At 39.2% G+C, this 71,782-nt stretch overlaps 3 protein-coding genes and 1 long non-coding RNA gene across 11 annotated transcripts in view; 1 reads left to right on the top strand and 3 right to left on the bottom strand.

The window, feature by feature from the left end:
- LOC118471363 (uncharacterized) overlaps positions 1-8,046 on the bottom strand; it is a 13,447-nt gene extending 5,401 nt beyond the window's left edge. For both annotated transcript variants that reach the window (XR_004848658.2, XR_008600179.1), the window contains exons 1-2: positions 6,758-8,046; positions 1-92 (exon numbers count right to left, since the gene is read on the bottom strand). The exon at positions 1-92 is cut by the window's left edge and continues 28 nt beyond it. This is a non-coding gene — a long non-coding RNA (uncharacterized LOC118471363). The remainder of the gene's footprint in view (positions 93-6,757) is intronic.
- An 11,782-nt stretch (positions 8,047-19,828) lies between these two features.
- Positions 19,829-27,469, bottom strand: pfkfb3 (6-phosphofructo-2-kinase/fructose-2,6-biphosphatase 3). Of its 3 annotated transcripts, XM_023286231.3 has the most exons (15): positions 27,230-27,468; positions 24,815-24,943; positions 24,579-24,675; positions 24,421-24,487; positions 24,238-24,312; positions 24,093-24,149; positions 23,855-23,979; positions 23,557-23,764; positions 23,317-23,463; positions 23,124-23,228; positions 22,867-22,996; positions 22,616-22,743; positions 22,257-22,445; positions 21,983-22,005; positions 19,829-20,570 (listed from the first exon to the last, which is right to left on the bottom strand). In XM_023286231.3, exons 1-15 carry the CDS (start codon positions 27,297-27,299, stop codon positions 20,564-20,566), a joined length of 1,557 nt encoding a protein of 518 aa, XP_023141999.2. In that variant the 5' UTR covers positions 27,300-27,468; the 3' UTR covers positions 19,829-20,563. The 3 variants fall into 3 exon arrangements, with proteins under 3 accessions (XP_023141999.2, XP_035811526.2, XP_023141990.2); XM_035955633.2 differs by lacking the exon at positions 21,983-22,005 and having other exon boundaries at positions 24,815-24,940; positions 27,230-27,469; XM_023286222.3 differs by lacking the exon at positions 21,983-22,005.
- A 7,088-nt stretch (positions 27,470-34,557) lies between these two features.
- On the bottom strand, positions 34,558-49,836 carry rbm17 (RNA binding motif protein 17). Of its 2 annotated transcripts, XM_023286295.3 has the most exons (13): positions 49,744-49,836; positions 48,508-48,648; positions 45,632-45,748; positions 45,200-45,366; positions 44,845-44,957; positions 44,267-44,317; positions 41,929-42,067; positions 41,503-41,654; positions 41,097-41,141; positions 38,556-38,632; positions 38,150-38,248; positions 37,991-38,063; positions 34,558-34,856 (listed from the first exon to the last, which is right to left on the bottom strand). In XM_023286295.3, the coding sequence occupies exons 2-13, from the start codon at positions 48,628-48,630 to the stop codon at positions 34,753-34,755; spliced, it is 1,260 nt and encodes a 419-aa protein (XP_023142063.1). In that variant the 5' UTR covers positions 48,631-48,648; positions 49,744-49,836; the 3' UTR covers positions 34,558-34,752. The 2 variants fall into 2 exon arrangements, with proteins under 2 accessions (XP_023142063.1, XP_023142071.1); XM_023286303.3 differs by lacking the exon at positions 41,097-41,141.
- Positions 49,837-49,977: 141 nt separating this feature from the next.
- On the top strand, positions 49,978-63,148 carry LOC111579124 (interleukin-15 receptor subunit alpha). 4 transcript variants are annotated; one of them, XM_035955590.2, is made up of 9 exons: positions 49,978-50,165; positions 50,810-51,013; positions 55,974-56,048; positions 58,260-58,352; positions 58,789-58,902; positions 59,978-60,061; positions 60,767-60,877; positions 61,226-61,310; positions 61,470-63,148. In XM_035955590.2, exons 1-9 carry the CDS (start codon positions 50,087-50,089, stop codon positions 61,552-61,554), a joined length of 930 nt encoding a protein of 309 aa, XP_035811483.2. In that variant the 5' UTR covers positions 49,978-50,086; the 3' UTR covers positions 61,555-63,148. The 4 variants fall into 4 exon arrangements, with proteins under 4 accessions (XP_035811483.2, XP_054862459.1, XP_035811481.2 ...); XM_035955588.2 differs by having other exon boundaries at positions 49,980-50,165; positions 58,263-58,352; positions 59,975-60,061; XM_023286271.3 differs by having other exon boundaries at positions 49,980-50,165; positions 59,975-60,061.
- The last annotated feature ends 8,634 nt before the right edge of the window (positions 63,149-71,782 follow it).

Here is a 71,782-nt window from a genome sequence, read left to right as displayed (position 1 = left end):
CTCAGATTTCTAAAGGGTTTCCATTTGCAGAAGTGGATTGTTGCAAGACCGGGAACTCGGCTGTGTAACTGGAGAGATTCAGTTCTGTCAGCCTGTTGCAAAAGAAAGCGTACAATCAGAATCATCATCGATTTCAAAGGAATCAGATTTTTCTTTTCATGTTTTGCGTTTCTCCAGTTTCCTATTAAGTGCTTCCTCAAAGATGATGATGCATTGTAGCTCAGAACAATGCAACTATTTTGTAATGAATCCGGCTGATGTGAGGATTTATATCTCTGACGCAGGCAGTGCAAATAAACTGGAGGTCAGTTTGGGTATCAGGCATTGTGGTGTCATACGTGAGAAATGCAGTTGTATAAATCAGTGAGTGTTTGGGACGGGCAGTTCTGACAGTTAACTGACCTTGTAGTGCAAAATCACAGCTCTCTCATACAGTGTACTTCTCTACATTCAAATGAATCAAAAATCTTATAATCTCATCTTTACCGCTGACCGTCTTTATTTATTCCAAACGTTCCTTAACTGAGCCCTTAATAGTATGTCTTCCACTGCAGGAACTTGCCATTTCATCCTGAACCTGTGCACATGCTTCAGGTATAACCCTAGAACCTCGTTGAGGGAGAAAAAACATCCTCCTCTAAAAGCACTTTAGAAACAGCTGAGCTTTAAAATAGTATATAAATGGTTGGAAGATTTAGCTAACAGTAACAAGAAAGAGTCAAAATAATTAGCTAAGTACTTAAAGCCACCAAATGTTACAAGAGTTAGCTTAAAGGAACATATAACTGGTTAAAATTGTGACCTAAGTAGTAGATATAGTAATTTCAAATACATGAATAAATGGTTGTAAATTATTAGTCCAAACCAATGTATAAATGCTTTAAATATACAGCTAACATTAATTTGTATTAGTTAAACGAAGTGAATAACGTGTTGAAATACTACAGATGTTAGATAAAAGTAAAGTATAAATGCTTTAGACAGCTGAAAGTAATTTGAAACAGTTAAATAGTTGACTGAGATGAATGAACTGTGAATTAGCTAAAAGTATTTCAGAAAAAGCAAGAATAGTTAGCAAAAAAAAAAATAATAAATAGTTTCAATCGTTAGCTAAATGTGTTGGATATACCTAAAATAAATGGATAATTGTTTATTTGCTAAAACTAATGGATAAATGCTATAAAATATTGTCTAAATAACTAAAAATAGTGGATAATTATTGCTGTAAATGTCAAACAGCTACATGAATGCAAACTTCATTTGCTATTCATTTGCTACCAATATCCATTAATGTAAATGTTTTATAGCATCCAATTTAAAATTAGCTCAAATGAAACCATTACAGATGTTTAACATTATAGCTCTGCCGTCCAGCAGGTTTGGGTGGAGAATTTTGTGGCAATACTTCACCCTTGTTTGGTTTTGTTTTACGCATTGCTGGTATCATGATGAGGGCTGGATATTTGGAAGTTCTGTGAACTATAGTTTTATGAAATTTAGCAAGTGGCATTTCAAAATTCAATTACAGCAGCTTCAAAATAAAGAAGTTGATTACAGTCTCTCGAATCTTCCCACATGTCTCAATACAACCAAGTCCCAGATGCAAAAAAGCCGTGACCTCTGGGTCGCCGGCCTCTGGTCTGAAGCCATATTATAGAGAGGTCTGGATATTCTTATGTCATGAAATGCTCACCAGCTTATGTTAATTTGTTAAAAGGATGTAAAATTAAAACAGGCAGTACAGAAGGTGGATACTGGGGCCTTTCCTAAATTTAGCCACAGCACAGTGTTTTTCAGAATGGAGTGGCCCCTCATTTAAGACACTAACAGCCTGAACCTCCTGTTGCTCTACAGTTGCATAAGGTCATTAACTAAAGGCCTGGAGTGTAAACAGTGAGCTGTTGTTGGTACACAGAACAACCGGGTGGCACAGTTGGCTCCATAGATGCCTGGTGAACTGTGACATAAGGACGCTCACTGCCAACCTGCTCCGTCTTAGAGGGATACTCACCCTCTTCTGATTTTAGAACTTTGACAGGGTTTAATTCCAAGAAATATTGTATTTTTGAAAAAAATGCCCCAAAACAAATAAATTGTAAGTCTCAAATCTAATGAAACTTAAGATGATAACTGTCTTAATATATGGGTGATGCATTTGTTGTGTTTTCAAATTGAACCTAAACACACTTCTGGTGTCATTTTGCAATTGTTTTGACTTCCTTTGTGATTTTTTGATCGTGCGCTAATATCTGGTTTCATTATATAATCCATGGACTTGGCCTCCTCCTGCACTTTGCTACACCACACACATCCACGTCCGTATATACACACACCAACACACAAACACAATAGCTGTTGGCTGCTCAGAATCAATGAGCTCTTGGTGTACTGAGGATACGTCACATCATCCGTCTGGGTCATAGACGGAGGCAAATTCAATTCATTCCAGTGTTTTTCCTCTCACTGAGCCACAGCGGGTCCTGTCCAAACACAAGCTACTGCCCACTTCTAGTCTACACATACTTTGACTCGCAGGCTAGACAATCTAATAATCCTTTCTGAGGAGGTGGTACTTTTCCAGCATTCCTCTTTGCATAATTTAAGAAAAAGCACGAGATGTAGACGGCACTGTCCTTGTCTTTCTCCAGAGAAGCATCGCACACAGATGTACATATACACCACCATTCACCCAGACAATTTCATGTTTTCCATGAAAACTCACACTTTTATTCATGTGCTAACATAACTGCACAAGGGTTTTCTAATCATCAGTGAGCCTTTCAACACCATTAGTTAACACAATGTAGCATTAGAACACAGGAGTGATGGTTGCTGGAAATGTTCCTCTGTATCCCTATGGAGATATTCCATTAAAAATCAGCTGTTTCCAGCTAGAATAGTCATTTACCACATTAACCATGTCTAAATCAGGGGTGTCAAAAAAATTACAGAGAAGACATTAACTGCAAATTGTACATTTGTAAAACTGTAAATTTGAATTAATTTCTAGACCATAAAAAGTTGCTTTGATCATAAAATTAAAAAATATATATATTGCTCATAGTTATTTTGTCATTTTGTGCCTCAATTTGTAATATTTTATCTTGTTTTGGTATTTTTTTGTCTTGTTTTTCTGTCTGATTTGTGTCGTTTGTCTCGTTTTTGTCATTTTGTTGCCTGTTTTTGTCCTTTTTGTCTCACTTGTTTTTTGTCTTATTTTTGTAGTTTTGTGTTTTGCTTTATTCGTAATTTTTTTGTCTCGTTTTGTGTCTTTTTTTGTCTCACTTGTGTCGTTTGTCCATTTTGTTGTCGCTTTGTGTCTCATTTTTGTAATATTTTGTCTTGTTTTTGTTTTTTTGTCTTTTTGTTGTTTTGATCATAAAGTAAAATACTATATTGTTCAGTTCCAGATACCTGTGACTAAATCTTTTGTGTCTTTGTAGACACACTGTTATCTGGAAGTTGTAATGTATAAATGATGAACTGAGGCTGAGTGTTGTTGAAATTGAACTTATTTTTCTTCAGACATTTCAGGTTGTTCATGATGTCTTGCAAAAAGATAATTTCTTGAATGTGAACATTTTCAGAATGTACTTTTTTGCACTAAAACAAAGGAAAATTTTGGAGTAGTCGTTATTTCTAGTTTATTATGCTCTGGTTTCACTGGAGATCAAATTGGGCGGAATGTGGCCTCTGAACTAAAATGAGTTTGATACCCTTGGTCTGGACTGTATTTCTGCTTAATGTTATCTTCATTGAAAAAGACTGCTTTTCTTTCAAAAATAAGAACATTTGTACGTGACCCCAGACTTTTCAGTGGTAGTATATGTGCATGTATGTGGCTAAAGAGTGATGGGGTGCATGTAAAGCTGAGTAGATTGCATAAGTGTTGAGGTCATTGGTGTTTTCAATATATATATATATAAAAACAAAAAAAAAACAGCCAAATATTCATTGGCACACAGTGGCGTGTTTGTCATTTTACCACCAATTGTCCGTTTAGCTATGCAAGCATAACTGAGAGGCAGAGATCATTTTCATTGCACACCTCACTGCATGTTTTGACTAAAATGTGTCTGAGCAGCAGGATTGCTCACCCTGATCCTGTGTTTGGTAATAGTTGTTCCTGGTCCAAAAATGAGCCTATAAAGATGTTAGCGCTGGCTTCGGTTACTGGACTAGTGTGTGTATACAGCTCCACTGACGTGCCAGTTGGAAACTTATATATCCAACCTAGTTAAATCCACTAAAGAGTACAAACTTGTTAAGTAAGTTATTCTCCCTTGCCAGATCACCCTTAAGTCAAATTTTTACCACGTGTGACCAAATTGCACCCAAAAGAGGAAGTATTTGCTGGTTTTGTGAAAATTAACAGAAACTGAACTATTTAAAGGGATTATATAAGCACTCCGTCAAGGTTAAAAGCCCAAGGTCAAGGCTGAAAGAAACAAATTTGTTTGTTGTATAAAACAAGAGACTGGCAGTGGTTCAAGTCTTTAAGTCAAATGTTTTATTTACCTGTCCATCCACCCCGATCTCCTCCCTATGCTGCCTTTGCAGCTTTCATCATAATTACAACTGCCACAATACATATTTAGTTTGCAAGGTTTACTGAAACAAGTGCTTCTGTCTTGTACAACCACTAAATAGTACAACATAGACAGTACAATGTAACCGTGGATAGTGATGGGCTACTTGTGCAAACAACTAATGGGGCTGTTTCCATTCACAAGAGGACAGTAACAAATGTTACATAGGAGACATGTGCAGCCGTACCGTGTCACATCAGTTAATGGTATGGGCTAAATGTTATATCACATATAAAAACTGAAAAAAAGTTTCATATGGTTGAGACCTTGTGATTGAATTCTTGAAATCTGATTTTTAAAATGGTTTTGCTGATTTGAAGCTAAGCTGTAAAGACTGACATAAGGTTTGGCAGCACTAAAAAAATCTCATCTCTGCAGACTTTATTGTTTTGTATGAATTGTAGTCTTTCCTCATACGCAGTGCATCACTCCTCAAATTTGTCACTGTTGTTGGTGTATTTGTTTGTTTTTTGAAGCTGGAAATCTTGCAAATAGTGATCTGAAAACTGGTGTGCATACACTGAGAAAAAAGTTCAAAAGCATTAAAGCCTGAGTTTAATAAGGACAAAACTACAATCCACAACATTTACATGTCTTGTACATGTACATTTGCTCTTGTCCTGTTGATAGTTCTTTCAGAGCTGAGCTTACAAATCTAATTTATCAGAGATCTGCCCACACAGTGAGATTACAAGCCGTGATTTATGCCTTTTTATTTTATCTGGTAACTCTGCTCTGAAACTCTGAAAAACCAGCTGGGATTCTGGAGGCAGGGGTATTTGCTCTTAACTAGTCTCACATAACCAGGAGAATTCCCTACACCAGGGCTACTCAACTCACCATTGAGCATGGGCCACATAGAAAAATATCTGTTTGTGTGGGCCGCAACCTAAAAGTACTAATATAATATGACTGAATTATGTAAAAGACATTTAAATAATCAAGGTAATATTCAATAACAAAATATTTTAAATGCACTACAATAGAAAGTCAATTTCATTAGGCTTTTCCATCCATCCATCCATTATCTATACACCGCTTATTCCTCACTAGGGTCGCGGGGGGGGCTGGAGCCTATCCCAGCTGACTCGGGCGAAGGCAGGGGACACCCTGGACAGGTCGCCAGTCTGTCGCAGGGCTACATATATAGACAAACAATCACTCTCACATTCACACCTACGGGCAATTTAGAGTAATCAATTAACCTCAGCATATTTTTGGACTGTGGGAGGAAGCCGGAGTACCCGGAGAAAACCCACGCATGCACAGGGAGAACATGCAAACTCCATGCAGAAAGATCCCGGGAAAGCCGGGACGCGAACCAGGGATCTTCTCGCTGCAAGGCGAAAGTGCTAACCACTACGCCACTGTGCAGCCCTCTTCATTAGGCTTTTGTAAAAGTAAAATAAGATTTTGTTGAAAACATATTATACTTGGCCTTATAGATCTATTTGTGGCTATTTTCTGCATTTCCAGTAAAAGCAAAAAGGCCAAATGTCATGACATAAAAAATTGTCATATATATCAAATTACAAAATGGGGCTTTATTCACAAAATATGAACAAAATACATACTTACTGCATATTAGCACTTATTTGTAACAAACAAAAGCACTGTTTCAAAGTTTTTAAAATATTTTACAAGCAATGCTTTTTTGAGAAATTAACTAAATTACATCAAAAAACTAAGTAGGCTTTATTCCAAAAAAGTAAATAAATTAAGAGATCGCTTATAAAAATTAATTGGCTTACTACTTCAAAAAATAAAGTAAAAATTAAATCTTGCACATCACAAAAAAGTTCATCTGTGGCCAAAAACCAACCATTGTAAAACATACAAACATAGCTCTTTAGGTGATCTACTTTTTTGAGCAATGAGGTATAACCAAATGAAATAAAAAAAACATATAGGTGTGCATTGTTCACAGAAACTGTGCATCAATAGGCAGCCCTGACAGAAGAGGTCAAAGCTAAAACAGTTACACTCAGTTGAAATCAGGACATTGTATCACATTTCTTAGCATGGAGAAGCAAAGTCAAATTCACACAGGATTTAAAATAAGAAAAAAAAACTTTGTGAAGTGTCTCAGTAACAAAATAGTGACAAAGTTCACCCAAATACTGAACACAGATAGCAGGTTTAAATAAGACACTGTGCAACTGACTGACCTGTGAACGTAGGTTTGGGAAGTGTCTGAAGTCATGGTCACCAAGCTGGTCTTCATAAAGAGAGAGTTTCTCCATGAAAGCAGAAACATCATTCACCAAGGCAGGCAGCAACTCGTCTATGGCCAGGCTGAAGTTCTGCGTTTTCTTAAGATCGTCGATCAATTTATGAACAAATCATCCGAAATGATTTCCACACGTCTGCTGAGAGTTGAATGTGAAAGCTGCACTTTGGATATCTGTCGGCTGATCTCAGCTTTGTTTTTAAACTCGGCAAAAAGGGACTCTACAGTCCAGAGAACACTTTTTTATCAGCTGTCACTCAGTGAAAGACCGCAGACTCCTTGCTACATTCCACGCTACTTTGAATGATGCCTCCGTGATTCTGTCACTTTCTTTACAGCTGAATCTCAAAACAGTTTGTTGACCACGAAGATTTCCAATGAGACTGCATATTCTGTCTTTTCTTATATTACTGCCTGGTGGAAAGTCAGCTTTGAAGTCTTTGTGACAGACAGCTGTCGTGGTGGCGCTGGAGATTCGTTCGTTTTGGAATGGACTGTTTCTGGCAAAGAAGGCACACTGGCTTGTTATTTACCTCCACAAAAGCAAATTCTTCCTCCCATGACTGTTGAAATGTCCTGTGTTCATCACATAACTTGCGTTTGACTTTACCGGTGTTCCAGTTTAACTGGTGATCAGGTTAACTGGCGATAGTTTCCGTCTCCAGATGTTTCGTCCGCAGATTCGTCACGATCAGACCTGGATTTACGTGAAATAAAGATACCAGATAAAGAAGACGTCGCCGAAAAACGCCGGCATCACTGCTTAATAAAGTCTATATCCATGTTAATATTATCTACAGACAGTAAAAAGAAATGTGCGGGCCGAAATAAAAAACACGTATTTTTCAAGTACGGTGAGAGGATTCGAACCCACGTAATCCAGCGATAAAATTACGAGACCACCGTTTTACTCATTGTGCTACCGATCAGCTCTGCACGCATTCTGCTTCATCTATATAGATCACTGTCATCCTGTCAGGTGTTTAACACCTGGTGATTGTTCAGGAATCACGTCCATGTCAACTGGGGATAGTCACAACTTAACACAGGCTGCCTGGTTAAGAACGAGTCACAAAACTATTTATTGTCTCACCAAGAAAACCCACAACATAGAAGCACGTCCACTGCTGTGTTGTGTGTTAGTTTGTGTGTTCAGTGGAACAGATCCAGAGCAGAACTTCGAGCTGAACTCGGGTTTGTTCTCAGAAACACTCAGACCCTCAGCAGCCTCCCATCAGAACAACACGCAGCACATCAGCTTGATTTGCTAAAATACATCGGAACAAACTGAGACCACGTTGTTTAAACTAGTCACTCAGAAAACAATAAAAACTCGTTCAGTCATCTACGTCCTAACCAAAGCACGTTAACCGCTGACAATATATTTTTTTAAAGGAAGTAAAGGGATCCGACCTGGTCAAAACAAACAATATATTTGTGTGATTTGTGTCTTCCCAAACATCCTGGCTGGTTTAGAAATGGCAGAAGATAATTTTAATGATGTCGCAGAGGAAGACTAGAGTGAATTGTGGTGTTTGACAGGATTTGATTTAATGACATGTTCCTAATCCACCTTAGAGTACATGTAGGCTAAATATACAAATATGGCAGCACAATATCTTCAGAGTCCAACAGGAATATCTGTAGCTGTAACGTTCAAATGTGACTGTAGTCACTTCAATACATGCAATAGGTGCTCATGGCTCACTGTGTAGAGCGAATAAACCATTGTTTGTTTTGACCAGATCAAATCCCTTTACTTCCCTTCCCTTTTTTTATTTATTTATTTCTTTTAATATTGTCAGCAGATAAAGTGCTTTGAAATGAGGGGTTAGGACGTGGATGACTGAACGAGTTTTTATTGTTTTCTGAGTGACTAGTTTAAACAACGTGGTCTCAGTTTGTTCTGATGTATTTTAGCAAATCAAGCTGATGTTGTGCTGCGTGTTGTTCTGATGGGAGGCTGCTGAGGGTCTGAGTGTTTCTGAGAACAAACCCGAGTTAAACCTGAAGTTCTGCTCTGGATCTGTTCCACTGAACTCACAAACTAACACACAACACAGCAGTGGACGTGCTTCTATGTTGTGGGTTTTCTTGGTGAGACAATAAATAGTTTTGTGACTCGTTCTTAACCAGGCAGCCTGTGTTAAGTTGTGACTATCCCCAGTTGACATGGACGTGTTTCCTGAACAATCACCAGGTGTTAAACACCTGACAGGATGGCAGTGATCTATATGGATGAAGCAGAGTATTTGTCGAGCTGATTGGTAGCACAATGAGTAAAACGATGGTCTCGTAATTTTATCGCTGGATTACGTGGGTTCGAATCCTCTCACTGTACTTGAAAAATACGTATTTTTGATTTCGGCCCGCATGTTTCTTTTTACTGTCCGTAGATGATATTTACATGGATATAGACTTTATTAAGTAGAGATGCCGGCGTTTTTCGGCGACGTCTTCTTTATCTGGCATCTTTATTTCACGTAAATCCAGGTCTGATTGTGACGAATCTGCGGAAAAAACATCTGGAGACGGAAACTATCGCCAGTTAACCTGATCACCAGTCAAACTGGACACCGGCGGCAGCCATGAACTCCACTTCCATTAGTCTTCTTTTGAGTCTTTTTTTTTTTTTTTTTTTTGGCGGTTAGCAAACAACCTTTTGCTGCATTACCGCCACCAACTGGTACAGTCCCGCAACTGCAACACTTACCTGCCTGTTGTCAGTAGGTCAAATATATTGCCCTCTGGTGACAGCATATCAGAAACTTTTTGTCCTCATTAAAAGTAGAAAAAAATATGTTTACTGCTTACAGTAAGCCGTGGGCCGCACCATTACAGCGCAGATTTAGATCATTCCTTAACCTTCACTAAACCAGGAACTGACTGATATTCTCAATATTGTTGGAAACTTTCTTACATGGAAAAAATCTTAAAATTCCTGAATGACATCATTCATTACTTTGAAAATATTGGCCCCAGTGTCTTTAAATACTTGAGGTAACAACAAATACCACTTAGTGACTACAGTCAGTTAATGAAATCGAAATGCCAGCTAAAAAGTTAGGCAAGCTGACATAAATGAATGCACCCTGTGAGGTTTATATCAGCCACTTAGGTTATTTCTGCTGCTGAGAAATATGTGTGAGTCCATCATTGCCATGCATATTGAAATCCTTCCTGTTGTCATCATCTTTTCTCACTCTCCTTGACTTCAGAAATGGGTTTTGGATGAGTCAGCATGTTGGTGAGTTTATTCCCACAGCTGCTTTTTCCCCACTCTGACTGACTGAGACTACGTGAGCCCTCACACATCTCTCCCCAGGGTTAAATATTCATCTAGGGGGGAAGGAAAAAGAGGAGGAGGAAGATGAAGTGATAAGCTGTTGGAGGAGGGATGGAGGAGGTGTGTTCAGGTGGACGTGAGAGAAGTCACATCCACCTTTAACATCCGTTCAACCTCAACTTCTTCTCACATTTTGTCTTCTCCTCTCTTTGGCTTTTTCCCTCCTTCTCTCGCCTTGCCATCATCCTCCCTTTATTTCTCCACATCTGTCCTTGTGTTTTCTTTACCTGTTGTCCTCCCCTGTCAGACTTCCTGTTGTCGTGTCTGCAGCCCAGGACGATCCTATTAGTCAGCTATCTGTACCTCATTAACTTGGCCAGGATTTAGGCAGAGTCAGGACACCGATATAACAGGAAGTAAGCTGCTGTTGTCTAACGTCAACTCTTAGGTGCTGTAGCCACCTTGGCACATCTTCTTCTTTGGAGATTTAGCTCGTCTTCAGTCCGTCCACTAATCTGGTGTCTATTTGGGGGCAAAGAGAATGATGTCAATGTGCCGACTGCCAAGTTTGCAAGTTTTTGGCATCTGGTTCTGCTTTGCTTTGAAAATATCCTGCAGTGATTGAGTTCTTCCTTCTGCTGCGGTTAGATGCAAACATCAGCAGCAGCGCAATGCAGTAAAGTTACAATATGCAACTTCACACCAGCAAGCAAATGTCTTCACAATGTTCATGTTCAGGTTCAGTAAGTGTTAAGACACTTCGTGAACCTTACTGTTACTATAAAAGCAATGTATTCTATCCCTTTTTCTATTATATTCACCTGGTTATCAGTTAAACCAAGATCTTTTTAAATTATTATAACATAGATTGAGGAACAAAGACCACACCTGATGGATTTCAGTTTCCTGTGGCTACCTATAAAGGTGTGTCAAACACCTCACTCCATGAGAGACTGTATTTAAAAGACGGATATAGTTGGAAAAGTGAAGCAAGTGTGCTTTTAATTTTTATTCTTTCTAACAGCCAGCAGGGGGCAACTCGTCTGGTTGCAAAAAGAAGTCAGATTGAAGAGAGGTCTATGAGAAAATGTCCCTACTTCTTATTTGATTTCTGTCTTCAGTAAACATTTTGTTAATGAGTTTATGGTCTCAAGGTTTCAAGCCTTTTTGACCACAGCATGATGTTTATTTTGTAAATTATGGTCCTCAAATTGTCAGTCAGATCTACCTCTTGTTTGATACATCTAGTCTTAAAAGGGCAGTCTTGCTCCCTGGGTTCTTCTAGGCTGGGAGATCATCTGTCTCTATATTCTCCCATCCCTCTCCTTTCTTTGGATCCTGTCAATTAGTAAAACATTTCTCATCTATCATCATGTGCTCTCTGATGCATGGGTGTCCTGGGCTTCCTGCAGTGTTCTCCACATTCCATGTAACCGCAGCATCCTGGTCTGAAATCCAGTCAGGGAGGTTTGGATTCCCTCGTCACCGTCTTCATCACTATGCTTCCTGTTGACCTCAACTGTTTGCTTAATGGGTATCTCTGTACAGAAGAAGGCATTACAGTGCTTTTCATGTACTGTATGGATGTCCTTTTGCACAACTTTAATACTAGTAATGTTATAGAGATCCATAGCTATGATGTCATTTGCACAATGGAATATTGCACTGTTGCAAACTGTTGTGAAATATTGTCCTAATGTGCCTGATTTTTGCCAAAAAGTTTAATCAACGTTTTTAAATAGTTCGCAACAAAGCATTTGTTTTTTTAAAACTTTTTCTGTATGTCTTTTTTTTTTTCACAGACCATGTGTTTAAAGTGTCCTATAAATTGAAAAAGATGTGAATGTTCAAATGATGATGGAACAAATATTAAGTTACTGTCACTAAAAGAAGTACTAAGTTTCATTCTGATACAAAACTGAAAACTGGTCACACACTGGACTCAAAGCAAAACCCTTCACTTCTACTTTTCTTTCTAATGTGACTTAAAATGAAAGGAAATCATTTGGCATTTGCATGTGCTGTTCTTTGTTGGTAAGTAGGAGTAATAAAATAATATCGAAGCGTTAAAAAAAATCACAGAATAAAACGTTCTGTCTCTAAACCTGTAATCTATGAATGCAGTGACTCACTGCAGTAAGACGTTTTTTTTGTGAGGGTGATGGAACTATGCAGAGGATCACATAAAAGGCCTTCTACTCCACTGCCAGCATAATCAGGGATAACACATGGTCTATTTAATCCGCTCTGCTCCATTCAAGGCCCGCTCAATGACTTATCCTCACCCATTCAGCGCAAAATCTCTCCATCAATGGCCTCCACACAAATCAGAGGGATGAGTTTTCACTCCAACCCACAAATAACGCAGGAAATGCATTCTTTAGAAACAAAAACCACAAGGTCAGCTGGAGCATGCGAGTGTACAGTTTAGTACTGAACTGTTTTATATTCAAAGGATATTAAAGCTAAGCCAAGATACTTAGTACAACCCTCACATCTCTGACTATTAGCTGCTGATCATCTCTGTGCATGTTTGAAGGTATAGTATTGTAAAAGAACAAAGAATTTTAACTTTACAAAAGCATATCTTTTAACCAAGTCCCGTTACAGATTAAATTTCAGGCCAGTAAGGGCGGTAGTATGTGTTGTTTCAAACTGGTTTGGCTCATTTTGAGGAACAGAGGGTCTCTGGAGGGCAGCTATCAGGTGTTGTTGGTTTCTCTTGGTTTAACCAGTAAACTTTTACTCACAAGGACGACAGATGATAAGTGACGCTCCTATTTCCTGCAAGACTTTGGTCACTGATGACCTGCAGTCATAAAAGCATAAATGCGTATTTACTGATAGTGTTGCAATGCAGGTGAAAAGATACGTGATTTGAAGACATCTTTCATCACTACGACCCATCACATGCAGCAAATTATGAAAAAATGCTCAAGGTAGTCTCAGTAAGGCCCACATGCCACCAGAAAAGCTTCAATCCACCTTGACCCTGATTTCTCAAGTCTTTGGATTCCACTGGATCTTTTGGAGTTCGTTCAGCTTTGAAACATAGGATCCGATGCTGCATAAAAATGTCAGTTAACACCACTCAGGTTCATTTTTCTTTTCAAAGTTATCCTACGAGTTGTAAAAGTGTAGTTTGTTTGTTTTTTTTTTTTAGTTAAACTTACTGAACTTGAGAAAACGAGTTCCATAAACTTAAAATCTTCACTTAAATCAACTTGTCACATATAGACAGTGCTTCCTTTTACATTCTTTTAGTTTAAAGACTTTTTCCCCCTATTAAACATCAATAACTTACAGCCTGAAGTCATTTTGACCTGAGTCACTTCAAAGACTAAATGTATGAAGCTGCTCCTGGTTAAAGACCACAAGTCTACTGGTGAAATCAATGCTAATTTTGTTATGGTTAGAACTGTTTCCATTACTATGAAAAAAAAACAACCATAACCTAATTTAACATCTATTAAAAAGACACAACAAGTTTCCAATGTGTCTGTTGTCTCAAACAACTAGAAGCAAGAATCTCTGGGCAGTTTAAACTATCTAACAGTCCATTCTGGGATGTCTGCTTATAGACTAGTTTTATTTCTTATACACATAATTTAATAAGTTTAGTGAACTCTCAACTGCTAATTCATTAAATTCATCATTTTTAAGTGCCTCAACTTTTAAAAACTCATGTTTTTGAGTTCTAAAGTGGTCCCAGATTAAACTAGAAAAGCACTCAGAGAGTGCAGTACTCCGCCAAGACTGCTCAGTCATTTCATCATTTCTGATGGATGAACTCTTTAAAAAAAATCGTGGATCCAGACTATAAGCCACATCACTGCCATCAATTGGTCCTTGTGTCATTTCTGACCATCCCTGAAAATTTCATGAAAATCCGCTCGTCAGTTTTTGAGTAATGTTGCTAACAGACAGACAGACAGACAGACAGACAACCCAACTCTGATCATCACATGACTCTGCTGAGGTTCTGCCTCTTTGGTGGAGTAAAAAGAAACACCTTTTACATCTAATTAACCCAAACCAAACTCACATATTTACATGAAATGAACTACAATGAATGATTTAACTTAATCCTTTTATGATGTTTTATAGTGAAGGATGTAAAACTATTCTTCTAAAAGATATTCCCTTATTTGGTGTTTAATGATTGGCCACTCCCATCAAGGTAGAAATGTTTTATCACAGTATAAAAGCGACAACTCAGAACAAGTTTATATAGATTTGGAGTGATCCTTCACTCTAGACAGGGGTATCAAACTTATTTTAATTCAGGGGCCACGTTCAGCCCAATTTAACCTCCAGTGGGCTGGACCAGTAAAATCACAACATAATAACTTATAAATAACAACAGCTCCAAATTTTGCCCTTCCTTTTTGTGTCAGTTCTGAAAATGTTCACATTTAAGAAATTATCTTTTTACAAAACATTATGAACAACCTGGAATTTCTGAAGAAAAATAAATGCAGTTTCAACACCATTATGCCTCAGTTTATCATTTACACATTACAACTGGCAGATCACAGTGGATCTACAAAGACGCAAAACATTTAGTCACAGGTATCTGGAACTGAACAATCTAGCATTTTACTTTATGACCAAAACAACTTGTCAAGATCTAGAAATTATTTAAAATGTATGGTTTCACAAATTTACAATTTGCAGTTAATGTCTTCTCTGTAATTTTTTGCTTTACTAAGTCATCCTGTGGGCTGGATTGGACCCTCTGGCTAGTCGCTTTTGGCCAACGGGCCTTATGTTTGACACCCCTGCTCTAAGGGGACAAATGGTCCCAAACCATGACAGCAAAATGCTCCCACAGCATCACAGACAAACTTAATATTTTTAATGATTTCAGTCCTTCACCTGTTCCTTTCAGGTAAATTTTTCAGTTTCTCTGGTAACCCAACAAGTTCACAAGCTTGTCATCACAAGACAAAGTGTCCAGGCACTAACTGTCTTTGCAGGATGTGGTGGACATAATCCCTGTGTAAGAATCCCTATATTTTTGTGTCCATATGGGCCAAAGAGTTCATGTTTGGGTTGACAGGATGTGTGTGTCTTTGTGGTTGTACATGCATGTGTGTATATATACTCTGTATGACGCAAGATTACCTTGTGTACTAATGGTACAGGGAGCTAAGCATGTAGAGGACAAGCAGCTGAGTCATTCCTCTGGACAGACAAAGATAGAGAGTGAGACACGACGCCCAGTCACCTGCTGATGATGAGTCACTGTGTGAAAGACTCAACACCGCTGCCAAACCTTCTTCTATTTTGATAAACTCAGATGTCCATGCTGAAGTTAGGAACTGGGTTTTAAGTAGAGTAGCCTCCAGTGACCAACTGGGCCAGTCGGCATTACTCTTTGCAACCTGCCTGATTGGGATCACACACTGTCCTTCGTCAGCGCAGCATTAGACGGCTATTTGTGGCGCTGCTGCTGCTGGATTAGCCCAGCTTGTTAACACCAAGCCTATGTACCATTCAGAAGCCTGACACAGCAACTCCTCTCTCCCACAGAGATTACACACAAACACACACACACACACACCAGGCTAACCACCACTACCAACAGCAAACCACATGCAATGTTGTAGCTGCCAGCTGACACGTAGTTCAGCCTTGTCATTAAGTCCACATTTGAGATTGTGATAAAAGAGAAATAACGTTGTGAAATGGCAGGAAATGTGATGCAGAGTGCTGCATATTTATGAGCCTGGATAGGTAAAACAGCTCAACGTGAGTGACAACAACATGCAAAGGTAGAATGTGAAGTAGGTTTTGGAGTTTCAGTGGCATTGGGAGTGCTGAGGAAGCCTATCAGGAGTTGTGTAAGTGTGTGTATGTGTGTGTGTGTGTGTGTATATGTGTGTTTGAGAGTGGTGAACATGACAGCAGTCACATAGCCTCTCTGACCACAGGATGAACCAGACTGAGCCAAGACCTCAGTCTGCCCATGATTCAGACTGGAGGAAATACCACATTCAGCTGGCAAATGCAGAGTGTGTGTCTGTGTGTGTTAAAGTAGTGGGAGAGACACAAATGGAGGAGGATGAAGACATGCAGCATCTACTACGACAAAAGCTGAACTCATTTTAGGGGGAATTGTGCTTCAGACTGATGGTAATACTGCATGAAATGTCAGGAAATCCCCAAAATCACTAGTTGTCATCCTTGGAGGGACAAAAGGAAATAGTGGAAATTTGCGACATACTATATACAAATGTACAACTATTTTATACAAGTTTTCAGACTGTTTGGATGAGATCATTTTCAGCTGGTTGTCTTTGCAGCAAGCTCAGCAACAGTTGAGGCGAAGTGTCGGAAAGCTAGAAAGCAGGAAGCAATAAAACGATCAAGTCATTTACTTATGGAAAGTGATGGAAACATTTCACAGAAAGACTTTAAACCAGATGCCTGTTTGCTTAACTCAACAAGGACATCAAATCAGTTGCACAAATGATAAAAATGGGCAAAAAATTATACATAATAATGAATACTTAGATTATGATGATAATCAGGCTTTTTGATTTTTGTTATCCTCACATTAGAAGCAAACAGAACTCATCCATGTAAATGAATATTCACCATAAGCCGATCATTTCCCCTTGATAATCTGTAATGCCAGCCAATAAACATTTCTGCCAGCCAGTCTGGATTTTTTTTTTTTTTTTTTTAACTTTAAGGCAAGTTTTAACAGTGCTGAGGAAGAACACACATCTAACCAATGCATGCCTCGCAATGACTTAAAGAGACATCAGTCTAGCATTTAAATCTACAAGTGGCTCCTTTAAAATTCAGGTGACATTTGGAGACAGTTTCCTTACTATTGTTCTGGCTCTTTGAAGTCTTCACACCTTTGTTGTCTGACAGACCCTCATTCTCCTAAACTATTGTCACTGTTGAGCACCAACCTACAAACCCTCCATTCTTCGTATTTACATAGCAATAAAACAGTCACTGCAGGACTTTCAGGGATTTATTGAACACTGCAGGGAATCTAATCAGAAACAGCCTCCATTTCTAAGGTGCTATTGTTTCTTGCTTTGTAGTTCTGTTCTTTTCTGTATAATTACTCAACCAAAGAACGCTGCAGAATTATGCGACAATTGGGGTTGGTTTGTTTGTCTGTCTGTCTGTAACCAACATTACTCAAAAACTGACTAGTAGATTTGGATGAAATTTTCAGGGAAGGTCAGAAATGACACAAGGACCAAGTGATTAGATTTTGGCCGTGATGATGCTCATAGTCTGGATCCATGGATTTGTTAAAGATTTCTGCATCATTGTGAGATAGCAGCACGGCGTCACTGTAACTATGACAACAAGTGAACACTACATCAGCTGCCTGCTGATGATCACATGATTGTGATCCTACTACAAATCCACCGCTGCGGAGAGAAATGATACAGGGAACAACTGATTAAATTGTGGGGGTGTTTCTGAGTCCCATCAATTCCACCATGCTACATATTTAGGTCATGTGATTCAGTATCCGTACATAACATACACATGCATAACACACACCTGTGCTCAGCACAAGGTCATTTTGTTTGTGGGTACATCTATATTAAATGACCACATTCTATGTTGCCGTGATTTCTGATCATCAGTAACTAATAAACAAGTGCTGCATTTCTTTAAAAAAAAAAAAAAAAAAGTGCTGCATTTCTGACAATGCCATATGGGGGAATGAACAGCCTTGGCGGAGTACTGCTCTCTCTGAGTGCTTTTCTAGTTTACTATTTTGCCCCTACAGTATGTGGTCTCTTATTGTGTAGTTTTTCTTTTTTTTTTTTTTCCTTTTTAAAAAATTTCTGGTCCCCACAAGTAACTATGAATGCAAATTAGTAGATTTAATTTAATATAATACTAATAGAACTAATTTGATAAGATTTTAATGAGGTAGCAAAAAGTGACATTTAGGCCATGTTGTCCAAAAATATACATCTGAATCTAAATGAATCAATATCAAAATGCAGACAAAAAATTTGCACCTCATTTTGTATTAAGTGAAATACCAAAAACAAAAAAGTTTTTGATATTTCCCTGCTATGCTTCAATACTGATGAGAAGAACAGCACACATGTGGGCATCTTTATTAAAGGCAGTTTATGATGTATCACTCTCATTCATGAGTCATTCATTTATAGTAGCTAAGCCTAATTTTGTATTTTATCCATGATGATGAAGATACAGAACAATAGAAACGCATAGCAAAAATAACATACTGTCAACGTTTTGAAAACATTTAAAAATTCCACAAATTCTGTTTTAAGGGAGCTCATGTTTTATCCAAGACTTTTTCTGATTAAAATCAAATTGTTCACCTTTTAACATGTCCATATTGCTTTGGTTTGCTGGAAGACATTTCATGAGTAAAATAAATATGTCTACTTTCAAACTGCAGTGTCCTTATGTTCTAGGGTAGTTTTACAGTGTTTGAGTTGGTGTGCTCGAGCCACAGCTTGCAGCAGACGGGTGGTTGGGAGGAAAAGGCTGGGAGTTCATAGATCTGCACATTCTAGAGGAGGCAACCCTGTAGAATTAGATCTAAGCCTCATTAAGGCAGGAAAGGACTGTGTTCATGACTAAAATTCCTTTGTAAATTTGACATACGTATCAAAACTCTAACCATGTGTTGCTTCTTTGAGATTTGAGGTGATTGTATGAGTAAAAAGGCCCCTTGTGCCTTTATAAACATGTTCAACCACAGTCTCCAATATCTCCACACTATTTTAGAAGGTCAGTGTAAAGAAATATTTCATTTGTTATTATTGGTCAATATTTTTACCAAGCAGTCAGCTTTCAAATGTGTTTGTTATAATTACCACAAACCTTTATCTCCACCGTACTTCTGAGAACTTACGTTGGTTTATTCTATGGTTTCATAGCCACTTCCTGGATTGACTGCGTCACGATTCTACTGATAAGCAGCATTCGGCTCAGTGTTTGACTCATGTGAATGTAAGATAGTGACGGCAGGAGTGACGGAACACACTGTGTACGCTGCAGATTAGCTCCATAAATGGAAGCACAAAGGATGGCCTGAATATTAATGTTGGATTTGGGCCAAAAAAAAACAAACAAAGGAACGGTGTTTATTTTCCCGCAGTGAATTTATTGGTCCAGCAGATGCAAAAATCAACTGTACAACATATTCTCAAGCACAGTGCTCAGATTAAAAGAAGGTGCCTCTCCCATCAAGCAGTCATTTAAAACTACATAAAAATAAATAAAGAATATAATAAAACTGTTTTTACAAAAAACAAATTTCAAGTATCTCAAACAAACATGTTAAAATTTTGACTGAGATAAGTAAGCATCTGCTTCTTTCTCAACACTTATCGTGCTTTCCATTCAGTCCCAACACAATAGTACATAAAAAAAAGATTTGCACACATTTAAAAAGACTCCCGTGAGTGTTCCAAGTCATCTCCCATCCATGGCCAGTTATACCATATGTACACTAACATTTACAAAGATATTATTAACAGCACGCGTTGTGTTATAACAAAAATAGAGGTGCTTATATTTGTGCGTAGCCGACAACGACAGCAAAAGAATAATTAGCTCAAAAACATAGTTTCCCATCAGTAGAGTGAAATACATGCACTGTGGCACCGAAACTAAACAAAAATTAAAAATAAATATTCTCACTGTGACAATATTGAAATGATATGTGGAGTTATTAGGTGAAATGAGCAATCAAGTCCAGAGAAATTAGCAAGAGAAGCGGCGTCAGGCTTGCAAAACAAGCACTACAGGCACTCTAGGGCAAAAATCACCTCCACTACCGTGAAGTAACATGACACAAAAAACACATAATGACAAATGAATCCAAACAAAAGCAAAAACATATCACCGCTGTGCAAAATATCGCTTACTTTGTTGTGTGTCAGCATTCGAAGGAGTCAATTAAATCATGACGTTTTCCAAAAACATGAATAAATTAAAAAGGATTAGCTGGAGGTTTGGGCATTAGAATTAGTCTTTGGTCTCTCTAAAATATTAAACCACAAGCTGTTGGTTTCCCAGAGAGCCATCTGAGGTGTAACAGGAATGACTGTTGATTTAAAGTAGTCACAGTTTCTCTATCTGAACAATTTAGACAAAAGAATATCTAACAAAAAAATCATGTCTGAAAACAGCAAGAAAGGGACAATTTAAGAGTCTTGCTTTGATTTGACAGTCAAATAACCATGATCCTTTTTTTCAACAATAAAGGTGCGGTAACTGGTGTCCTTGGTAGACATAATTGACATTTTAGTGACAGAATAATGTTGGTTTAAGGAAAGCAATTCTTCATTTTCACTTTTCCTATCCTAGTTGTTTCATGTTGTTTTCAGTGAGTTTTCGTCAGTGATCCATCTTCTGACCCCACGACGGTGCAAAGTCACTGGCAGGGCTGCAGGAAGTCATGGCAGCCAGATGAGCTTCTCCTCAGGTCCTGCAAACACAAAGAAGAACAGCACCTGATAAGTACGCACAACGGAGCTGCCAGAACCAACAATACAAAAACACTGTCGTACCTTGCAAAATGATCGTCTCAACTAACGTAATCCCCAAACCATAAGTTACATCACCTGTGTTTTCTCAGGCCCTAAGTTCCTCTACGATATATTTAGCAAGCAATGAAACTAGCATGTAGCTCATGAGTGTGTGAACAAGTTGCTGTGTGTGCACCACGTTAATCCTCAGGTGATTATGAATGAAGCTTACGAGAACACACACACACACCCAGCACAGTTATTCACAGCTTTCCACTGTGCCAGCAAAACTAGCGTGGGCATGCTATTTCTCCTCATGCAGTCGAGAAGTTTATTCACTCTGCATGTTCGTTTAACACATAATCAGTGCAAACTGTTTAGTTGTCTATAAATGTTGACTTTCTCATAAGAAAAAGCTGTATTAAACTGAATGTAAACAGAACCAAAATATTGGACAAATAAAGACAGGAGAATATTAGCTAACGGCTACCAGTGAACAAAAACCGCTCTTCTGAAACTTCCAAATAAATTTCTGCTTATTTCTAAATGTATGCAAATAAGCACATCAAGCAGATGCTAGCTTTAACATGTTACATTTGAGTCATTGTTAAATGAGCCTGCAGGCCGGATATTTTATAAATAGCTTGGCTACTACTGAAGAAAACTTGCCTTGATTTGAAGTAGAAATTTGAAATTTAAGTATGAAATTTCTCTGGTATTCGTTTCAGATGTGGCTGCTGGCAGAACTATGAAGCAACTGCGAAGCCTCTACTGTGTGTTTGCCTTTGAAAAACTAAGAGCGAAACCACCTCTAGATAGTGGAGGATGGTGCATCTTTAAGCAGCACAAAACAGACCAAAAATAAACCAAACACACAGACAGTCAGGATGAATCAGTGGAGTATAGTAACAAGCACAGTGTAGTGATGACAACAGATAGGAATCTCAGGAATGTAAACTGCAGAGGGGAGTTCCCTATGGACAAATATGAACACTTTTCTTTTCCAGCACTTCCTGGAACAGTAGTTCTACTAAACTATAAAGTACTATTTCCCATGAGTCAAGTGTGGATCAGCACAGGCTTACTGTAAAACACTGTTGATAACAACAAGTTGTAATTATGTTGAAATCTTAGAGGTAAGACAAGATGCTGGTATGTTAAAGCACGTGTACTTCTGTACATTGCTATTTCTGTACAAAATTGAATTTAGAGGTGAGATTTAAGCATGAATAAAGATTTTTTTTTTTCAGTAAAGGAAGTCCAGGAAAAGAAATTCCAGCAGTGAGCACAATGTCAACAAAGACACAGCAACAGGAAGAGAATGGATGGATAAATGACAGAGCAAGGCAGCCAAAGATGTGCAAATACTTACAGGCAAACTTTGCCCAGCCAGTGCTGTGAGGTGCAGCGGAGGGGAACGCAGCAGAGGAAGAGGACGAGAAACAAGTGAGTGAACGTACATGCAGAAACTGTCAGAGAGGAAAGAGATGCAGGAAATGCTTGTGGCTTTGCTAAGAGGGATTTCCATTCTGATAAAACAAACACCTAATTGTGCATTAGTGTTTATAGCTTGTGGCTGGCCTTCAAAAATCCATTTTAGCTGACACCTACAACCTAAAGTTAATGTATGTTTTTGAGAGACCCACCTGTCCAGCCAGAGCAAGAGGGAGATGAGAGGGGCTGCAGAGGGCCAGTGAAGCCACAGAGGGGGGCAGCTCCTGGATCGGAGCCTCGTCCAGATCATCAATACGAGGTTTCTTGATGTTTGACTCAGGGCTAGTCAGAGGAGTAACGCTGTTCCTCCTGATCAGGGTGCCAGGACCCCTCTTAACCTCCTGCAAGTGTAACAAAAACACACAAGACTTAGAAGTGCAAGTGCAACATGAGGTTTTATGTAAAAATGACTGGAGCAGCTGATCACAGGATTTCCTCTGCTGATCTGAAACTCATCACAAATAAAGGAAGCGACGTTGACTTCGATTCTCAGTGATCACTCAACCATTACCTCCGGTCTGTCTCTGTGGGTGTTTACTGCCTCCACATTCAGAGAGATGGACTCCACTTTGCACCCATAGGCGACTGGGGTGAGCTTCAGCACCGTGTGGAGGGGACACTTCAGGTAGGGCATCTCATCTGCAACAAGTGGCAGGAAAACATATACATTAATAGAGCTAAAGCAGATCATATTTAATGCCATAGTATTATATTTAGATCCTGACCCGAGGCTTGGGGGCTTGTGGGAGTTGTAGTACACACCTGCACTCTTGTCCAGGAAGTAAGCCAGCAGGCAGCGCATGACAGCCTGGTGGCAGATCACCAGGACATTCTCCTGCCTCTCCAGCTCCATGATGACCGGCTCCACTCGCTGAACGAGGTCCTGATAGGACTGCAATCAGGAGGGTCGAGGCAGTTATTAATACTAGCATATGCTTGTTTCTTGTGATGTTTGCTAGTGATCTGAATTTTAAAAGATGTTCTGTAAGTGTAAACATGTCAAATGGCTGTCTGTGTACCTCTCCAGCAGGGTAGCGGTAGTAGTATTTATCTTCATCCCTCAGAGCAAACTCTTCTGGGAATTTCTCCTTCACTTCATCATATGTCATCTCCTCACACAACCCCTAAAAAGATCAAGCACGTAGTCAGTTTGGCAGCAACAAAGACAGCTGTGTTGTGTGGTTTGAAAGTCTGTCGTAGAGAGACACTCACAGCATCAATCTCATTAAGAGCCTTCCACTGTTCGTATGGGACTCCCAGGTGCTCAGCGGTCTGGATGCTGCGACACAGCTGGCTGGTCCACACCTTCAGATTCTTCAGCTGCTGCTCCTCCACAAACCGAGCCAGAGCAGCTGAAAACTACAGCAGGAAGGGAACAGTATTCAGCACCTGCCCATCACCACTTAAGTCAGTCAGAGACGTTCATCATCTTTACAGTGGTCTTGGAAGTACCTGCTTGCCCCTCGGTGAGAGGCCGGAATCGCCGCCCAGTCGTCCCTCCAGGTTGTCGGTGCTCTCTCCGTGTCTGCACAGGTAGATGGTCCGTGGCTGGACGTGGATGTTCATCAGGTAGTACACAATCTTGCTCTGAATGTGGTCCTGGATGCGGTTGACGAGAAAGCGGCGACCCACATCTATTACTTTGATGAAGGAGAGGTCCCTGGAGGGAGAGAACAACCAGGAAAGGATGAGTGATTTGTGTGAAGGTTTGTATTGGATGTGGGACACGTACTGATAAAGTCAGTGTTACCTGTCATGCTGATCAGGATCCAGAGGTTGGTAGCTGGTTTTATAACATTCAATTCTCCTGTGGAAATCCAGCATGGCTTCAGTCTTGTTGCAGTCGCGGTAGTCCGGACAGGACACCTTCACTTCCTGCACAGGGAGGAAAACTGTCAGACGGCAAATAACACGCCTGATGCCAGAGAGTTATTAACATGTGAATCTGTTGAACACAGCATATGGATGATGTCATGTGTGTGACTCACCATGATGTTCGATGCAATGACATTGGGGTCGTCACACACGGATTCAATAAAGAAGACCTGGGCAGAAAAAGGAGATGTTGTTTAATGTGCTGCATTGGCACCGGTGTCATACCTTGGCTGCTCTGGTCGCCGTAGCAACATGCACCTTGAAGCTGTTCTCACTGCCAAACTTGAGGATCATGTCTCGCCTCTCTCTTGTCGTGTTGGTGGCGTCAAAGACCTAAAAAAAACAAACATCAGAGAGCTTTATAAAATGATGGGATTTCATCAGGTCAAACATGAGGAAACAATTTTCAAAAAGCACGAGATTCATGATGGGTAAACTCACCGCTACTTGGCCTCCCTCGTCCTTCAAATAGGACTTGACATCCCTCAGAGCGGCTAAGGCACACTGCCTGAAGAACAAAGATGATGAAGGTGTCACTTCAGCTACTGTTAAACAATATTACAGTTCTAAGTGAGTGTGCAGAGGGTCAGGGCACTTACTGTCTGATTTTGACGGCATATTCATTATCAGGCTTGAAGAAGTCATAGGAGCTGTAGTTCTTGACCGCCTCCCTGCGATACTCTCCTACGTTGAAGACTACAACACACACAGGAGGACAAAAGGGTGAAGACAATGTCCCGGAGTTAGAAACACAAGTTAATGCCAAAGTGTTCCTGATGAGGGACTGAACATGCTGTCTACACATTCAAATGTGTGTTGTAGGAGTGTCATCTACCTTTGGTGGGCATGCCGATCCAGTTGAGGTAGCGGGTGAGTTTCTTGGACATGTACGTCTTGCCTCGAGCCGGCAGACCCACCATCACGATGACGGTGGGGGGGTTGGCGAAGTTGGGGGCGCCGGCTGCTGCAGAGAAGGATGGCAGGAGGAATATGTCATGACAACTGAGCCTGTTTACACTACCACAAAAAGGAAACATTGCACTTAATAAGACGTTTAATTAAGCCAATGAAGGAGCGGAAGACACCACGAGCAGAATTTTGAACATCTTCAGGTAGACCAAATATCAGCTGGCCAGTAAGAGCTGCCACCTGTCTGAATTTATTCACTGAAACCTCTACTCTATAATCTCCATTTCTGCCTCTGACACACTCCCAGCATGCACATGTCTGTCTGCTGCCCTCAGTCTCGGCTTTTACTTCCACCTCGCTGCACGTCTGACCCACTTTTGAACTGCCCTGCACGAGCCAGCATGAGCTCTTTTCACTTGACCAGATATACATTAACCCAGCCCCCTGAGGTGGGGTTAGATTTGACAGTATGTTATATATCCCTGTGGGCTGCTTCATGTTACTGTGGCTGATGTCACAGGAATGTGGGGCACTGATTCTACATGTAAAAGAGCCTTTGTAGGTCGTCACTGAGTAATACATACTTTTCATGTGAAATTTCCTCAACATACGAAGCTCTTTTCTGGAACCAGATTTCTTCTTCCTCTCCATCACTGCAATTGTAAACATCAGTGGATATCATTCATCCACTAACAACTCCCTGACAGCTCTAATGTACGCTTCCTAATTTTGTTTCCACAACACAAGTGCCACGTTGCCTAAATGGAAAAACAGATTAAATTCTAAGTCAGTGTGAGCACATCCCAGAATCTCTATTCTCCTCTCCTCCATCTCACCTACAGCATCCCAACTCTTCACATCTCAGGTGTCAGTTTCAACTCATCAGACTTCAGAATTCTTCTGAAGTACAAGTGAGAGAGAAGCAGTGGTTCCAGCATGGAGAGTTTCTGATTGTTGACTAGTAAACCAGAATATCCCATCAATGATCAAAGAGCACCAGTAGAGGATGGCCTGTTCTATTAACATGTTTACACTGTGCAACACTTCACCTGCTCATTCTGTTACCTTCAGTTTGCTGATTTAGTCACACTTTAAACAAAATAAAACATTTTCGCAGTCTGATGTGAAGAAACCAACACTTTCATCCTTTCCGTATCATCATCCTCTGATCAATTTCAATAAATCCAAAAAGAATTACTCAGAATATTATTATTGGAATCAATTAATGAGGCAAAAGAAAATATTTAACTTGGATCATCTTAATGAATTAGCAAATTGTGATAACAGGATTTGCAATCTGATTTTTAAAAATGTGGCTCTAATATACACTACCAGTCAAAAGTTTGGACACACCCTCTCATTCATTGCATTTTATTTATTTGTATTATTTTCTACATTGCAGATCAGTACTGAATTTTAACAATTTTTTGTTTACAACATAATTCCATATATATTCTTTTATAGTTTTGATGTTTTCAGTATTAATCTATAATGTAGAAAATAATGAAATAAAAGTTATTGAATGAAAAGGTGTGTTCAAACTTTTGACTGGTAGTGTAGGACTCAGTTTTTTCTGCAATATATCACATTATGTCACATCATTTTTAAAATTAGATTTTAATGTTCTCAAGCTGCAGCATTTAAAACTACACACAAAGAAATGCAGACTGCTATTACAATTTTTAAGCTAACGCAGGTGCGTCACTTGACTTTTCTGGGTTTAAATTTACACATATTTGACGTCCGTCTTTCTCACCAGCAGCCATAAAAATTCTCCTCTCTAAAGACCAACTTTCTCTGTGACATTAAACTCCATTTCTGTCCTAACTCACGTCCCTGGGTGGTCTTTTCGTAGTGGTCAACTCAACAGCATCACGGTCGGCCCATGTGTACGCGCGCTACCGGCCGACCAATCAGAAACCTTGCTTCAGAGTGTCGGGACCCCGCGGTTACCTTGGCGACGGGAGCCTCGTCATGCTCCGGTTTCGAGAGCAGCTCGTGCCGATGAAGCCCAACGGCGAGTTAAAAGACCGGCGGAGGTCAGCGGGTGCACCGAGGACAGCGATATATCCGCAAAAACACGCTAAAACAATAATAAATAGCGCCGTTCAGCTCCACGGAGAGAAAGAAAGTGCAAAGTTTATTCGACACTTTGTTGTATTGCGGTAATAGCAGCGACAGCATGATGCTAACCGGCAGTAGACACACATGTCGGAAGCCATAACTTATAAAAACTGATTAGCGTCAGAGTCAGACCACCACATACAAGCTAATAATATGTACACATATCAAGTAACAGCGAGAAAAACACAAGGAAGCCATAAAGACGGCAGCGTCTTACCTCTCCGCCTGTCATCCTTGGTGGGAACCCAGATCTTTTGGATCCTGTTCTGGGTGAGCTCTCTGGGCATTCCTTATTGCCTAAAGAACCGCACAGTACACGAGAACCGAGTGGCTTCGATCCCGGAGTGAAAAGACTGTTAAAAAATAATAATCAAAGAGCCGGTGTTTGCGGGTCCGAGCGTCCGTTCAGATGCTGTTCAGAGTGTCTGCAGAGCGCCGTGAGTCGAGCTAATCTGCCGGTCTGCGGCTCACATCCGCTATTTAACCCCGCCCGGAGCAACGTGACCGCATGACGACAACACACACACACACACACACACACACGTACACACACACACACACACACTCCAAAGCGCCTCACTGTGGTTAACTTTATTTATTAGGCTGATCATTTTACATGCAATTTTCACTACCGTTCAAAAGTTTGGAGTCACTTAGAAATGTCCTTATTTTTGATAGAAAAGCATTTCTTTTTTCATTGAAGATAACATTTAATGAATGATAAATCCAGTCTAGACATTGTTAATGTGGTAAATGACTATTCTAGCTGGAAACAGCTGATTTTTAATGGAATATCTCCATAGAGGTACAGAGGAACATTTCCAGCAACCATCACTCCTGTGTTCTAATGCTACATTGTGTTAGCTAATGGTGTTGAAAGGCTCATTGATGATTAGAAAACCCTTGTTCAATTATGTTAACACGTGAATAAAAGTGTGAGTTTTCACGGAAATCACGGAATTGCCTGGATGACCCCAAACTTTTGAACGGTAGCGTATAACCTAATTAGTATGATCGCAAAAAGGCTGTTTTCGTCATTTTTCGCTTTATTACGTGTGTATAGCTTCTATTGTAGCATCAGTACAATTTAATATACTACAAATTAACTCTGCTCCATATAATTTATTACAATGACTTGCTTTTAGTTTTTATGGGTTTATAATGCGTCTCAGCACGTACATGGCATTTGAATGTAATTTGCGTCGTCTTTCAATTTTCAACTGTTTACTGCGATTGAACAACAACAAAAAACTGTTTCATCCCTGAAACTCAACAGTTGTTCTCCACATCCGTGCTTGATGTGATGAAAAGACATTTAAATTCTATTTTAAACACCTCCAAGACCACCGTGAAGGTGTGAAATGAAGCCTGAATGTGAATGAAACGTGCAGAGCCTCACATCCTCTTCTCTGCTTCCTCACACTGGCCTCCCCCATTGAGTCATAATGGATAGAATTGTGCATATAGTGATTGGGTGTAGCTTTCAAAACCCCACATTGGCCAAGCACATTGTCAGTCTCACTGCACAGTTAAGGGAAATGTTGAAGGAGACTCCCTTGGTAAATTACAGTAAAATTAGCTCAGCTTTAGAAACTAAATATACAGTGCAGAGTGTGACTGGCAGCTGAGGGAGCTGGGGAGGTTGTCTGACCTAATGTAAAATTAAAAAAGAAAATCGTTTTTGCTCAATCCAACAAAAGGTGTAAAGAGTATGTAACTTTACAATTACCACTGATGTGAACACTCCACATTGTGTTTTCTTATTTTATTGTGGCCTCACTGTAAAAGAAAAATGTCTTCAGCTGTTCTTGCAGTTTTTTACAGTGCTCTGAAATTCCTCTGTTGCCTCAGTTTGGACTTGAAAGCCTTCTGAACTCTCTCCAACCTCTTCTGAAAGACACAATTCTTTATGTCAGTCCCACTAATTTCCTGTTTACCGACAGGAGCTTACTAATGAGAGTGACAAACTCTTTCATGTTGACCACCCGCACAAAGAGCAACTGACAGATAAAAGAGAACACCACTGTAGCGGAGGTATTTATGTATCGGACATGCCTCTGAAACATTTAAATACAGTGGTGGAATGTAACTAAGTACATTTACTCAAGTACTGAGCTTAAGTGTAATTTTGATGCCCTCATTGTACTACCTTCTACCTCTACTTCACTATATTTTGGAAGTAAATGTTGTACTTTGTACTTCACTGCATTTATTTTACACTCTTTCTTCGTATGTTTTATTCAGGTTTTGCAGGTTATTCATTTAAATCAAATAAACAACATTATATGTTGTAGATTAAGCACATTTAGTTCAAAATATCCCAAAAAATACATATGATTCTGAAATAGGCCATTCTGCATCATTAGTACTTTTAAATTCAGTACTTCAAGTATATTTTGATGTAAATACTTTTGTACTGCCACTTAAGTCAGATTTTGAATGCCAGACTTTTTACAGTGTAGTTTTGCAACCCTTACTTAAGTAACAGATCTAAATACTTCTTCCAGCACTGTTTAAATATTACTTAAGTTATAAAACAGAGGTGAAGGGAGTTGTACAAGGTCAGGTTGTAATCATTCCACCTGAAGGATTCGGACGTGTTCAGGCTCAGGTGGAGAAACTGTGGTTGTGAAACTAAAATAAACACTTTGCCTTAGAAAAAGAGAGCAGGAAAGATAAAGTTTATAAGAACAGATAGTTTCTGGATTTTATCACCTTGCTTCAACTTTCCTCTGATTTTCACTCAAATGTACAACATGCCTGCTGGGGAAAAATGCTTATGACTCAACTAAAGCTTAAACAACTGCAATACTGTGCTGGGTTGATTTTCTCACATCGTCTATACAACATATGCTGGCAGAGAGACAGTGATGTAGATTGTATTCTGTCTTAGGTGGACAATCTGCTTGTCTGTCTTGGAACAGGTTTCCATAAAAATAGATGTTAATCCATATGGGGCAAGGTCTAAATGAGTAAACGGTAATTAAAATGATGTTTGTGAGGAAAACACTTGATTAAGTCTTTGGTCTTTAATGACATTTGCTTTGATTGATGTGCTGGATACAAAAGGCTTTGTGGTTTGTAAATGAGACTTAAAATGAAATACACAGAAACAGAATAAGTCAGCAGGAGGACAACGGAAGTGATTAAATGATTACAATTAACAATATTGTTATTGTATATTACACATTAGTCACATTATTATAACCATACCTCTAATATTGTGTAGGTCCCCCTAACGCCACCAAAACAGCCCTGATGCATCAAGGTCTGGACTCCCAGACCTCTGAAGGTGTCCTGAAGTATCAGGATCCAAGCAGCAGATCCTGGAAGTAGCAGTGGGTCAGACTGCCGTTTTAGGGATTTTCTTCCTACAAAAGGCTTGTAGCTTGATGAGATTCTAGGGCCATGTTGAATGCTCTGCTGTTTGGAGGCCTGTCTACAGATTTTTTTCCTATGATGTCTCGGTGGAGGGACTGTGAGGACAGAACCTTCAGCTTGTGCCTCTTGGTTTTGAAGTTTGTTTAGAATGCTGTAGAAGCCATTCTTTTTTCATCTTCAATTTTTTTTGCAGACTGTGTGATGTTGCTTGCAGAATTTGCTGGTATTTCTTTAAATCAGTTCTTTCCTTTTCCTGTAAGACATTCCTTGTATCACTGGCTGTCACAAAAGCCCAAAGTCTGATCGATCCACCTCTGTGCTTCACACTCAGAGATATGTTCTTTTTGTGAAATTCTGCAACACTCAATTTTGTGTAATGATGCAAGAAAGGTTTTCTTCTGATGATGCTTCCATGAAAGTCATATTCGTGCAGGCATCCCTGGACAGTAGACCAGAACACTACCACTCCTGAGTCTGATAGAGCTTCCCGAGGATCTTTTGCAGTCAGTCAAGGGTTTTGATTTGCCTTTCCAGAAATCCAAAAAGCAGCTCTGTTAGGAAGTTTTCTTGGTTCTCCAGACCTCAGTTTGATCTCCACAGTTCCTTTTAACTTCAATTTCTAAATTGTGTTAGGAGCAAATGAAATGGCTTCCTGAAACACTTCCATCCATCCATTATCTATACACCACTCATTCCTCATTAGGGTTGTAGGGGGCTGGAGTCTATCCCAGCTGATGAACTTAGGGTGAAGGCAGGGGACACCCTGGACAGATCACCAATCTTTCTGACAAACAATCAGACTTGCATTCACATTTATGGACAATTTAGAATCACCAGTTAACCTCAGTATGTTTTTGGACTGTGGGAGGAAGCTGGAGAATCTGGCAAAAACCCACACATGCACAGGGAGAACATGCAAACTCCATGCAGAAAGATCCCAGGAAGGCCAGGACATGAACCGGGATCTACTAGCTGCAAGGCGAACATGCTAACCACCAAACCACTGTGCAGCCTCCTCGTTTACACTTTCTGTCTTCTATGTTCTATCACTGTCTTCCTCCTACTTTGTGGACATCACTTATTCAAATCTTCTGCTGTTTAGATGAGTCCATGGTTGCTGCTTGTTGGTAGAAGGATTGAGAAGGTTTGTAATTTGCATCACCTGGTCTTTCCTAACAATGACTGTGAACAAGCCATAGCCATAACAAGCTAACAGAGCCTGAGGCCTTGATAACAGTTATCCAAGAGTTGAAATCACTTCTGCATGGGGCTTCTTTTCCTTTTTCACTCTAAAATCATCCCAAACAAAACGTGAAAAGAATGTTTCATCTCTAACTTTCTGTCTTTTGGAGATCAGTTCATCTTCATGTCACTGAACTGTTCACAGTAACAACAGTTTTGACTGTGTTTTGAATCAGTTTGCCAAACTGAGAGGAAGACCAGCATTCTGAAGACAACTGATAAGAAACGTCACAATCAGTCATATCAAACCCTACACTAGAGTTTAAGTTGGACAAAAAATAAAGCCTCTTCTTTGTCTGACCGTTTCAGTGTTGTGGTTTTGTTCTGAAGCCTGACTGAAATTCCACTATCAATAGATATGGCTTTCTTTACTGGAAACCAAACAACCTTTTCAGGCATCCTATTTATAAAGCCAAAGTTGAGAGTTGTTATGTAGTCGGTCAGAGCATTACTGTCTAGGTTGGGCTTCTTCAGTACGTGTCTACAGGAGCTGCTTTAAAGGCATCTTGGAACATGCCAGTGTGCAGTTTGCATGCAGGACGTGACCTGAAACAGTGTCCAAGACTTGTTTGTTCAATACTGTGAGTGCAGAGTCAGTACATGATGTAGAAGAGCTACACCGAGAGATGATCTCACAACATTCAGATATAGTAATGAGGGTGAATCCTCCATTAGTTGCCTCTTTTCTTTTTCCAGATTCAGATTACTGTAGTTATCTGTGTTAACCTCAGCAGCAATGGCTGTAGTTATTATTGAAGAATGATGCAAATCCCTCCCATTTTCCACACAAAATAATTTTTCATTAATTCTTTTCCAGAATAATTAGATGTAGCATTAGTGAGTTTTTACATTTTCTTTTACTACACACTAGTGCTTATACAGTCAAATGCAATAATGTCACATGCATGTGCAATATACTGATGAATTCTTCTGTGCTCTGCCTTGTTTTTTCTTTGTTTCTTTTTTTAAAATGTCTTTAGGACAAAGTGGACACAGCATATCCAGATCAACCTGCAGCCCTGTTCAAACACAAACTGAGACCTTCTGCCACTTCATTTCACACAATTTATAACCCTATGACCTCGTCTCAAGTTGCGTTCTCTGGTATTTAGGTCAAGGCTAGACCACCCGATAGTGAAACACATCACTCTGCTGCTGTGCACGTTCAGGCCATGCTTTCACCATCAGTCTGGCACCCAGTTGTTGCATAAACACACACATGGCCTACACACACACTTTGCTACCAGTGGTCTGCTGCTTACCCTGAAAGTCAGGGGAAGCAGCAGACCACTGGTTTGATTCAAAATCACATTAAGATATTGTGCAGCTTTTCAAACTGAGAAGAAATTGTTACTGTGCTTTAGTCACAACCTTTATTTAATATATGCAAGTTTATTTTCTCATCTTTCCACAGTCAAATGTGTTTTTTCCCCTGAACTTCTGCTTATTACCTCATGGGTCATTCCAGAACTGGAGGACATTTGGGCTTCATAATTTTTGAAAAATAAACCTTCTCTTTTACAATTTTCTGCTCCATATTAATAATATGTGATAAACTATCAAAGGCTTGATTGGCTCAGCTTACACATCAATGATACCATTTTCATTCCATGTTTTATGTGTTGTTTGCTAACCCTACTCTAATCACAGTAACAGGATTGCTAATCCATTCTAATGTGATCTTTTTCTCAGCAGTAGAAGCTAGATATTTAACTAGCTGTTACTGCTGACCAAGAGGACAAACTGACTGATGGAAAACAGTCCAAAGAATTAGTCTGATCCTGATAATATGAGGTAGAGTGAGACATTCAATTAAGGCTGACAATGGGATGAAAATATGAAAAATAGAAGAGGACATAGCTTTGCTCTAGCCATTCTTTTGGAAAACTGTTTGATGATGTTAATTCCAGCGTTTCATGTGATTCACTGTTTCCTGTCTTCTAAAAGGTTATGCTAACAGGGTTGTTGTGGGACACATGAATCATACATAATAATTATTTAAAATTATTGTGATTTAATTTTTTTCCCCTACAATTACAAGACATCACTGAAAAAAAATACCAAAAAAGGAGATTTAAATTTCATTGTAACTGTTTTATTTGAGATTCAATTTGGTCATTAGGGGGGTGGGACAATAGAAAAATGGCATTTTAGAGGGAACTCCAGATTATGTTTTAAAAATATTTCCAAACATTGTTTTCTAAGACTTTTTTTTGATTTGGTCTCAGGACAAGTACATTTACACAACTGCATGTTTTAGTATTTTGTACATGGATTATTTGAAATTTGATGTGTGGGACGTAAAATGCCCTCCAATCCTGGAACGACCCTCATATTGCCTTGACCTTTGACCTCTACAACCCTGCAGCATGAATGAAAGAATTAAATCTTCCAAATGGGTCTCTCTCTTATGTTTCTCTCTCCAACCCGTTTTCCTAAACTGAATTAAACCTGCTCCGGTGGGATTCCTCCTGACGTTTTTCACTGAACCTCCAGGGCCATTTTGTCGCACTTACGTAAGTTTTGAATGAGGCTGGGGCTGCGTTCAGTGTCCCAGTCCCCTTCCTCTAATCCAGCAGGGCTAAGTTAAGACTATCGCGCCCTGGGGATGTGTTAACACTACCGAGGAACCAGCATTATGTCAAACAGTTTTGGGAGGGAAACTGGGATTCTTTGATATTGTGAACTGCTGACAGGATGTCTGAATTCCTGGAGTTCAACTTGTGTTTTCTCTACAGAGTGTTTTTACCAGAAGGATGCATTCCACAAAACTACTACTCATGCTGACTGGATGGCTGCAGCCCAGTCAGCATGAGTAGTAGTTTTGTGTAATACTGATATTTCGAAGTAGCTACATTCACCCTAATAATAAAGGTTCAAGATGTTTGCACAGAATACTGATACACAGTTAAAAAACATAGATATAGTTTATACCCTTTATTTTGTCTTGACATAAAGGTAGTATTTAAAGAAAACAAAACAGCAATCTACAAGATGGACTCACTACATACAGACACTGCTGTTCAGGGAAAATTTAAAAAAAGGTATATGTACAAGTGGGGAGATGAAGTGTGCTCAAAGTCTCTGTTGGTACTTGTTTAGCTTCCCAGGGAGGCATCAGACCTGCTCACCGAGGTCCAAAACCCGGAACTTGTCTAGATTGTAGAAGCAGGCCTTGACGACTCGCCCACCAAAATAACGCCCATTCAGATCCACCACAGCTGCAGAAGAGAGAGACAGTTAACGTCACACAAGCAAAACTCAATACAACTGGATTAGTAGTGCAATATTTACAAAAAAAAAAAGAAAAGCACAATTTGCAGAAAGAAAATGGACTTCATAGATTTTTCCATGCTTGGGAAGTCTATGAATAAAGAACTGTAATCTCAAAATGTAATATTTTACAGTAGCCTGTATTGTCTTTATCCTCTTGATTCCCAGAATGGCAGTTCACAAAGGCCTGTAAAGAAGCTGCAACACTTCCATCTTGTCTGTCTCTACACCAAAAAGCTGCATTCATGTAGTTATTGAACAATGGTTCAATTAAGGCTTAGTTTCTCTTAACTTCTGGCGTAGCCTGAGCTGCTAACAATATGTCTATACGTAACATCAGGTATCCAAACAAAGACCATAAATACACTAAACCAACATGTTTGTCTTTCATACTGACCCATTCTAGGAAACAGATGACATGAGGGTCATTTTCCAAGAATGTTGCTGTTTATGCTAAAACATACCTGCTGTCCTGAAGACAGACTACCGAGACACTATTCCTTTAAAAAGGATACAGAGCATCATCTGTCCTCTATGACAGTGTTAACCTCATCATCGACGGTCCCCATATTGTTTCTGTGTCCTAATCCAATAATGGTTCCAATCACTTTCCCTGAAGGACACCTAAGATCGCTTCAGGTGGTACGTCATCATTGCAGCACTTTGCACTAAAGCTTGAGTATTGAAACCAAAGTAAAGAGAAAGAACATTTTGGATTCTGTGCATGTTAATTAGAGCGCTTTAACGGTGCTGCAGTAGCATCATATTTACTAGACCAGGAGTCCTCAGGTCAACTGTTCGACTGGTTGGTCGATATGCTCTTATCCAACCAAATTCTCACTGGCTGGACACTCCCAGGTGTTATTTTGATAATAAAAAAGGGCTACACCATCAGTCTTCAAGGAGTAATCCATTATTTTGGGTGAATGCCGTGTGTTCACAACTCTGAATTTGCTCAACCTAAAGAAGTTGTCTAAATGTCACTTACTTAAAATTTAGTAAACATTTACTCAGTCGTAATATCATGTGAAAGAAGACAATGGTGTGTCTGCATTTAGTTAAAACGGATGGTGAACCATTACTGATGAAGGTATAAAAAAACTTGCTTTCTGTTTACAATTCCAGACATATCCAGAGCGACTTAAAGCTCAACAGCAAATTATGGAACCTAATTCACGAGTTACAAGAAACACTGCTGCACTGATACACTGACAGTGCTCCTACCCTAGAGCAGAGCGCGACCAATGTGTCAGCAAACAAACAATATTAATCGACCAATACCAGCCTATCATAGATGGAACCGTATTGCGGTAGAGACAACATACAACATAGTTTGTAGACCCCATTCTTTACAATACTCTCAGAACCTTCTGCAGCACATGTAGCTGAGCAGATGTTGGTATGGAGTTAAGCTGTGTCTTCACAGTAAAATTCTAACCAGCTTGTCAAATACATTGATGGATATTTGTTAAATAATGACCACATCATATTCCCTTTTCAATACAGCTCTAACATACTGCATGTATCCCAAAGTGCATTTAAAGAACATCAGTTGATATATTGTTATTATTAGAATTTTATACAATTACTCTCATCCTATTTGCATAGGCATCAGCCCCCAATATTCAGAAACACTTGGGTGCCACCCTGGAGCCATCACTGTAAACAAAAGCTACAAACTACAGTGGTCCTTCATCTATCGCGGGGGTTAGGTTCCAGAACCCCCCGCGATAAGAGAAAATCTGCAAATTAGCGACCATATATTTGTTTTATTATTTATATATATTTTAAGGAATTCCACCTTTTCTGCGATGGTAAGCATCTTCCTCTGGCACTTGGGTTTGGTGCCAGAAGCCTTAGAAGGCGCAGAATATTTAATCGACATCATAGGATTTGGAAATAAATTTAATTTTTAAATGAAAATCTCACAAAAACACAACACCGCAGAGCAACACTACGTGCAGTGAACAGACGTTGATATGAAATGGACAAGGGAGATGCTGATGCTACGGTTGCTGAGCCAATTAGCACCCAGCGCATTACACTACATTTTTATTTCCATTTAATATTCATTTAATATGTTTATTATGTTTATATATTTTTTATATCGTTTTCAATTTTTTAAGCTAGAAAATGCTTATTTTATCACAAAAATAGTTAAAATAATGAATATAAATAAAAACCTATATCGCAAAAAATCTGCGATACCAAATTAGATATATACAATTTAGAATCCGCGATACAGTGACACTGCGAAAAGTGAACCGCGATATGGTGAGGGACCACTGTACAGCTAACTTGGAGGAATTTAGTTTTAGTCACTTCAGACTTTATGCAGTCAACAGAGGGAAACCAGGTTTACCTGAGTTTCAACTTGTGTTTACAGCAGTTGATACAACGGTCACCTCCAGCCTGTTAGTAGGTGAACCTGACCTCTAACCTTCCTCTAGGAGGCAGACGCATAACAAGAGACTTTCCCTCCTGGGAGTAATAAAATGTTTCATCATCATCTATAAAACCATATAGTGTGACACTTTCAAATAATTTCCTATGACAGATCGATTACGTTCCTAGAGCGATTGTCCTGCTTTCTGAGAGATGTGATGTAAGTGCGGTTCTGCTGGTGCCGTAGGGAGGCGGCTGGGTTGCTGGGCCACGTATGATGTAACACCACAGGGAGAAGAGTCTCACCTTGTTTCTGATCTGGGTCGACTCATTTAGAATAAGACACACTTTCCCCCACATTATTAGAGCAGTTACACAATCTAACAACGAAAGTAAAACCATTACATAAAGTTCATCTCAATTAAGAAACAGCTGCTTCCATAAGCAGATGCAATAGAGATTGTAAAATGACTCCATAAATGCAGAAACACACTGGGAATGTGCAGGATGACCATTTACAGTGTCAGCAAATGCAGGGTCAAGTTTAGAGGGTCAAATGAGGTCCAGACTTTTTTGTGACATCCAGCCTATTTTGAAGCAACATGACTTGGTCCAAGTGCAAGATTCAAGCTCTGACTGTAGATGTGTTCAGGCTTTAAAAAAATAAAGTATGAGCAGTACTTAACTAATTACTGACCTTTGATGGCTGACTCCACTCTCTCAAACTCCAGAAATATCCTGACAGCTTCATCATCTAGCACTTCGGCAATCTGAAAGGGAAAAGCATCCCTCTTTTATTGTCCTGTTTGATGGCATGAATTTATTCTAGTGAAGATCTGTAATTTACATTTCTCACCTCAAAAATGACACATTTAACCACTTTGCCATATTTCTCGCACTCTTCTTTGGTCTCTCCCTCCAGGTCTTCATCCACTTCTCCTCGGCCCACCATGTTCTAAAAAACAACCCCCAAAAAACATATAAGACGTAGTTCCAAAGGACTTCAGAGAATAAAACCACTCTCACCCAAATACAGTTTCAAGTTCATCATTTTGTGATTTCATAAACCAAAATCTACACTAAACATGCTTTCTGACTTTTGACTGATTTCTGTGTTGAAATGTAAAATGGGCTACTTGTGTTCCATTTTGTGAAATATTTTGAAGACAAAGGACAGGGATTGATTGCTCTGAGTTATTCTGCAATACTTGTCAAGCCTAGAGAGTGGCCTTTTAAGAAATCACACAAGGACACACACGTACCCTCAGCAGGACCACTTTAGTGGGGTTTTTGAGGATCTCTGTGAGCGGGTTTGTTTCGCTCTTCTTGGAAGAATCCGCTGTTTGGATGGAAGCAGATGAAAAAGTCGTGTTTATTTCCTTCAAGGAATATTCACAGGCTAGAGGCACGTTAGATGGAGCAACTGAAAGTGCAGAACAATACGTTCTATTGGTATTGGTATATGGTATTGTTCAAGACCAGGAGTCTGATGCAATACTGGCGATAAATGAAACAATTCTGCACAGGTTTTGTTAAGAAGCTGTTGAAAAATAGGGCTTTGTGAGTGCTGAGTTGTATGATATCTTCTCTGTTGGCTGTTTTCATCATATTTTAAAGCACTGCTTCTATTGCGTTATACGTGATGCTGAACTACAAGTCTACATGAGGCACCCAAGTATATTAAAGCTGTTAGTCTGACTGGAAAATAACCACACAGCAGCAGAACAAAAGTTCTCAAACACTGAAATATGCAAAACAAATACAGGAAAGAAATGATTAATTGATGTGTAGATCAAAAGAAAAATAATTGGTTAGGCTTTTTAAAAGACTCACTTTTGAAGGTAAAAAAGCCAAATATTAGTTCTTTGGTTCCAGCTTCTATAATTGAGTCTGCTGTCTTCTAGTTGATCAATATGCTTTCAGCATTGCAGGATTAATCCAATATTCTGAGAGGCAGGAGGGACAGACTTATCAGGAAGCATTCCTCTTCCCGGAACTGCCGAATTCAGACTGCTAGGTCTAACTTATTCAGTGTGTACTGATGGTTACTTGGAGTCAGCTCCAAACTAACTGACCCAACCAACACTCTCAGCAAAGTGGAAAAATTCTATCATGATGGAAATTGTTGAAATAAATAAACAGATGTAAATGATTTTAATATGCTGCAAATATAAGCACTTGTGTTTATTTATAATTCATTTAGGCCAATAAGGCTAGCCAGTAGAGTGCACTCAGCGCGCACTGGCCAACTGCAGATTTTTTCTCATGACCAAATGCTGGGATGAAAAGAAGATTCGATTTCAACCAACCGAGATTTTCTTTGGTTGACTACAGCCTTAGTGTAATGTGATGCCTTTCTGCTTTTTTTTTTTTAATGTTCAGTTGACCAAAATAAAACATGCGAAGATGGCACTTTGGACCCTGGGATGACTTGATTTTCTCTACTATTGACATTTCTGAGACTCAACAATGAATTCCTTTGCCAAGGAGGAGCTGTCTAGTTATGTTTTTTTAGTGCAGTTTGGCTGTCAGCAAGATGATGCAAAACCTACAAGGCCAGCTGTCATGAAACTTGGTTGAGAAGCGGAGCATGTGCAAAGGAAGAACTCATAACATTTTGGTCTGGAACCATCACTCTCTTTAAACCCGCAAGATCAATCATTGGCCTTGAATTGATAATAAAGATAGCGATTAGTTTACTGCACATATGCAGTATATGTAAACCTTCAAGCTAAGCCTTGATTCAACTCACTGTAAGACTGATATACATTAACTCCGTAACATATAGCAGTCCTCCTCAGCCTATTGATTGGAGCAAAGATGCTACTTAGTGTCCTGGCTGACATTTGAGAACAGAGGAGAAAGTCTAAGACTGACTGTCCTCACATCTAACTTTTCTTCATTCTGTACAGTATACTGTGCTGACAAAGCTTAACATAGCTTATACAACTACAATAGTTGTGTAGAAAATGAAGCAAAGATGAACCTTTCATCCAATCATGACATCTAGTGGTCAAGAACAAACACTGCATCCAGTAATCATAAGGGAAAAGCTGACTTTTCAATTCAAAGCATGACATTTATCAGTGTTAACAATACCCATCATATTTACTCATTTCATCTGTAGTTTGTGTGTGTGTGTGTGTGCATAAAAATATAACCTTTAAATTTACTGTCAGTGAAGCTGATAAACAGCTGGTGTTGTATGGCTAATAAATCATATAAACCTAAAGACCTCCTAAAGAGGTACATTCTGATCTACAAGTCATAATAACATGGATTTATAGGTTAGGAGAACAGGTTTAAAGAATAAAGAAAAATGGAAAGCGCAAATGTCAAACATTTGATGGATGCAGGCCAGTCAGGATCAGAAGCAGAGCTGTTAGAGGGAAAATAAGGGAGACTTGCAGCTCAGTTCAAGCTCAACAAACAGCATGCTGTAGAGGTAAAAACTACCCTCAAGTGGTATGCAAGGATTACACTGAAGCTAGGCCAAAATGAGGCTAAAATGAGGCCACACTGCAGCTTTAACTAAGAAATAATGGGCAGAGAATATTCATGCATAACTCAACAAATTCATGCAAACACCAGATCTAGTTCTGCAAATCTGTCATACCAACACACACAAGTTTTGGGAACCACTAACCTTGAAACAGGCATGAAGCATCACTGCTTTCCATGTAACTCCATGTGACAATACACATGTATATAAGATCCATGCAAACACACTCACACACACACACACACTTAAAAAGGGCAGCACATGCTGCATTTGGAAGAGAGAAAATGGAGAGGAGGCCAACCTGCAGAGCCCGAAGTTTCAGCAGCACCTGACTGGCTGGACCCTGCTGCTCAGTCGCACACAAAAACACACATACACACACCACACACACGCATACACAAAATGAAAGACATGCACACAGTCACTGTAAAACATCTAGCTGATGCTAAAATGACACTGTGGTCGCCACTGACAGCTGGAGAGCAAAGATACACATGAAAACATCAATAGTGATCACTTGTTTCGACTAAAAGCCACTGCAGGCTGGACACCGACTGAATCAAGCTTGAGACAATATGAGCAAAAGTAGCTGTTCATGCAATTGACACATAAAATGACTTGAAAGCAAACGGTGTGAAAAAAGACAAAGAAAAGTAGAAGGCGACAAATAGCAGAGCATCAGTAGGTCAGACAAAGGTGGCACTTACGTTTTTCTGCTGCATCTCCGATGATGATCTTTCCACCTCTCTTGCTGGTCTTCTCCACAGACAGTGCTGTGCTCAGACCCTGCTCGTGTTTCCCCAGACCTTGGCCTTCTTTGAAGCCATACTTCTGCATAATCTTATGGGCCACCGTACCTCTGTGGAAGAAGACAAAGAAAGCACTGGGTTTAGAAAGTCTGAATTTGTTGCACTACTAGAGCAAATTGTGATCACTGCAGTTTACATTTATTTACACTGTGTATGGGCTGTCTGCCACAAACAATTAATCAATATTTGTTACTCTGCCAAGGAGCCCGGCAGAGTTATGTGCCGATTGGCGCTGGTTTGTTGGTCTGTTAGCAACATTACTCACACAGTTGGCCTGCTTGTTGTGTGTAGCTGTTTGTGCATGTATTTGTGTGTCCCACTCACCCCATGTTGGCCAGGAAGGAGCTGGTTGGTCCAGGTGGTGAACGTGGCCGGTCTGAGTCCTCGTACATGGGTGGAGGGATGGCAGCCTTGGAGCCTCTGGCAGGACGACCTTCATCCTCGTAAGAATATGAAGAAGAGCCTAAACAAACACAACAAAACATGATTAATGCTGAGCTGTAGCACCAAGCTGAGGAGCACAATTACATTTCTGATTTGAATTTATAGTTCTAGTTAATATTTAGTGGATGGAATATAAACTTTAGATGGTTACATCTTATTTAATGCTCAGTTTTGTTCATTTTTATACCCATTTTATCCACTTAAAAAACTGAAGATGCTACTGAAACAAACACCACCACTCTCTTGTCCAATGAACCAAAAATTGTAAAATGTGATTATTTTTGACTGATTTGATACAGGGACACAGTGTTAAATACATGGACAAGCAATGTTGCCCTCTACTGGGCTAACAGACTAATACCATCTCTGTGCATGTCCACAGGATCAGTCATTTCCTCACTCCTCATTCACGGTAGGGCTGTTTGTAGGGCTGCAGCTATCGATTACTTTAGTATTCGAGTATTCTAGCGATTATTCGAGCGATTAATCAAGTAATCGGATTCCACACTTGACATGCACGTTACAGAATCAAAAGTGGAAGTGAGCACGCTGTGCAACAGAAATAACTGTCCTGGCGGAACACGGGCAGACATCTACAGTGTATAGTTTATATATAGTACAGTACAGGGGTATTTAAATACAACTAAAGCCATAGGAATCTACATGTATTTAGTTGGTGATGCATAAATCACATAAATGTGTTTTGTATGTTTGGTCCGTTTAAACTGCTGATACTGCAGCTGATGGAACACAAATAAGAAAACTGATCAGTTTATTAGTATTTATTACAAAGAACATTCAATCAGTAAACTTTAGTTTCACTTTGATTTGGCCACAAATTAAAGTGTATTCAGTTTGAATACATGAAGCTCGATAGTTTTATTGTCTCTTAGAAATAACCAGCTGCACTGATCAGTAAAATAACATTTAACAGTTCTCTACCAGCATCCCTGTATTGCACAATTTCCAGTTGCAGCTTTTTATAGTCATAAATTTGTATGTTCATTCATTGTTCTCCATTAAAACAAACACAATCAGTTAATTTTGTGCAGAAAAGAGTCAAATGATGGTCAAACGCTCCTGTTTGTGGATGAATTTGAAGCAGAAAGTCTGAGTTAACAAAGAAAGCTGAAAACCACCTTCATACCTGTTAACTCTGACTGAGGTTTTAGTTTTTGTTGAGCCGAAAGTCTGACTGTTAAACTGCCTTCATAGTTCAGTCCTCTGATCTGCTAAATCAACGTCATAAACACCAGAAAAGCTGCACGGGTTAAAATAGAAGCGTCTCGTCAAATTTAAAATCCCCTTATAATTTATTGATTATAAATCCAGGTCCGTATAGGATGAAGTCTGGGTCCAGACTCAGACTGCAGTCCACCAGTTAGTGATCTGGGGTCTAGTATGTAGTGGATTAAAAGAAGCCTCCATTCAGAGAATTTTGCCTCGAGAAATTTTAATAATCGAATTACTCGAATAACTCAAGGATTCGTTTCAGTCATTGCTGTTTAGTGCAATTTCAGGATTAAATTGCACTAACTGTAGTTCACTAAATATGAATTGGGCATCCAGCACAACTTTCTGCCTCAAACAACATTTAAAATAACCAAACTAAAAGTACTAATACAGGCTTCATCGCTCATGTTTGACACTAAAAGAATTCAGGTACATTAGGCTCATTTTCTCACATCAAACTAAATCCAAACACCATTTATGTCTTTGTTCATTCATACTGGAATACCCCGAGGCAAACTGTGTCATTTCTGTTCTGTTTGTTTTAAAGTCTAGGGTTAACGATTTACTATTTATTTACTACACTACTTAGCCACAGCTTCTGCTGCTGTTACTGTGGCTTCATTCCATTGACGTTTAAAACCAACAAGTGACCCAGGGCTTTTCCTGCAAAGTGTTTCAGTGTCCAGTCAGGCCACACCGGACTTTCCCAGGATTTTACATAGCAGTGACACAGTTTTACTGTTCAGACAGGCTGTCCATCCCTTTGGGCTGCTTAGTCACATTAGTCACCACATTCTGTGTCATCACCACGGAACTAAGGATATCTGGCAACATGCATCTTTAATGAAGGTTTATAGTCCGTCAGCAAAACACAAATAATGTGACATAGTCTCACTGTACGCAGACCAATTATGCTTACTGTTGTGCACCCTGTAATGCCTGATTCTGAGCAGAAAAAAACATGCTGATGTTTAACCAGACTTACCATCTCTGTCCACAAGTGATGAAGGAGGGGCGATGGCTGCTCCACCCATACCTGGGACAGAAAGGGAAAAACCCAAGGCAAGTGAAATTTACATTTTGTTGACGTTCTGACACATAATGAGTGTGATATATGGCTAGAAAATGATTTGTATTGTCTCAGAAGTTCCTATTGTAGCACATGATCATGTAACTGAGTGACGCTACTGTGCTGATATTTTCTGGTTCCCTTCAATGAACATCATGCAGTTGACTAGTCTCAATCTTTAAATGGTCACAGTGCACTTTGGGACCAAAATGATGAGTCGGAAACCACAGAACATGTGAGAGGAGAAGCGAACACGCAAAACACACAAAATGTTTTAGTTCCTAAAAGTGAACGTGTCTGTCATTTGAAACCAGATGATGGTAAATGAGCAAAGGGTCTTGACCGGATTAGGCTTCAAACAATAGTGCAAGTTTCTATTACTGGTTTAACATAGATTGGTGATTAAACCCACTATGAAAATACTAAAGGCAAACCATCACAGTTAAATTCTGGGTCATACGGTGTTTTAAGTACTCGCAGTGAGAAGTACTTACTTCGTTTCCTCCTCTCTTTCTCATACTCCTCCTCTTCATCCGAGTCTTCCTCTGCTGCCGGGAAGCGAGAGAAACCACTCGGAGCTCCACCATCATGTCTGTCTTTCCTCTTCCTACAACGCACCAAGTTCATGATTTAGTCATGTGTTTATGTTGTTTCTTGCAAAAATTGATTAAATACCAAATAGCTTAATGCCACCACATTTTCCTGACTTCTCACCAACACTAAAGAAAAGGCAAATGAATCATTTCATTTTGCAGGTGGAAGACTACAATGTTTCTAACAGTTTATCTGCATTAGCTATTATACACTATTATATTCTCCAGCATGCAGAGTAAACCAGCATGGCAGTACTTTTCCCTCTCCTCGATCTCCTTCTGCCTCTCCTGTTCCCTCTGTCGCTGTCGTTCCTCTCTGTGTCGCTTCACAACCTTCTCATAGTCATTGGGGAACATTGGGTCGTATTCGTCTGCCAACGGGATCAGCACATCACCAGAGGAGAAACCACTGGGCACTGCATCCTGAAACAAACACAAACACAGGACAAGTCTAAGAAATGGGCATGGAAAGAGATGACATCTACAGGCGGTCTGGATAGTTACATTTAGCTTTTAAACACATAGAGGGTAGAGTTTGTGTGCAACTCCATCACACCCCCACACACTGCTCTGTGTCGAAGTTTTCACTCTGTATCTTTGGCTAAGATCAAAAACCAAATCAAGCAGGATAGTTGTGGTCCCGTGGTCCACATAAAAACCTGGATGATATTAACAGAGTGACACAGACCTTGAGTCCAGCAGCAGTATGAGGAGGAGTGTCAATGATCTGTCGTTCATCACTGGAACCTCCTCTCTTTAGATCAATGACAGGCGCCAAGACAGTGGTCTGCTTCATCCGCTGGGTCTACAAACACAAACACACGTTGTAACTGCATGGCATTTTAAATCTAAAGCAAACATGCACACAATTACATATCATTGCTATGAACTCACTTGCATACATCAATTTCCTAGCTGCACTGATATGTTATTCTATTTGCCAGTCAGCACTGTGGCTGAGCAGTTTCACTTTGACACTGCAGTGTATTGATGACAGTCTCAGAAACACATATTCACACAATTTCAGGGTTTCAAACATAACAAAACTAAGGAAACAATCCTTACAACATGCAGGGTGGAGTTTCCTGTATCATTCTTCTTCAGAACTGGTGTCTGGGTCAAACATGGCTGCATGACTCAAGCATTACAACTTGCAACTGTTGCCATAGTGAACAACAACAACAACAGGTTATAAATGTTAAGCAGAAAGAGTGAAAGCATGTAAGGAAAATGTGCACCAGGTTCCTGCTTGGGGATGGTATCATGAAGACTTTAACGGTACTAGTACTAATACTGCTTATTGGTTTGGTACTTTTAACACTATTCTTATCGGTACTTTTGATTGGTTTTGTTTGTTTTGTTTGAGAAAAACTAAACAAATTCAGAACAGAATAAATAATGCTTAATTGTCTCATATGTACTGTGTAAGAATTAAAATGTTTATATACACTAATGTGTTGATGGGATGGTCAGAGTACTGTGGACAGTGTCAAAGGTTTTACTCAAAAATAAAACACTATGCAACGTGTTTCATTAAACTGTCCAGCATTATATCTGAATTCAAAGCTCCACTTCAAACAATATAAGAAAAGCACTCAGAGAGCTCAGTAGTCCATCAAGGGTGCTTAGTGGTATCATTTCCGACGGCTGGAATCTTGACAAAAATTTGTGGCAGAAATCACGACACTATAGAATGTGTCCATTTACTATAGATGTACCCACAAACACAATGACCTTGCGCTGACACGTGTGTGTTATGCATGTGTATGTTATGTACGGATACCGAATCGTGTGACCTAAATATGTAGCGGGTGGCGGGAATTGATGGGACTCAGAAACACCCCCACAATTTAATCAATTGTTCCTTGTATCATTTCTGATGGATAAGTCCTGATAAGTCCACAGTGGTGGATTTGTAGTAGGATCACAATCATGTGATCATCAGCAGGCAGGTGACGGAATGTTTACTTGTTGTCATAGTTACAGTGACGTCGTGCTGCTATCTCACAATGATACAGAAATCTTTAACAAATCCATGGATCCAGACTATAAACCACATCACTGTCAAAATCTAATCACTTGGTCCTTGTGTCATTTCTGACCTTCCCTGAAAATTTCATCCAAACCTGTTGATTCGATTTTGAGTAATGTTGCGAACAGACAGACAAACGCATTCCTTGGCAGAGTAATTAAGCAAATGTCAGTACATTCTGTTGATAAAAACCATTTCACTCTTCACACGAGTATAAAATTAACACAGGACTTTGACAGTATTTTTACTGTGTGATTTTAATAGTTCGGTTAAGAAAACAGTTGCTGCTGCTCTGAGCTCTGAAAGTAAATCTAAAATTCTGACTGACAGTTCAGAGGATGCTCTGAATTTCAGACTGAACTTATGAACACAGTCAGTTAAACAAACAGCTGGAGAATATTCACTTGTAATCAGTGTTGAACTTTTGCTTAAATTTTGTGTTTCTGCTCTGATATGAAGAAAAACTTGTTACTTTTGTGACAACAAACATTTTCTTCCCCAACTGTAGTGAACTTCAGTTCATCACTTGTGAGCAGCAGGTGAGTGACGGACCTCACATGCCTGATGTTCTGTTTGTCGGAACTACAGACCAACAAACAGAACACCATTTTGGATTTAGAAAGTGAAAGTGCATCATAGACACATACACATCATTCACATGTCTTATAGTGATGAGATAAAATGTGCAACACAACGATCCGTTAGCAGAACCGTTATCATCGAAGCTTATCAATCATCCGCTATTTAAAATTTTCATCCCGGGGCTCTGTACCCATCCCTAGTCTTGCTATACTTACACTCCTGTTCAAAACTTTGGGGTCATCCAGACAATTTCATGTTTTTCATGAAAACTCACACTTTTATTCATGTGCTAACATGACTACACAAGGGTTTTCTAATCCTCAATTAGCCTTTCAACACCATTAGCTAACACAATGTAGCATTAGAGCACAGGAGTGATGGTTGCTGGAAATGTTCCTCTGTACCCCTATGGAGATATTCCATTAAAAATCAGCCGTTTCCTGCTAGAATAGTCACTTAGCACATTAACAATGTCTAGACTGGATTTCTGATTCATTTAATTTCATCTTCATTGAAAAAAAAAAGTTTTTCATTCAAAAATAAGGACATTTCTAAGTGATCCCAAACTTTTGAACAGTAATGTATCTCTGCAAAGACATAACCATGTATGAGCAGCAGTGTGATGTGATGGTGGAGAGATGTGAACATGTAAAGAGCTGATCCTAATGAGAGTTCTTTTAGCTCTGGTTGGATATGAAAATGCATGACCACACTGTGGTGTAAAAATTCAGTCTTTTCACATCAACTACTGCTTTGCATCGATGTTGCCACACATTCTCTGTTTTACTTTTAGATAAAAAATGATTAATCCTAATCTTTGTTTTCAATTATGTATTATTCCATTACTTCTCCTGCTGTTTTAGGTGTTTGCTGTGCTATCGTTACAGTATTGATAAATTTAGGTAGGTATCATTCTGAGGTGAAAATTTAGGTTTTTGTATTGCACTTACCTTGGCCTGTGTCAGAGCTGCTTTCTTCACCTTCAGTTGAGACTGCAGCAGCTTGAAGTTCTTGGACCATCCTTCGGTCTTGGTGTCACTGGCACCCACACCGAGGTCATCATACAGCGACATTGCTGCAGGTCAGTGCTCCTGTTACCATAAAACACGCACAATTTTCATTTTAATTCAATATAACTACCTTCAGGAGCACCATATTGTTCTTCAGTAATGTAAGAGCGGCTGAGGTTGTGAATAATGCAGCAGCTTAATTACAAATATAGTTAGCATCAGATTACAGTCCAGTACATTGAGCTATGGAGGCCTCATTTACTATGTAGCCAAGTAAGAAAACTAAACATTTAGACACACAAATAAGCCATTTGGATGACAAAAAAATATCACAAGGCAAAGTCACTGAATTAATGAAATTATTCATTAGAGCATTTCAGTTTTGAATCTAACGTCCAGCTTTAGATTGTTCTGCAGGTTATTCCTGTTTGCAGGTGCACAGTGAGGAAAGCTGTGATTCCAAAGCTCAGTATAAAATACTGGTACCTGCAGTTTAATCCAACAATTTGAGCAAGATCTTATAATGACAAGACACCAATGAAGCAAGGCAAAGGGGTTAACAAAAACAGCAGGGGTCTCATAACTGAGTAAAACCCAGCATCTATCATGTATTATAACTATCACCAGTAATAAATCTGATTGCAGAGGTGGTAGATGGTGTCCCAGATGAGTCACAAAATGTGCGTATAAAATGTCACCATAAATCACAATTAATAAAAAGTTGCCTCAATAAGCGTTTTTGTACATGCAGAGGGAAACGCGATTTATAGCTGTCGGAGATAAAAGCTAATTTAGTCACCAGTTTGGACACATGACATTTAACAGCTAGCTTCTCCTCCTACTAAAATATTCAGATATTAGTACTCTGTAACTCTTTAAACATTTGTACTGTTCAGAGTACAGATTTCCAGGTTGTAATACGCAATTAGGGTTAGCATTTTGTAACTTTGTCAGTGTTATCCGAATATTTATTTAACATGCAGCAGGCTAGCAGAAACTAGCTGTTAACATTAGCTACGTAAGCTAAAGCTAACATTGCTGCTAAATTGTCTGCTCCTGTGCGAATTATTTTCAGCTATTTCAGCTGCGTTGCAACCTACCGAAGTTAGAAATATATAGACTTTAACTTAAGGTAAGTCATTAAAAAACAAGGGTTTAATAGCACATTTCATTTACCTCCTCGCTGTACGTAAAGGGAAGCCAGCGGTTCAATAACACAGCTAACGTTTGCCGGTATTTTCCCCTCTAGCGCCTCCTAGCGCCTGGAGGACTTTTCTTTTTTTAAATTAAAAAAAAAAAAAAAGTCACCACTCTGGGCATGTAGAAACTACAAATATGGCAACTACAAAAAGCAACCAGTGACATCTTAGTGGGCGGGTCAAATGTGGCCAAAAGAGGAGTGGTGTTGGGTGAAAGTGAAAGTGTCTGACAGTAGTTGAGTGGCGGCTGGGCGTCGGGCAGTAATGATGGTCTGGACCGGTCCGGGTCTAATTGGTGGACAGGTTCTAAGAGCGGTCAGATGGATCCGGGTTCTCTCTCCGTGTCAGTCTGCCTTGTGATGGCTTGTCTCCTCGGAGCTGCGCCCCTCTCCAGCGGCGGTAAGAGCAAAAATCAACCCTGCCAGATCACATTTGACATCAAAACTCCCTTTTAAAAAAAGTAGCTTATTTTGAGCCCTGAATGAGTACAACCTGCTCTATTAACATTTTATAATCGGATGTGATTTAGTCATTTTTACACACACACACACACACACACACACACACACACACATATATATATATATATATATATATATATATATATATATATATATATATATATATATATATATATATATATATTTTAAACTAGCTGTAACATAATAACAAAATGCACCTGTATAAATCATACAGTTGAAGGATAACAATTACCGTAGACTGCTGTGAAAATAAACGAGCTTTAAAAGAGCTGCCCTCTTTAGTCCTCAGTGGATCTTTTATTTTGACAGGACAGCAGATATTAGTTTAATTTCTGTAGTATTTAACCTTTACTTGAAACCTCACACGCCTGATATAAATTATGAATCTTGACAACTATTCCAGGAACATTTGCATAACCATCTGTTACTGATTAACCACGGTATGAAAAGAAACTGATCTGCTTTATTCACAATATCAGTCATGTTAATTTTGTGCTCTGTGTCTGTATCTCTGCATACGTTGTAACTTTTTTCTGTGATTTTTAAAAAAAAATTATTCAGACAACACCAGCTGTCCGTGTCCACGCATTCCTCCATTGAAACTGATTGAACCTCCACCAGAGGGTTGCTACCAGATTGAAGAGCGCTATCGCTACCAGTGTGTGGAGGGTTATGTGAGGAAAGCAGGAACTTCAGCTCTCACCAGGTGCAGAGGAGATGATCATGGTCACCTCCGCTGGATCACGCCCTCATTAGAGTGTATACGTAAGATTCATTTATTTATTGATATATTGCTTTTACATCTGAAGAGGGCATTCATAAAGTCACCACAGCTACCAGAGTGAAGCAATGTGTCTCCACCCAGTCAGCTTATGTACAGGAACCACAACGATACAGATACACTGCCTGTCCAACAAAATAAAGTCGCCACCTGGATATCACTAAGCAAATAGGTAAGCGCCTTCCATTGGACAGTTAGTGCAGTGATGAATACATTTCAGCTGCAACAACTTATTTAACCCTAGCTGATACAGTGAGGAGCTTCTCATTTCTTAAACAACCATGTTGGAAGACATATCCTGTGGCCATGGAAAGGATGTTAATCTGTCTCAGAAGGGTCAAATTATTGGCCTGCATCAAGCAAAGAAAACAACTAAGGAGATTTCTGAAACTACTAAAATCAGGGTAAGAACTGTCCAACACATTATTAAAACCTGAAGGATAGTGGAGAACCATCATCTTCGAGGAAGAAATGTGGTCGGAATAAATTCTTAGATGATCGTAGGAAATCAACAGTAGAATCAAGAATCACAAATCTTTATTGTCATTGTGTTTCCACACAGCAAAATTACAATTGGTGACGCCCAGCAATAGATAAAAAATAGAAAAAGGCACACTATATACAAATAAAATAAAAAATATTGAAAAGATATAAATATGTAAACAGAGTTAGTGCACATGAGCAGTAGGATGAGTGTGAAATACAATCCAGTGCAAGACTCAGTTCTTTATTGCACATAGTGTGGCTGTTGTGTGTGTAGGGGAAATGGACTGGACAGCTCTGGGATAAAAACAGTTTTTCAGTCTGGAGGTCAGAGTTTTTTATGCTCCTGTGGGTTTGTCTGAGGGAAGCGGAACAAAAAGTCAATTGGTCAGGTTCAGCAACGTTGCGTTCCCAAAGAATGACCTCAGCTGACTTCCTGAATACACTGAATGACCAGGTCTTTCCATCAATGGAGTTTTTCTTCCCTGATCACATGGGCATGTTCCAAGATGACGATGTCAGGATTCATGGGGTCACATTGTGAATGAGTGGATCAGGGAGCAGGAGATGGATTGACCTCCACAGAGACCAGACCTCAGCCCTACTGAGAATCTTTGGGATGTGCTAGAGAAGACTCTCTGGACAGAAATAAATGCTGTGACATTGCAGAAGCTTACAGAAACGTTGCCACAGTGAATGTGTGTCTTTGTTTTTGGCTGGGCAGTCTATTTTGCCAATTAAACATTTTCCTCTACATTTACACTTCTAATCATTTCGGTCACCCAAATGGACTTTTTTAAAACATCTTCTGAAGTGAAATTGAGTAAATATTCCAGATTGTGTGTGTGTGCCTGTGTGTGTGTGTAACTGCGCAAAATGCAAACTTTGGGAAGCAATGATTTCACATCTCATTTGTTGCACATTGTTGCTAGACACACACCTTAAACAAAGACTATAACAAAAGCTGTGTTTCTGTAACATCTCTTTAATGCATACTTTGAATTATTATTTAAAAAATTATGAAAATGATCAAGTATTAAAAAATACTTTCTTACTCTCACGAGGTGTTTTAGCATATTGGGAGATTAAACCACCTTTTCTGAAAAAGTTCTGACGTGGTGAACATTGAGCTGTATGTCTGATTAGCTGTTTCTACTTCTTTTGCTGTCTTCCTCTGGACAGGACAGCATGAAACAGGTCCAATACTTTCTTAAAAAATATATGACTAATCAAGGCATTGCAGTGCTGAGTTTCAGTTCCTGTAATGATTTCAGTAATTTGTCAGTTTTACATTTTCTCTCATAAATTGAGGATTTATTTGTTTCCTTTTCTTGTCTGAGGTTTTTTAGCAGCTGACAGTTGTTTCCTGCTTCTTCTCCTCTGTTTAATACAGTTTATTCCCTCCAAAGCACTTGATGGAAACAAGCCAAATTCACATTTTCTTTTCTATTCTTTTTTTGCGAGTATGTTAACATTGAGAATAACAAGTTTACAGCTCAGCTTAACATTGCTGCACCACTTTACCAGCAGACGCCTCTGCACTGACATCCACAATGGCAGTTTAATGTCTTCAGGATAGATGAAATGGCTCTGCTTTATACAGCGATGGTAGTTGTTTTTGCATGCTTAAGTGCAAATATAAAGATATTTAGTAAAATGATGGTCAGGTGGACAGATTTTTGTTTTCTGTTTTTTTAAAAGGAGGAAGAAGATATAGCTGTCAAAAAATAGATCTGTGTCAGTGTGGGTGAGACCTACGGCTACATCCATACAAATACATTTTCATAACTTCAGAACTTTAGGACCCCTAAAACTCAGACTTGTGGAAACACTCTTGACCCTATTTCAGTATAAGGACTACAGGGTGGAAGAAACAGTGACTTTTCAAAATTATTGCACAAACACCTACATTTACTTTCTGATTGGGCCTTGCTAATCAGCCTTAACCATCTGTGCTTAATTCAGTATAGATGTTGATGACCTTGTTATTTTTGAAAGCAGCTGTTGTGCAATTAAAGAAGTGTTTTATTTTTTGCCATTGCCGTTCTTCTCATATAGTATTTTCTACAACTACGCCCTCTGCATTATGTTTACACGAGCACCCACATGCTCACTGTACGCGAATTGTCTATTCAGGCGTTAGTATACCTGGAAAATATTTCTGAAATGTTTCTAAAACATCTAGACAGAAATGGAATATGTCACATCCATGATAATACGCTTTTGTTTAAAACGCTGTTTTAAAATCAAGTCCCTCTTACCAAAGCAGGCAGATGGGTCCCCCCCATATAAGGAGCCGGGTTCTGCTCAAGGTTTCTTCCCTGTTAAAAGGGAGTTTTTTCTTGCCACTGTCACCTTAGGGCTTCTCTGGGGGTTCAGGCATATGGGTTCTGTAAAACATCTTGAGACAATTTGACCTGTTATTGGCGCTATATAAATAAAATTGAATTGAAATGAATTGAAATCACTGTAGCGTGGATGTAGCCTAATCCTAACCCAGTGGCGTATTCCATAGACGTATGGACCCTTTAAGACACATTACGGAGAGCTGGAGCAGTGCTGTTATCCTGCAGGGCAAGCTGAGAACACACATTTTTCAGTGTTCAGAGTCAAACTAGTGGAACTGGTGTGTACTCCAATGAAAATACAGAGTACATGCCAGCAGGCCTGGAGCACATGAGAAGGAAACCAAGTGGAGCTGTGTGTTACATTCTTAGGCCAGTAAGTACTGCTGTCTAGCCAATCCCCAGATACTGCATAGAGATATTGACCGATTAGCCTAATGTCAGTGTTTATCAGTGTTTGTCGTGTTTGGCTTCGCAGAAATGCCAAACTAAACATGGCATTATTTAGAATGCTGATACCACAGGTTCAGTGATTAACTGTTGAATGCCTTGCTTTGTGTGTATCACAACTTTTAAAAAACAAATAGAAAGGAACTGTATGTTGATTGTTTTTGTTACTATTAAAAAGCTGGCTAATATATCATCATCAGTCTGTCAGTCATAGTAGTGTCAGCCTCATGCAGTATCCATCTGGTGTGAATTTGTTGCATCAAATAATAGCTGAATCCAGCATTAGACCCAAAATAAGAGCAGCTGTTGTAGTTGACAGCAACAGCTCATTTGGAACACCCACATTCTTGGAGGCAACAGCAGGATGGAAGCTATCATCTCTGTAGGCTTCAATAGAAGGCAGGCAGCCAGCTCGAAATAAAACCCTGATTTGAACTTACAAAACTTCTAGCCTGCACATGTCTGTCTGTACTTGAGGAAAGACAATATTCAGTGCAGAATGGCAGCAGCCCACATGTACTCCCATGTAGCTTGAAACATCAGTCATGATTCACTACACCAGACAATAAGGGTTCATCTCTGAACATGTAGCCTGTACAAGGAATGAAATAAGTCACTGTTCTGTTACGGCAGTTTCAAAAGTGTTCTGCTTGATAAGGAGAGACGTATATAGCAGCACAACGGCACTGTAACTACGACTACAAGTGAACGCTACGTCAGCTGACTGTTGACGATCATATGATTGCGATCCTACTACAGATCCACCTGCGAACTTAACAGAAATGAAGGAACAATTGATTAAATTGTGGGGATGATTCCAATTCCCGCCACCCGCTACATATTTAGGTCACATGATTTGGTATCCATACATAACGTATGGACGTTATGTATAACCTGAGCATGCGCCTGTGCTCAGGTTGTTTTGTTTGTAGGTACATCTATATTAAATGGCCACATTCTATAGTGCTGTCATTTCTGATCATCAATACCTAATAAATAAAGCTGCATTTCTACAAAAATATTCTGCATTTCTGACAATGCCGTATGAGATAATGAGCAGCCTTGGCGGAGTACTGCGCTCTCTGAGTGCTTTTCTTGTCTGAGAAGTCGGGGTATGAACCTTCAGTGTTTTTATCTGGTTAACTGATGAGATTAAATCATGAATTAGCTCCAAGTGGGAGGAAAATATCAAGTAACATCAATATAATTGCCCTGAGTTAGTGATGCATTCAGACCAAAGGAAATTCAGTTAAATACTATAAAAAAATAAAACATTTGTTTTTTCTGTGCTAAAGTCTAGTGTGCTTTCCACTGATGTCTCTTTCCTGAGATTGAATAGGGAAAAAAAATAGCCTGATTGAGATTTACCCACATTAAAACACATTTACACATTGGGAGCATAGAGCAGTATATCAGCATATAGTGAAACATACTGCATGGTGTAATGTATAGTGAAACAGTCTAGGCCACAAGTATGGAGAGATATGGAAAACATTGAGTCACATCTTATGAAGCACTGGATCTGTAGTTTTTAGAGCTTGGCATACATCAGTGTTACGGTTTGTACAGAGGCTCAGATGCAGGAAAGCAGATTGCAGACGAATGAGTGATTTAAGAATGCCTTTATTTACAGAAACTGTCCAACATCTCATTTATTGTATTTCAGCTGATCCTAACAGACCCATACCACCAACAACGCCACCACCACCACCAACACCAACCCCAAACATAACAGCAACAAGTAAGTGTCTGTCTAAGTGAATCAAAATGACAAGTGTGTAAGCTATGATAATGATTCAGCATGTTAAACTATAATGCTCATCATAAAGGAGCAGGACAGAGGACAAATCAAGTATCAGTTAGCTTTAATGATAATATAGCAGTAGCATTAGTGGTTGCCTTCTACTACTAGCGGTTATCAGGGTGTAGAAGGGTTTAAATTGTATTCCGCTAAACCTACCATTACTGTGAAGAGTTTTTATGCAAGTTAAAGTAAAGTACGATATGGCTAGTTGACATTTACAGTGAGAAAAATTACTCTGTTACTGTATAGATTGCCTCCCAAAAGCTGGTTTTGGAAAATAGCCAAGACTGTACATAAAAGATGGGCAAAACCATGATGATGCCCTCCCACTGTTGGTGGACTACCATTTTGAAGCCTCAAGTTTGGAATTTGGCCGTCACCACCCTTGTCTTTTGAAACCATATGTGACAAGTGAGGGGTGGATCTGGCTGAGAATTCGACCCTGTGCACACTCATATGTCAACTTTATCAACTATTCTACTCTAAATAGGACAATAAGTAGTCAAGTGAACGACACGCTGCATTGAACGATACTTGAAACAACCGATTGACATCATAAACTCATTAAGATAATGTTTACTGAGGTAACAGATTAAGTGAGAAGTAGAGTCATTTCCTCATAGGCTTCTATACAATCTGACTGCTTTTTATAAACACAGGAGTCACCCCCTCCAGGCCAAGGTCAAGCGACTTCCTTGTTGGCTTTACTTTCCACTCCATGGAAAAATACGCAATATTTTCCTTGGGATCTTGAAATGGCCGAAAAACGTGTTTGATATTAACACTTTATTCAAAATGAAGCTAAAAAATTGCTAAACACCTGACTTTTGCCACAAATATGTTAATGCTATTTTTTTTTAATAATCTGTAAAATTTTATGTGTAAGTCTGTAAGCCATTCAAATGTGAACAAATCTGTATAATTTACAGACATTCTGTAAAAGTTAAAGTGTATGCATGTGGTTGCCTTCACTCCACATGCTGGAACAGGTCACTGCTTTGAACGTTTCTTACAGATAACAGCATCAGAATCATTGCTTGTTTGACTGAATGGCATGCTGCCTGGCAGTTCACACATCACCACCTGCTGACAGCTTCTGCTATCGTTTTTCTGTTTGTAGAGATAAGTGATTGATACAAGGGGCTGGCATTGTAGCATCTCTCACAAATCTTACACATAGCGAACATAAAGTAACAAGTCTAAACTGAATTTATTATGCACAGTGTGATCATAACACAGCAGAGGTTCTGAATCATGGTGCTTAGTAAGAAATGTTATTTTTCAGCTCTCAGAAGTTTCAGAAGAACATGTCGCCTTCATGTCTCAATTAGCTTCTTTGTTACTTTTCCATACAAGCTGTGACTGCAAACCTATTAGTTCAGACCTATTAACATTTTCTTATCACTTTCCACACAGCAGAAATCGGAACTGCACGCTGTTAACAGATAGGCACGTCCAAACAATGTACTCCAAGTTGAGTGAAGTGATTTGTGGAATTTCCGCACAAGTGTGGGTCCAAAATCATCACAGAGAGGCACAAACAAACGCTTTGCTGCCATAATCACTAAACACCTTCCTCGTTCACTTTGCCTGCAATGTCACATCTATCATGCTACAGATATTTGAAAAATAAAACAGTATTGGCAGAAAATGGAGACAGAACAGCTTGGACTAATGAGACTCACAAATTATGAATAGAACTGAGGTTTTGACAAAACATCAACAGGAGCTGAAGTTTAGTTTATTGCCTCCAGTGGTTGTGCTTGCAGTACTGTTACTTCATTTAGTTTTATTTAAGTATCAAATATTATTCAAAGAAGTAGCTAACTGTAATATTATTAAACATTATAAAACAGCTATCTTTTATGTATTTTCAGCTATTATTAGTTGGCTGGCATTTTAAATCTAGATATATAACCAAGATGCCTCTCTCATTTATAAAGATTCCTCTGTACTACACAGCATCCATACACCAGGATGCCCCACATCACAATATGGGTTTATTTTCTTGGACAGTAATTCTGCAAATAGTGATAATGGTACAAGATACAGTGCAGCAACAGCAGTAGAATTTGCAGTAGAGTTAATATCAGCAGTAGGAGACATTGTCTGCCTTCAGCATTAGTAATGCATTTCTCTTCTTATCAGCAGCTACTCCCACCAGCCGACAGACAACTTGGAATACGAGCGTTTCAGTTTCCGAGGGTGGAGGAACAAACAGCGTTGAGCCAACCACACATGGTAAACAGTCACTCATGCTTTATAAGGTCACCTCCAGAATGTTGCTCCTGACAGCTGATCTGTATCAAACAACATGATTTTACAGAGAAACAAAGCCATGGAATCTGACTACACTCTCTCAGTTCATTTGCTTCTTCTGTTGATTCATGATGTTTATCCTGCAGGATCCATGATGTTAATTAAAGGCTGCTAAGAATATAAATATTGAATATCGGGCAATAAATAACTACCCTCCTTATCTAAACCATGGAGCCCTGTGGTACTGCATTACTGATGATAAGAGGGCTTAAATCAGCACCACCAGCATCAACAGTCTGACTTCTCCAGCTGCTGTGTGTGACACTGATCATTTAGCTCACACTGCCTTTAGTCTGCAAATGTAAAATTGTTTATGAATACCAACAGGAAAATCTTATGTAGTGCTTCTTCTGTGTAGGGGAAGAAGATTATGGGACCCCAACCCCAGAAAAGGACAAGCCAATGCAGAACTCCACATTCTCACAAAGAACTGCTAGCAGCTCAACCACCTCCCCTCCAGGGGCCAACAAAGGTAAATATGGTTATTGCTTCTGTGTGCCGGGGTCTGAAAATGGAGAAAAAAAAGATCACTTTTTATTCAAATATTATTTAGAATCAAACAACAATCAACTAAACTCTTTAGCCAAACCTAAACACAATAGCAACACCCACCACAAACTAATACAATGAAAATGAAATAATGAGTGTCAAGTGCGCATACTTAACTAAATAAAACTGGTGCCTCAAAACACACATTACCCACAAGACATAGTACATGAATCGCCACCCCTCAGTGGCTACGAAACGCACACAAGACACAACTAGCTTCTCACTGAATTAGTCAGCTGCTAATAGGAGCCACAGTCTTCACCAAGACCGGTGACTCCCCACCGAAATAGCAGCTGCTAACAGAAGCTCTAATTCCTGGGGAGCCATGCCTCAGTGGCTCCAGAACCTGTGGAATCCACAGAACACACACAAAAGACTCACAACTCAAGAGGCACCAGGGCCAACTGGTCACGTTAAATCCCAGCCGCTCTGACTGAGAGTTAGGTTGCAGATTTGTGGTGGTGTGGTGATGGTTGGGGTCCCTACGAGAGGAGGAGTTGTGGTGGTGGAGCAATCCAACAGGTTGGGAGGTGGGGGGGACCAGGGCTGAGAGCAGGTCTGGAGATCCAAGACAATCACTCCTGATGACTGCCAGGTGGAACCTGGAATTCGGTCTTCATCCAGCTGTAAACAATGCAGTCTAAACAAGCCACCTCGACAAACAGAGGCTCTACAGGTCTAGTTGTAACCACACGGCCACCAGAGGCCATTACACGCTGATACCACAGAATACCTGTAGAGGTCTGTGGAGTCCAGACCATGAGAGGTCAGAACAGTGAACTGTCCATGTGTGAGTGATGACATCCGTACACCTGGATGCTCCACATCACAGTAGGGTTTGTTTTCTTCAACAGCAGCAAGAGTAGTTTCACAAATCATAGTACTGATAGAAGAAACAACAGTGTAGCAACAGAGGTAGATTAGTAATAGAAGTATTAGCAGTAGGAGACTTACTCATGCTTCTAGCAATATTAATACATTTCTTTTCTTAACAGCAGCAACTCCCACCAGACTACAGACAACCGTGGCTGCAAGCACCTTCAGTTCAGTGACTGGACAAAGAGACAGCATGGATGGATGTGGTAAAGAGATTACAGTTTATAGTCACACATGTAACCAGTTAACCTTTGCAGTGTTTTTGCTGACAGCTGAGATGAGTGAGATGATTTTTATAGAGAGCCAGTTTATGACGTCTGATCACATTCTTTCAAGTCACTACTCGACTCGCCTCTTTTCTTTTATCGATCTGTGATGTTTAGTTTTCATAATTCATGATGTTCGTTAAATGTTTGGGTTCATAGATAGCGCAATCAAATCAAATGTGATTTTTGGTGACTATGTAACACACCAGGTAACCACTAGGTAACCTGTAAAAATAAGGCATACGTTTGTGGTTAAGTTTGTTAGTTTTACACATGGATGCTATTTTGAGTGATCCAGTCACACATATGGAGAGGATGAAATGTCAATCCCTTTAGTTATTTAACTCAAATAGTATACTGTTTAACACTGACTACTTAAGATAAAAATGGTCTAACTTGTGTTTCACTGTGACTTTGATCCCTAGTCTGGTCCATTATTTTTACAGCTTAACCTTTAATAAATCAATGAAATGCTTAAAAAAACCTCTGTTTGTTTGAAGGTGCTGCAAGAATAACCAGTAACCTAAAAGCATTACGCTGATCATTTAACTTTCTCCTTCAGATTCAGCTCACAGTGCCATTTATCTGCAAAGAGTAGAATTGTTAATATACAGTACAGGACACTCTTATTCTCTTTATGTACAGGAAAAATAAATTCTGTGACACAGACTGTAGTCAAGAGCCAAACAACGATCTCCACAATTTCACCGAGCACTGATAACAGCTCCACCATCTCACCTCCTGGGGCCCTCAAAGGTAAGATTTAGGATGGTTATTCCATAAAACGCTTAAAAAGAATCTATTCAGAAGTATGTTTAGATGTGGATCCTTCTGTAAGCTCTAACTGGACAAATTTTGGTTTAGAGTATTTTTGTTCAAGGATACAGTGCAAACAAACAGTGCAGAGTTTAACTGTAATTTTTGTGTTTTGGAAGACAGTTCCACAAATTTGTTTTTGCTACATAAGAGATTCACAAAGAAGAATAGAATCATTGTGTTTAGTAAAATGCAACAGTGTCAAACCCCATGATTTACTGTGGAGAAACAGTCAATGAGATGCTTCCAAGGGGGGAAATTTATATTCAGTATTTTTTCTCTTTTTAGGAGAATTTGCCCAAGCAATGGGAATCAGTGCTTCATTAGTTATCATCTGTGCTGTAATCGGGATCAGCTTCTTACTGTATCGAAGGTAAGGTAGAAAAAAACATGTCAGCATCACAGAAATGTTTGCTTCCATCAGGGATCACAAAGGTTAACAGGGCAGGGTGAACTTACCAACTTATTTATCATATTGACATTTTCCGTTTATAATCAGTCTCATTCCTGACTATCCCCTTTTTAATCTCAGGAGGTCCAAAACCACCATCCCGCTGCAGAGACAAGAAGAACTGAGGCCCATAAACTGTGCTCCAGCTGTACCTGAAGCAGTTTGAAGCCTATGACCTTCTGCCTTTACAGAGAGCAGGAACAGATTCTCCTCATGGAGTGAAGACCTCCACACAGGACTGTAAATTATGTGTGTGTGAAGAAGCCCTTTGACATTCTGTGGACATATGTAGGCAGTTATTAGGAGTGCATAAGGAACTTCAGTGCTGAGAGCCCTCTTCTCATTCACCAAGTGCTCTAACACACTGTTTTTTTTTTACCCTTCGAGGATAAGACTGGTGATACTCTGTTTTAGTGTTGTCAAATCCCTACAATGAAATATTCCAGCCGTCAAGCATCATCCCTTTAACCAAAGCCTGAAATAGTTAAGCTGAGCCATGGAGCTCTACTGAAAGTGATTTGAGGTCAGTGCCATAAACACATTCTTGCTCTTGAGCCAAAATCTATATCTAAAAATGCTCTGTTTAAGCAAAGTATGCTCCAACCTACAGTGCTTAGCATTTCAGAGGATTACTTAGCTGCAGAAACAGACTATATCCAAAAGATGGACCACTGTGAAATGGAAATAACAACGTAACCATACCCTGCTTTATCATCTGTTTTACTGTAAACAGGACCACAATTTTCAAAGTGAACATCACGCTGTATTGAAGGAGACACATGACTAATGACTGAAACCATAAACTCAGTAGGAAAATGTTTACTGAAGTAATGAGTCAGGTCAGAAGTAGCATCATTTTCTCATAGACTTCTATAAAATCCAATGACTTTTTGTAACCACAGGAGTCACCCCCTGCTGGCTGTTAGAAAAAATGCAGGTTTAAGTCAGTTGCACATTGGCTTCACTTTTCAGACTTGAAGGCTACATCCATCTTGTATTTACAATTGTTTGGGGTTAAAAGCATGTTAAACAAGTTTTTATGTCTTTAGTAAGAACCTATGAATTAAGTGCCACACAGAAAGGAAAAGTATTTGTATTTGTACATCTGCTACTGTATTTTATGATCAGCGTCAGAGAACATAACGCCGTTCTGATAGTTTACTGTATACATTTACTTTTAATTAAATTCAGTGTGGAATAATGTGATAAGAATGTACCGATGACATACTTTTTTGAACAAATTAACACACAAACACCATAAATACCAAAGGAACATGCTTTGTTGTTACTTTTCAGCTGCCTCTTTTATGCAAAGGATACATTGAGGATACACCTGAGCATTCTGAATCACAGCTCCTCCATCAAGCCTCCTCTTTCCTTGAGATGCAGTTTAGGAATTGAGACATCCTTCATGGTGGTCACTAAAATCAGTTCACAGGCAGGAGGACGGACAACAGAGGCAACAAGGAGGCCCATGACAGAGAAATGACAGGAGCTCTGATAGTTTGTTTTGGCTTTTTCATGCGAATGGTAACAAAAAATGACAATGAAAATATTGTATCTCTGGAGTGAATTATAAAGTTTTGTGTTGTTTTCACTCAAATGGAATATTTGTAAATGAACAAACTGGAGTGTAAACGGTTGCTGCCAGCAATCACTGTGAATGAAATGACTGATTTTTTTATATGTGCAGGCTTAAAGTGAATGTGTAGCGAGGAAACAGTGATCCAAACATAATAAATCACGTTTGGTTGCTCCTACTGCTTTGAGTCATTCTTCATTGTGGCATTCATGACTACAGACAGTCAGCAGTTTAGCGACCTGAAGAACTACATGCTAGTGGGACTAAAACTGAAGCTAAGTTAGGCTAATTAGCAAACATGGCTGCCTGTGGCTAGCTTACATTGCTTTAGCTGTTAGCTGAGCACTGAGCTTATATTATCTTTTATACTTAAACCAAGTTTGTGTCACATTATTCAACCAGAGAACTAAATATTTGTTGAATTTGCCTCAACCAGGGTCATTATGTCTTCTTTGAGAATTGTTTGCTAAAACACCAAATGCATTAGCCGTTGGTGATTAGCCTGGGACAAACATGTTAGCCCTGTCTCTTACAAGGGTGAAATCATTCACATTAGCAAATGTAGCCATTGCATCCTGTAAATACGTCACAGATATGCAGATGATTTATTTTATTTAGGACTTTTGGCTCTGAAACTTTTGCCACCACTCCATGCTGCATTTCACAATGTAGTTGATGTGCAACTTGGTGCTGCTAAAACACTGAAAAACATAACACACTCACCAGACAGGTATCACTGTAAAAAATTCCTGTTTCTTTGGGTGAAATTACCACAATTCCAATGACACCTATACTTTTACTGCAGCACACATAGAGCTAAGTAATTTGCTAACATTTAAGAAGTGGACCATCAACCCTACAACAAGCAGGGCACATTTATCATTTATTTCCATGCATTTTCAGCAGCTGTTGCAGCAGCTGATCATTATTTTGTGTTGCTGTATGAATAATGAAGGACACAGGTTAATTAAGTGCACTGGTAGACAGTACCTGAGTACATTTAATCAAGCACTGTATACCTACAGATAATTTACAATTACTTGTACTTTGCTGATTTTTACTGTATTTCAGAGGCTTATATACTTTTTGGTGGACTACATTTATTTGATGATTTCAGTGACTTTGCAGATTTAGTTCAAGAATGAAACTATAGTCAGCAAATAAATTATGATGTAAGATTAGAGATCAGGAGAGGAGAGGAATTCCAGTTAAATCATCTTTACCATCCCCAAATCTGAAGTGATGAACACATTAATGAATGATGAGTCGTCTACATTTACTTTAGTCACTTTAAGCATATTTGGATGCTAATACTGTTATTTAAAATGTAATTCCAAATGCATGACTTTCACTTGTAACAGAGTATTTCGACACTGTGGTGTTGATACGTTTATCAAAGTACAGGATCTGTGTACTTCTACTTCTGATTAACTGTGATGACGTTAATGGCATCTTCTTATTACGTGCAGAAAATGCACCACCCGTATGGTGTTAAAACCACAAATTATCAGTCAAGATTTGAAGGAAATGACTTCAGTTTTGTCAGGGGCAGCTGAGTAACATCCTAATGTCTGCAGTTAGACATCAAGATCTAAATGGAGCTGTTTGTTTGTTGGTGCATAATGGATGTTAGTGCAGGGGAAAGTTAACACCTGCTCACATCTACCTCCACAGTTCAAACCTAAGAGTTAAAACTGAAGCCTCCTCTCCATAAATGTATTTGACCATAATATAATATGTTCATGCTTGTGGCCCTAACTGTAACTTTTATATAAACAGTCGATGAATATGTGAAAATGATGCTGTTGCATAAAAGCATGAAACTTGTTACAGTAATTCTAATTAAATAATCAATATGACATCTTTCACAGGCAAGTCAGCCCATCCTTGAACTCTAAAGTCGTGGCTGCATTAAAACTCTGGAGGGGGTTTTGCAAATGTAAATAAAGTATATTTAAAGTGTACAGCTGTGTGTCAATGTAAAGGAGATGTGAAAGAGACAGTGAATAACAGAATGAACAACAACCAAACGGTCTTTGGTGTCTTATTGTATTTGACATGTTCTTTTTAAGCAAAGGTCATATTGAGTCTAGTTTTGCCCTTTACAGACACTGTGTTGTCAGGATTAATGAGTAGAAGGATGAAGCTTTTAAAACTCTACACAACAAGCAGACATGATATGAAGTCCAGCCTAAGCTCTCAGATATTGTGATTTCCTTCTCTCAGCACCTCTGAATGCTCTATTAACTGTTCCTCTGAACCATTTATGATTGTACATATGGTATCATTGTAATTTCTGACCATCAAAACATGTGGTAAGATGTCAGCTTGTCTGTGTTGTAATGTTTGCTTCAGAAGACATGATACAAAATCATCATGAGGTGTTTTGGCGATGGCTCCATTTCTGAAAATTGTCAGGGTCCCAAAAAATGCACCAAATGTCCTGCTTTTATTTTTCAAAAAGGTGACCATATCATATGATTTCCAGTGATGTGGCCACTGTTGGGCCCTTGAGCAAGGCCCTTAACTCACCCCCTCCAGGGGTGCTGTACTATGGCCCTGTGCTCTGACCCTGATTGGGGTAAGCAAAAAGCAACATTTCACAGTGCTGTAATGTATTTGTGACAAATAAAGGCTAATTATTATTGTTTTATTTAACAGCTTTATTGCTCCAGCAAGGAATGTGATGATCGGTGTTGGTTTGTCTGTTTGTCTGTCTGTTTGCAACATTACTCAAAAACGGACTAATGAATTTGGATGAAATTTTCAGGGAAGGTCAGAAATGACACAAGGACCAAGTGATTAGATTTTGGCAGTGATGCAGCTTATAGTCTGGATCCACGGACTTGTTAAAGATTTCTGTATCATTGCAAGATAACGGCACGGCGTCACTGTAACTATGGCAGCAAGTGAACACTATGTCAGCTGCCTGCTGACAATCACATGATTGTGATCCTACTACAAATCCACCACTGCGGACCACAAATTGTTTAAAGATTTCATCCGTCCGAAATCATACGAGTACTGCGCTCTCTGAGTGCTTTTCTTGTTCACTACTGTTCTGCTCCTAATTGTAAACTTCTGTTTCTATTTTCATACAGACATAAAGAAGTCTGCAGTGTTGTACCTTTTAAAATGGCTCCAGTTACCTTAGAAACAAGAAAAAAGCCCTCGACAAGACCAAAATAAACAGAATTTCCGTAGTAATTTCCCTTGTGAAATATGTCATAGATCAGTGAGCAGCAGCTGTTCAGCCACGAGTCATATTCAGTCATGGGTCTTTGTTGTCTGTTGCTCTCTACTCTCAAGTTAGACTTAGACTGACTTTATTCATCCCCGGAGGGGAAATTCAGTTGTTACAGCAGCATGGATATCCAATGAAGAGGTAAACAATAAGACAGCACAGAACATTAGGTTAGGGTATAAAGCAGAGGTAAAATAAAATGAGATTAAAATACAGAAAATATAATATAGACAAGAGAGTGATCCAGAAATGTGCAAATGAGAATGTACTAGATGTGCAAATAACCTAAGTGTGTACATGAGTTTACAGATGTAAAGAATGACGTTCAGGATGTAAAGTGTCCAGTATGTAAAGTGGTTTCATCAGCAGGTAAAGTGATAAAGTCCTTTTATATCAATGTTCAATCTGTAGGTTGTGATCAAAAAGTACAAATTCTATAAAAGCTGCCAGTGAATAGTTGGTGACTTCTACAGCTGCTGCTTATAGAAGCATCTTCTGGTCAAAGCTACAAACATGTGCGGTCACATTTTTTTCCTTCCTTCCCACATGTTGGTTACATATTCACTAAAACAGTTGTTTGAGTTGTCAGAGTTGCAGAAGTAAACTTATGAAGGAGCACAGGGTAAGCCAAGGGCACACGGCAGATGTCCTGTTTTATTCTGCTCTCACTCTTCTGCAGATGATCCAAGGAATTTAAATCTATCTATCTATCTATCTATCTATCTATCTATCTATCTATCTATCTATCTATCTATCTATCTATCTATCTATCTATCTATCTATCTATCTATCTATCTATCTATCTATCTATCTATCTATCTATCTCATTCTGCTTTTTAATGCTGGAAGGCGTTTGTGGATTTTTGCCACAGATGGACAGTGTTGTTGAGGGTGAGGCTGATCTGTAGCAGCTGTTTGGCTTAAAATCGTTCAATAAATCTTGTCGCAGTCACTGGTGGAATTGCTGCCTTAGACACAGAGTGGAGGATTGTTAATGTGCCCACGAGCACAAACATATACCGTCCTTCTGTTTCAGGCTTTAAGGGCAGGTCATAGCAGCAGAGACTGCAGTCCTTATAGGGTTTGAAAGGATCTCATCTTCACAGCTGACTGTGATCTGCACCATCTGAGACAGATTAACATCCTTTCCATGACCACAGGATATGTTTTCCAACATGGTTATTTAAGAAATGAGAAGTTCCTCACTGCATCAGCTAGGGTTAAATAAGTTGTTGCAGCTGAAACGTATTCATCTCTGCAGTAATTATCCAATGGAAGGATCTTATCTATTTGCTTAGTTAAATCCAACTGGAGACTTTCTTTTTTCTGGACAGGCAGTGGTGGTCAACAGCATGCCATTAACTCTGTCTTCTGTTGTTTGTGCTTCTCCTGTTTCTGCAGGTATCTCCCACTCCAGAGCTGCATGTTCCTGATCTGTGGTTTCTGATCATCCTCCAACCAGCATCGGCAGTCTCCAGCTGTGTTCCCACCAAGCTTTAATACACAAGTTTCTACTCTAGTTGTGGCACATTTTATGTTTACATAAACCCCCTGTGCTGTAAAGAACATCAACATTTACATAGCTTTCTGCTGCAGTGTTCTGTTTATCCAGACTGACAGCCTGATCTGATGCAACACGAATGTACCGTGTTGTTTATACAGTGCATGTATGGAAATATGCCTCATCTATCATCTCCATATTTTTATCTGTCTTTTTACCCACCAGCCTCTAGTGAGGTGTCTTTTCTTATGCGCTGGCTTCTGCTCAAAGTTCCTTGATATAAACGAGGATTCCTTTCCACTGTTGCCTTAGTGATCTCTCTTGGAGCCTCTGTAAAGCTTCTTATAAACGTAATATAATAATATTAATTATGCTTTTAGTCAGGGGTGTCAAACATACGGCCCGCTGGCCAAAACTGGCCTGCCAGAGGGTCCAACCCAGCCCACAGGATGACTTTACAAAGTGTAAAAATTAGAGGTGAAAATGAATCCTTCCTGTGAAAATATTCAAAGGAAACTGAACATCGTTCAGTTGTAAAACGCTATATCGTTCAGTTCCAGATACCTGTGACTAAATGTTTAGTACCTTTGTAGACACTGTGATCTGTAAGCTGTGATACAAAACTGAGGTGTAATGGTGTTGAAATTTCACTTATTTTTCTTAAGAAATTTCAGGTTGTTCATGATGTTTTGTAAAAAGATAGTTCATTAAATGTGAACATTTTCAGAATGTACCTTTCTGCACTTAGACAAAGGGAAAAATTTGAAGTTGTCGTTATTTATAGATTATTATGCTGTAATTTTACTGGTCCGGCCCACTAGAGATCAAATTGGACTGAATGTGGCCCCTGAACTAAAATGAGTTTGACACCCCTGCTTTAACTTATTGATGCAATCAAGCAAAAGTAGTCAAGTAAGTTTTTTCTAAGTCATTACGTGCACCTTTCTTTTTTAAACAAACTGTAAAATGTTACCCAAATTATTATAGTCTGTCATTAAAATCGAATTCATTTGTATCTGATTTTATGACCTTACGAGGCCATGGTCAGACTAGTTTTTACCACATTTACTTAATCATCTTAGTCATTATAGGAGCCATTCAAGCTCACATCGTTAAATTTGGACAAAAAGAAAACCTACACTACTGTTCAAAAGTTTGGGGTCGTCCAGACAATTTCACATTTTCCATGAAAACTCACACTTTCATTCATGTGCTAACATAATTCCACAAGGGTTTTCTAATCATCAATGAGCCTTTCAACACCATTAGCTAACACAATGTAGCATTAGAACACAGGAGTGATGGTTGCTGGAAATGTTCCTCTGTACCCCTATGGAGATATTCCATTAAAAATCAGCTGTTTCCAGCTAGAATAGTCATTTACCACATTAACAATGTCTAGGTCAGGGGTCACCAAGCTTTTTGAACCTGAGAGCAACTTCAAGGGTACTGAGTAGTACGAAGGGCACCTTGTTTGATACAAACTTCCTCAATAGCAAACTTGCGCCATCATCTTTAAACAACAATAATAATAATGAAAATAATATGTAAAAAGACTGATCACATTTATGTTCATTATTCCTTACAATAATTATTAACTATGATTTCCACAACAATGACGGTAGGAAACACACACACACACACACACACACACACACACACACACACACACACACACACACACACACACACACACACATATGGAAATCTTTTCCAATATTTAAAAGTCAGGTATCCCATCTCTGAAACTTTTGTAAATATCTTTCTTGGCAGTTTTGTATGAATCAGCATATTTGCAGCATTTTGTTCAAAATCACACCAGTTACATTTCTGTGCAAATTGTCGCTTCTAACATTTTTAGGAAATCATTAACTGTCATCAAATCATGCTTCATTCGTGCAAACTACTACCTTTGTAACATTTTTGAACAATTCATGAACTCTGTCTCATGTTTGTACAAATTATCAGTTATTTAAGAAAAAAAATCAACTCACATTTTGAAATGAATCCTATCACATTAGTACTAATCACCAGCATTTTTCACCAGCATTGCAACATTTTTAACAAATCATAACAACAAATCATTACTTGTTTTCAACAAATTATTTGTCACATTTTTGTGTAATGGCCCGGTGTTTTGAATGACAACATGTTACCTCTTTCTTTGTCTGTAAATGTGTGTTAGTGGGAAGCCTGGCATTGCAGAGCTTATCATGTCTTACCTTTACCTTACAGCTCACAGTTCAGATGGTTCAGTTTCCCAGTGATGTCCGTTAAAAATGCAAAGGCAAGAATCCACTCAGTGTCCTCAAGCAGCGAGGTGTCTTCCCCTTTGGACTGCATCAACTCTTTGATTTCGGCCAACAGTGACAAAAAAAACGCTGCAAAACTGTTCCCCTGCTGATCCATGGGGTTTCTGTGTGTAGTAACAGGTCACCATGTTCAGCTGACAGCTCCTCCAGCAGCACCTTCAATGTCCTGGTTGTCTGGCTTTGGAGCCATTTATGATCTTCACCACACGAGTCATCACATGATCAAATCCGGCCACTTTTGTACATACATATGTCCTGCTGGTGAATGATGCAGTGGTAATGTAGGAATGTTGGGAAGTCTGGATCACCTCTGCATCGTACAATGAAGCCTGCATGGCGACCCGTCATGGAGGGAACCACGTCTGTCGTCAGTAAAACAAGCCTTTCTAATGGTACATTTTTCTCCACGAAGAAACTTTTCGTCGCGAAGCATTTGTCAAAGCTGCCTTTAAGTCCCGAGCTTTTTCTGTCCGTAGTGCGCATACAGTCTATGTGCTAGCAGGTGGCTAGTTAGCATGGAAGCTTTGTAGCGGCTAAAGTAGCGTCTCTCCACATTGTGCCGCTTTGCCGACGCAATAGTCGCCCCGCAAATAGGACACATACATTTATCTTTCACTGTCGTGAAAAAGAACTGTTCCTCCCAGTCATCGTGAAAATAGTGTTTTCTCTTTCACTTCTCTGTCATGTTTTGGGGGTAAAAACCACAGCTAGCTTCCTAAAGTGTCTGCGTCCGGACCCTTCAGCAGAGTGACGTGTAGTTGGACATGCGCAGTGAACTTTGACTCGGACAAGGTCAAAGTTCTTTTACACCGAAGACATTTTAGTTTAAAAAAAAAATATATATATATAATAAATATTGTAATTTAAAATCTGCATTAATGTAAGTACTTTTGATTTTAAAAGAACAGCAACTCCAATTTTTTTATAAGGAATTTCATGGTGACTAGTGTTATTTTTAGAACGTGTGGAGGGCAACTCACGTGGTCTCTGCTGGCAACCAGGCGCCCGCGGGCACCGTGTTGGCTACCCCTGGTCTAGGTGGATTTATCATTCATTTAATGTTATCTTCACTGTAAAAAGCTACTTTTTTTTTCAAAAATAAGGATATTTCTAAGGGACTCCAAACTTTTGAACTGTAGTGTACATATTTATACAGAAGTTTCTTTTTCATTTTAGCTTGACATATCAAATACTTTGCAATTTTCTGATAACTGACCCACTTGTAGCCTGTTTTTTTTTTTAAGACAAATGTTGTAGGAAAAAGAAGCTGACATGAAAAGTCCCATATTTGAATGCACATTCCTTTTTATTATGAAATATCTGGTTACAAGAATGAAAAGAGTTGTTTTTATTGACCTTTTATAACTGAGCAGGTAGGACAAGTTGTCCCACAAAAACGAAAGTTCTGGACTTTGAAAATGGATCCCCAAATTTAACTTTTTTTTAAGAATATGGGCAGATTATTCATTTTGGGACCAAATTGGTTTGGAGGAGACTGAGTTCTTTCTAAACAGTCACTGCATTAGGTCAGTAAAATGACATCAGGAAAATATAACCCAGACTAAATACAAAGATCTGCTGGGATAGTGGGATTTCTCTAGTGGAAAATTTTCCCCATTTCTGATAGAATACTAGCAGGTCTTTTTATCATGGAAACATATGTGGTGTTCTGTTTCTCAGGGTGAAATGCTGACGGTAGAGATCTCTTTTCATGATTGTGTCAATCTTATGGACACCAGCAGCATCAGAACCATG

The sequence above is a fragment of the Amphiprion ocellaris genome, chromosome 21 (assembly GCF_022539595.1).
Source record: "Amphiprion ocellaris isolate individual 3 ecotype Okinawa chromosome 21, ASM2253959v1, whole genome shotgun sequence".
Lineage (NCBI taxonomy): Eukaryota > Metazoa > Chordata > Actinopteri > Pomacentridae > Amphiprion > Amphiprion ocellaris.
The sequence above is the reverse complement of the archived record's forward strand: the minus strand, read 5'-3'. Positions and strand labels throughout refer to the sequence as shown.

Bases quoted from the DNA above. Each gene is read 5' to 3' on its own strand.
- pfkfb3 (XM_023286222.3), bottom strand. From the start codon at position 27,299: ATGCCCAGAGAGCTCACCCAGAACAGGATCCAAAAGATCTGGGTTCCC. The intron at 24,488-24,578 runs GTAAGTGCCCTG...TTTGTTCTTCAG, and splicing joins TATGCCGTCAAAATCAGACA to GCAGTGTGCCTTAGCCGCTC. The intron at 22,744-22,866 runs GTGTGTACTACA...CACTTGTTGCAG, and splicing joins CTTCCTGGACAAGAGTGCAG to ATGAGATGCCCTACCTGAAG.
- rbm17 (XM_023286295.3), bottom strand. From the start codon at position 48,630: ATGTCGCTGTATGATGACCTCGGTGTGGGTGCCAGTGACACCAAGACC. The intron at 45,749-48,507 runs GTAAGTGCAATA...TTGTGTTTGTAG, and splicing joins CAGCTCTGACACAGGCCAAG to ACCCAGCGGATGAAGCAGAC. The intron at 38,249-38,555 runs GTACGTGTGTGT...GTTGTTTTTTAG, and splicing joins CTAAAGTGGTCCTGCTGAGG to AACATGGTGGGCCGAGGAGA.
- LOC111579124 (XM_023286271.3), top strand. From the start codon at position 50,087: ATGGATCCGGGTTCTCTCTCCGTGTCAGTCTGCCTTGTGATGGCTTGT. The intron at 58,353-58,788 runs GTAAACAGTCAC...TCTTCTGTGTAG, and splicing joins CGTTGAGCCAACCACACATG to GGGAAGAAGATTATGGGACC. The intron at 61,311-61,469 runs GTAAGGTAGAAA...TTTTAATCTCAG, and splicing joins AGCTTCTTACTGTATCGAAG to GAGGTCCAAAACCACCATCC.